The sequence below is a fragment of the Panicum hallii genome, chromosome 7, assembly GCF_002211085.1.
Source record: "Panicum hallii strain FIL2 chromosome 7, PHallii_v3.1, whole genome shotgun sequence".
In the NCBI taxonomy this organism is placed as follows: Eukaryota; Viridiplantae; Streptophyta; class Magnoliopsida; order Poales; family Poaceae; genus Panicum; species Panicum hallii.
Genome location: NC_038048.1, coordinates 24699938 through 24771695, shown reverse-complemented (window position 1 = coordinate 24771695; position 71758 = coordinate 24699938). Strand labels below are relative to the sequence as shown.

The window sequence follows — 71758 nt, the reverse complement described above, 5'->3', positions numbered from 1 at the left end:
GTCATCAAGCCTAGGAATAGGATGATGGTACCGAATTGTAATATTATTGATAGCTCTACAATCAACACACATACGCCAAGTACCATCTTTCTTCGGAACTAAAAGCACAGGAACAGCACAAGGACTAAGGCTCTCACGTACATACCCACGGTCCAAAAGTTCTTGGACTTGTCGCTGAATTTCCTTAGTCTCCTCGGGGTTGGTTCGGTAGGCTGCTCGGTTGGGCAAAGTTGCCCCCGGAATCAAGTCGATTTGATGTTCTATTCCTCTCACAGGTGGCAGCCCAGGTGGTACCTCAGCTGGAAAAACATCCTCGTACTCCTGCAAAAGGTAAGTGACAGCAGGAGGTATCGAGCTAGAGATATCATCAAGTGAAAACAAAGCTTGTTTGCAAAGCAAGGCATAGCAAACATCATCTACAGAAATTTCAGCAAAGTCACATTTTGTTGCAAGCATAACTCCACCCTTCAATTTAATGCCCTCGTTCGTAGAATTAGGTGCAGGTTTATCCCTTTTATGTGGAAAAGTAGATTTGGCTATTTGATTTTCAGATTTTGTGTCATTCAAACTAGCAGCTCGCTCTTTCTCAGCTTGTACAATTTCAACAGGGGTCAAAGGTAGCAAAGTATATTTCTTTCCTTTATGCACAAAGGTGTATTTGTTACTTCTACCATGGTGTGTGGCATCGTTATCATGTTCCCAAGGCCTACCCAACAAAAGTGAACAAGCTTGCATAGGTACCACATCACAATCAACCGAATCTGAATATGACCCAATGGAAAAAGAAACTCTGCAAGTTTGTGTTACCTTAGCCTTTCCCGAATCATTTAGCCACTGAATATGGTAATGGATGTCGGTGTGGCCGTGTGGTCAAGCCAAGCTTCTTGATCAACTCAGAACTTACCAAATTATTGCAACTACCTCCATCAATAATGACTCGCACACGTCGGTTGTTGATGACGAAGAAAATCTGAAATAGATTGTGGTGTTGCAGCTGGTCGGGCTATTGCACTTGTGTGTTGAGCACCCGCTGAACAATGGCGCTCCTATAGGTCGTTGTATCCTCTCCGCCAAAGATCTCTTCTTCACCATCATCATTTTCTTTCTCTTCTTCATCTTCAATGTCAGAGGTGCTGATGTAGCCATCCTCTGTAGCAATGTATGCTCGCTGACTTGGGCAGTCCTTCTGCACATGGCCAAGCCCATGGCAACGGTGGCATTGGATGCCAGAGGTGCGCCCCGTTGATGCCATGGATGATGAACTCTTTGCGGGTACCTGCACAGAATTTTTACCTAAATCGGAGGACCATGTGGGCACTGCAGCAACTCCCGAAGCTGCTGGTCGCTTGCTAGCTGGTGGTGGTGGCATCCGGAAAGTTGCAGACTTGTTCAGCCCCGTTGATGTCGTTGTTCGTGGCGTGTAGGAGGTGGTGGACTTGCCCCTGCCTTGCTGCTCACGTCCCTGCAATTCCTTCTCTGCAAGCATAGCAAACTGAAATAACTGGTTGATAGTGTTAAATTCCTTATAATCAACAATGTCCTGAATCTCATGCCTTAGACCCGAATAAAAACGATAAATAGAATCCTCAGGCCCCTCCACAACACCACAACGCATCACGCCCTTTTGGAGCTCCCCATAGTAATCTTGGACAGATTTCTCTCCTTGCTCTAAGCGCATCAATTTCTTACGCAAGTCTCTATGGTAGGAAGGGGGAACAAAACGATCACGCATAGCTACCTTAAGTTGTTCCCATGTGGTCGGTAAAGCATTTTCTGCAGCTAACCCACTCCACCAAATGATTGCAAAATCCTTAAACTCACTAGAGGCTTGTCGAACTCTATGTCTTTCAGGAACAAGGTGGGCACTAAATTTCTGCTCTACTGTCATCTCCCAATCAAGATACCCCTCAGCATCATAATGGCCCGAAAAAGGTGGAATTGTGAACTTTACCTTAGCATAAGGATCATCAGGAGCATGTTGGGCGTGACCTTGATGTCGATGACCTCCCATACCTCTCCTGTTCTCACGTAGACGATGTCATAGCATCGCTGTTCGGGTGGTTGCAGCATCTATGTTTCCATCCTCATCAAAAACAGCATCTTCATTCGAGTTGTTTCCTCCCATATCTTCCTCATTTGGTAGACGGTTTTCTAACTCTATAACCTTATCGGTTAAAGTAGATATCCGCCTATCCAACCTCTCTATGCTGCTACCAAGCTTGAGATCAATTAGTGCATCGGTGACAGCCTTCTTGATTGCATCATTCATCCCTCTCTGGGATTCCTCCATGGCAGCTTGAAGTTGAGCTCTACTAACACACTCATTGAAATCTTTGGGAGAGTTTGCCTGTTCATCCCCTACCATTACAAACACCAACATGGCAGCAAGCAGTGAAGGTTATCCCTAATAAAAGACTACAAGCTGTAGTGGTGCCTCTCAATCATGCAAAATGGTAGCTCCTCCACAAGCACTTGCAAAAGTTCTTACCAATCACAAAACAAGAGTTGGTGCAATCGGCGGCTGGTTCATGATGCTTGTGAGGAGGTGACACCAAGATTGCAAGGGTCCTCTTTCTGTACCGATCTGAAGGAATATGTGGAGCTTGGGAAGGCACAGAGATAAATATATATGTGGCACAAAAGTTAGTAACCGATAGCAATACTGAATTATAGTCCCAAGTTGTTGTTCTTGTTGCTGGTCTAAAGTGTTCCAAGTACCAGAGTTGTGATAACAAGGCAGAGAACAAATATGTTGGTCAAAAAGGGCCACAAACAAAGCACAAGACATCACACACCAACACAGCTCACTATACCCTTCTCCATGTGCTCCTGCAGATGTTGTTCCTCTTTTGCCCTCTTTTTTTTCAATTTTTTTGGGCTGTTATTTTTTTTCTCTTTGTTTCTTTTTTTGGATATTTTTTCCTTGATTCAGGAGCATACAAGAAGTAACATAGAAAACTGGAGCTCCAGCAAGTGAAAGACCAAATTTATTCGTGCTTTAAGATACACTCCGAATTGGAGGATAGAAAGGAAATAACGTGCACAAAAAATTGTGATGGCAGCTAGGGTTTGATGCAAAAGGAGGGGAAAACACATAAACTGGACTCTAACACGACCCCAACCAGCAACAAGACTTTGACAAGGACACAAATTCAACACTACGAACTCTGAAACTAACAAATGCAGAGGCTATGGCGCGGAAGGTTCTAGGAAGGGGAAAAATGTAACACCCTAAGGTAAAAATTTCGAGATTTATAACGAATTTATTTGGGCTCCAGTAATCTCTCTAAGGATTTATTCTGCCTAGCTTGCATTTATTTATAATTTAACTCACAAAGAATTAAAATTTATTTTAGGTTCAACATGTTTGTGCATTCATGCTGGTGCATAAGTTTTTTTTGGTTGAGTGCATAGGAGTTGAATTCAAATTTGAGTTTAGTTCAAATAGAATCGAGTTGGTTTGGCAAGGAAAAGGGAGGAAACAGGAAGGTGGGTCAGTCATTCCTTCTATTCTTAGTCATTCTTTCTATCCTCAGTCATTCTTTCTTTTCTCAGTCATTCTTTCTTTTCTCAGTCATTCTTTCTTTTCTCAGTAATTCCTTCTATTCTCAGTCATTCCCTCAGCCTGACCCCACCTGTCGGCCCTTCTCCCTCCCCTTTCTTCTCCGGCGCAACGACCCCGATAACCCCGGCGAGCCCCTTCTCCTGGGCCCGCACGCCGAGGCCTCGATCCCCAACTTAAATTGGCCCCGCAGCCCCCACCTACCCTGTGCCCTAACCCTAGCCGCCACCGGAGATCCCAGCACCGCCGCCCTTTCTTCTTCCGCTCCAGTTACCTCGGCCTCACCGTGGTCCGGGCGCTCCGCCGTGCTTCAGACCGCCACATCCCCCGCAAAAGTTTCCCCTCGCCATCCCGAAGCTCCCCGAGCTCAGTGCCGAAGCCCTACGCCTCGGTATCGACGGGAATTCGCGAAGAAGCCGCCGCCGGTGAGCCGCTCCGCCGTTCCAATTCGTCGCCGCCGGTGCCGTTCCGGTCCTGCTGATTCCCTTTGCACCTCCGCAGGACCCTCCCGGAGCGTTTCCGCCATCCAGAGGACCCGGCCACCCCTGCAGCACCTGCCTCCGCGAGCGCCGCCCGCCCTGCCGCCGGACGTCATCGTCTTCCTCAATCCGTCGCGTCTCCGGCCTCCACAGCCCTCGGTGAGCCTTGCCTCTTATCCCTGGTCTTTTTGCACCAGAAGTTGTAGGCATTGGCTAATCATAGTGCCCAGAACACCGCTCGCCGGTGTTGCCCATTGTTCCGGTGACCGTTCCGCCGTCCCCGCGAGCCAGCCAGATCGGACCAGTCCGATCCAGATCGGACCGTCCGGACCCCGCTGTTCAGATCGGACCGTCCGAACCAAAATGCGTCCGAACCATTCGATTTAGATCCAACCGCCCAGATTAGAAGCCGCATACCCCTTCAGCCATGGCAGTTTTGTTAAAGAGCCCCTGGGCTTCCTTAGAATCAACCCGCAGTCCTCTTTAGTTAAAAAGTATTTACAGATAGGCCCTTTTTCTTCCCTTTTGACCCCTGAGCTCCCTGGATTTTGAACCCCCAGTCCTTATCTTGGGTTTTTCTCGTGCTAACCCCTAGATCTACCCTTTAATTGCATTTAGGTCCCTGATTTTTGTCCAGAAGCCCCTGGTTGCCCTGTTTTCTTACAAATAGGTCCCTGGATCTTGTTTCGAGCGTAGTTTTCGCATCTTAGCTCCGTTTTAGGCGTTGTTTATATCCACGCGATCGTTCTAACGCGTAGAATAGTTTTAGGCTAGTTTTATGTGCTGTTCCATTGTATTGGTGTACTGTTTTCTTATATTTTGCTATTGATTGCATGTGTGTGCATGTGTGGCCCATGTATTGCTGTTGCGATCGTGAATAGAGGTCGAGCCACCGGAGCAGTACCAGGAGCAGCCATCTTCCGAGCAGTTCGAGCAGCAGCCGGGAGAGTACGAGGAAGGCAAGTATAACATGAACCTCCTATCACTTTTAAATACAATTTCATACTGCATTTTAATCCTGTATGCCTATAAGGATTTTCTTAGCCACTTCATTACCCTTTATATATATCCTATGGGTTGCATTTTGGTTAGATGTGCTAGGTTGCTGCGCTATAACATATCTTGGTCCTTTTTAATTAATTCGATTAATGGTCTTATGCAACTTAATTCTGGAGCCAACCCTCTGTGCTGTGTGCTTGAGTGGTTTGTGCGTCCTTAAAAGATGTTTTTGTAGAAACATGGTTTAGGGGGCCAGCACGGTGCTTAGTGCTTGGTTGGCCACTCTCCATAAGGACCGGTTCATAGAGCGACAACCTGGGACAACCGCGCAACCACAAGACTGGAATGGGACGGTCTTGACTTACTAATTAGGTCGTGTTGGTTCGGGAGTAACTTACCTGCGTGGGCAAGAGGGGTGGTAAGCTTCATTGGTCCCTGCTCCTCCGGCTTGGTCTGTGCTGTGTGTCTTGTACCCCCGGAGGTGGGCCCCATTGTCGCTGATCCAGAATCCTTAGCGGTTACACCTTACCAACGTGATCCTTTGTAACGGTCTCGTAGTGTGCTTGCTAGCCATCTCACCTAAGGAAGTGTGATGAACAACTAGCGTAGCTCACGACTTGTGGGTAAAGTTGTGCAACCTCTCGAGAGTGTAAAACTGATATATCAGCTGTGCTCACAGTCATGAGCGGCCCAGATCCTCCGTCTGATTAGTGGGGTTATCAACCTTTGACGAGGGCGATTCCCCGGGTGGTTTTGGTTTGGATGGTTCTCAGTAGTTCTTAATTAATATTGATTAATTCTTATGCAATTTGGGTTATGGTAACTCATCCACTTGTAGTAATTAGCTTTAATAAAATTTGCCAAGATTAAAAGCTAATGCAGTTGAGTCAGCTAACCCTAGAGCCTCATACTCGTGTTATACTTGTTGAGTACTAGTTTTGTACTCACACTTGCCTCTCTACTCTTCTGTTCTATTTCGGCTATCTTCGACTGCTGCTCAGTGCCCGGCAACGTGGAGGATTACGTCAGCGGCTTCGATGACTTCTAGACGTTTGTCTCCCAGTCGACGTCCCTGTGGCGCCCAGCTCTTCATGTATTCCTTTTACGCTTCCGCAACTCTTGAACCGATTCTTGATTCGGTTGTAATAAAATAATTCATTTATGATTCGTTTACGATTTATATTAATGTTATTCCTGACATGTGTTGTGATATCTTGATAATCTGTTGTATATATGCGTGACTTGATCCTGGCGCATATATGATTGCTCGATTTATGTTCTTATAAATCGGGTGTGATAGATTGGTATCAGAGCCGTGTCAACTGTAGGACGAAGCCTAGGTAGAATTGGTCGAGTTTAGGACTTCTTTCCTCTTGCCTTGCCCCCGTAGATCTTCAACCATCATGTTTCTGCTTCTATTCCTTGAGGCTTAAGCCCTAGATTTGCTATTTCCCCCGGCTTTTCTGAGAAATAGCTTGAGCTTTCCGTAGATGTTGGCCTGAGTCGCCTAATCCTGTAATTTATAAGTTTAGGTTGTCCCTATAAAAATACGCTAGAACGAGTGTGTTAGTCGAGTAGTGTGGAAGACTCGACTAAGTTGTGAATATTGAATGTTTGTTATTGTGCAAATGTTTGATTTGGATTTTTGGTTGATTGCATAGGCTAGTAGTTAAACTTGTTCATGCAAATCGACCTAACCCAACTTGAACTAAATAATAAAATTGAGTTAGAACGTTGGGGGTAAAACCTATATTCCTTTCTTTCTGACATATCCTTCCGAAGTTTCATTTCCGCAGCTGCACGATATCTTATTCTCATAAATTTCATTCATTGCAATCAAATGGTGAACACCAGGCGCACCGGTTCCGGTTCTGACCAGCAGGAGCAGAACAACCAGGGTACTGGTCAGCCGCTGCCGATGCCGCCACCACTGACCCCGGAGCAGTTCTTCCAGCTCCAGATGCAGATGATGGCTACCCTGAACAATACTGTTCAGGCTCTGCAGCAGATCCATGCTCAGCCACCGCCTCCTCCGCCGCCTCAGCCCCGTGACAGGCGTGCGGATTTCCTGAGAGGTCATCCTCCGACCTTCTCTCACGCCACGGACCCACTCCGGGCGGACGACTGGCTTCGTTCGGTGGAGCGCCAGTTGGTTGTTGCGCAGTGCGACGACCGAGAGCGGGTTCTGTACGCAGCAGGGCAGCTGCGAGGCTCCGCTCTTGACTGGTGGGAGTCCTACCCAGCTCGGGATCGTGATGCTCTCACGTGGGACCAGTTCCGTGAGCGTTTCAGGAACCATCACATTCCTGAGGGCATCATGAAGATGAAGCAGAAGGAGTTTCGTGCCCTTAAGCAGGTAAAATTTAACGGAAATTCCCTACCATTTCTTTTGAGCTTGATCTGTCCTTGATTTCTTTCGTAAACCTGATCAATTGAGCGATTTCTATCCTTGTTATCTGTGTTCGTTATTTCAGGGATCGGTGACGGTGACGGAGTACCGTGACCGTTTCCTTCAGCTTGCCCGCTACGCCCCTGCTGACGTCGCTCGTGATAGCGATAAGCAGGAGTACTTCAAGGAGGGGCTGGATGATCACATCCAGTATGCGCTGCTGAACCACCGCTTCGACAACTTCAACCAGCTGGTTGACGCGGCCCTCAACACCGAGCGTAAGCGCCGGGAGATTGAGGATAAGAAGAGGAAGATGGCTCCATCCTCTTCGGGCAGCAACACTCGTCCCCGCTATCAGCATCCACCGCCGCAGCAGCAGAGGCCGCCCCAGCAGTACCAGCAGCGGCAGCAGTACCCGCCTCGTCCTCAGCAGCAGCAGCAGGCGGGACCGGGTCAGAGGCTTCCGGCGCCTCCAGCTCCACCAGCTCAGAGGCAGGGAGCGCCCACTCCTCCTCCTGGGCAGCAGGCCGCTGCACTTCCTCGAGTGTGCTTCCACTGCGGCGAGCCAGGGCACTACGCCAACGTCTGCCCTCGAAAGGCGCAGGCAGGACAGCAGGGGCGTGCAGCACCGCCCAAGGCCCCAGCTCAGGGCAGGGTGAACCACGTGACGGCCGAGTCAGCGGCCGAGGCTCCCAACGTGGTTATTGGTACGTTCATGGTTAATGCCCATCCTGCTACAGTGCTTTTTGATACGGGTGCTACACATTCTTTCATCACCCAGTCTTTTGTTGAGCATCATGGCATCCCTACTAGCACGTTAAAGAGGTGCATGTTAGTATCTTCACCGGGAGGGCAGTTGAGGTCTCATGTCTTCTGTCCCAGAGTCAGTGTGGCTATAAGGGGGGTAGATTTCAGTGCGAATCTGATGGTGCTTGACTCCAAGGGCATTGATGTGATCCTTGGAATGGAGACTCTTGCTAAGTGGGGAGTCCGGATAGATTGTGCTCAGAGGACGGTTCTTCTGTCAGCACCGGATGGTCAGGAGGTTACTGTTGGAGCTATGGAGCCTTCTGGATTTCTTCATCAGATGGAGGCTAGACCCACGGATGGTATTCGCGTGGTGTCTGAATTCCCGGATGTCTTTCCGGATGATTTGCCAGGTATGCCGCCTGATCGCGACATTGAGTTTTCTATTGATCTCTTGCCTGGCACAGCTCCTATTGCTAAGAGGCCCTATCGTATGGCTCCTGTCGAGCATGAGGAGGTTAAGAAGACTGTCGACGAGTTGCTAGCTAAGGGTTATATCCGTCGCAGTTTCTCTCCTTGGGCTTTTCCTGTATTGCTTGTAGAGAAGAAGGATGGTGCGAAGAGGATGTGCGTCGATTATCGGGATCTGAATGCAGTCACTATCAAGAACAAGCATCCCTTGCCCCGTATTGAGGATCTCTTTGATCAGCTTCAGGGTGCTTGTGTATTCTCGAAGACTGATATGCGTTCGGGTTATCACCAGCTGAAGATTCGTTCTGAGGATATTCCGAAGACGGCATTCACCTGCAAGTATGGGCTATATGAGTATACGGTCATGTCTTTTGGTTTGACCAATGCTCCGGCTTTCTTCATGCATCTGATGAACAAGGTTTTCATGGATTATCTGGACACCTTTGTGGTGATATTTATTGATGATATCCTGATATATTCCAAGTCAGAAGCGGAGCATGTGAAGCATCTGAGGCTTGTGTTGCAGAGGCTCAGAGAGCACAAGCTGTATGCCAAGCTCAGCAAGTGCGAGTTCTGGATTGATGAGGTTCCGTTCCTCGGTCATGTTATCTCCAAGGGAGGTATTGCTGTGGACCCCGGAAAGGTGAAGGATGTGCTTGACTGGGTTGTACCGCAGACGGTGAAGGAAGTCCGCTCTTTTCTGGGCTTAGCAGGTTATTATCGGAGGTTCATTGAGAATTTCTCCAAGATTGCGAAGCCTTTGACTTCCTTGCTAGAGAAGGGGGTGGATTTCTCTTGGACTGATGAGCGTCAGAAGGCCTTTGAGGAGCTGAAGAAAAGGTTGACTACGGCGCCAGTCCTTACTCTGCCAGACCAGAGCAAGAGGTTCACAGTGTATTGTGATGCTTCGAGGGATGGTCTTGGTTGCGTCCTGATGCAGGAAGGCAGAGTGATAGCTTACGCCTCGCGGCAGTTACGCCGGCACGAGCTGAATTATCCCACTCATGATCTGGAGTTAGCCGCAGTTGTGCATGCTCTGAAGATATGGAGGCATTACTTGTTTGGGCAGAGGTGTGATATTTACACCGATCACAAGAGCCTCAAGTATATTTTCACCCAGAGTGAGCTGAATATGCGGCAGAGGAGATGGCTAGAGTTGGTCAAGGATTATGACCTGGAGATTCACTATCATCCGGGCAAGGCTAATGTTGTAGCAGATGCTCTGAGTATGAAGAGCTATGTTAACATGGCCGTGGCTTTTCAGATGCCTCAGGAGTTATGCGGGGAGTTTGAGCAGTTGAGTCTGGGTTTCTTGCATCACACCTCGGGTACATCGTTCGAGGCGGAACCCACTCTAGAGGCTGAGATCAGGCAGCATCAGAAGGAAGATCAGAAGCTGCAGGAGATTCGTGAGCTGCTCAAGATTGGCAAGGCCCCTCATTTTAGAGTGGATGATCAGGGTACCTTGTGGTACAAGGGTCATATATGTGTGCCGGATGTAGCAGATCTCAGGAAGTTAATTCTGAGTGAGGCTCATGATACAGCATATTCTATCCATCCAGGCAGCACGAAGATGTATTACGACCTGAAGGAACGATTCTGGTGGTATGGAATGAAGCGTTCCGTTGCGGAGTACGTGGCTATCTGTGACACTTGTCAGCGTGTCAAGGCATAACATCAGAGGCCAGCAGGGTTATTGCAGCCGTTGAAGATTCCAGAGTGGAAATGGGAGGAAATCACCATGGACTTCATCGTTGGCTTGCCTCGTACTCAGAAAGGGTACAACTCCATATGGGTAGTAGTGGATCGGTTGACGAAGGCTGCTCATTTTATTCCGGTGAACACTACTTACTCCGGTGCTAGACTCGCAGAGTTGTACATCTCCAGGATTGTCTGTCTGCATAGTGTTCCGAAGAAGATTATATCTGACCGAGGATCTCAGTTCACTTCACGGTTCTGGGAGCAGTTGCATAATTCGTTGGATACGAAGCTGCGCTTCAGTACTGCTTATCATCCTCAGACAGATGGGCAGACAGAGAGAACCAACCAAGTGTTGGAGGATATGCTTCGAGCCTGCGCTATACAGTATGGTACCAGCTGGGATAAATGCCTGCCGTATGCGGAGTTTTCTTATAACAATAGTTATCAGGCTAGTCTGAAGAAGTCCCCGTTTGAGGCTCTGTATGGTCGGAAATGCAGGACTCCGCTGTATTGGGATCAGATTGGTGAGAGGCAGGTGTTTGGTCCGGATATTGTTGAGGAGGCCGAACAGCTGGTACAGCAGGTGCGAGAGAATCTGAGGGTCGCTCAGACTCGTCAAAAGAGTTATGCAGATGTTCGTCGCCGAGATTTGACCTTCGCAGTGGGTGATCATGTATATCTGAAGGTCTCGCCGATGAGAGTAATCCGCAGGTTTAATGTGAGAGGGAAGCTAGCCCCTCGATATATTGGTCCGTTCAAGGTGTTGGAACGGAAAGGTGAGGTGGCATATCGTTTGGAGTTGCCTCTCAATCTCTCAGGAGTGCACGACGTGTTTCACGTGTCTCAGCTGAAGAAGTGCTTGAGAGTGCCAGAAGAGCAAGCACCGATAGGAGGGTTGGATGTGCAGGAGGATCTAACCTATATCGAGTATCCGGTAAAGATTCTGGAGATGTCTGAGAGAGTTACTAGAAATAAGAAGATCAAGATGTGCCGTGTTCAGAGGAGTCATCACACAAAGGATGAGGCTACCTGGGAGCGAGAAGATGAGCTGAGGAAGACATATCTCAATCTCTTTGCTAGCTAGCCTATCCGAATCTCGGGACGAGATTCCTGTAAGGGGGGTAGGTTTGTAACACCCTAAGGTAAAAATTTCGAGATTTATAACGAATTTATTTGGGCTCCAGTAATCTCTCTAAGGATTTATTCTGCCTAGCTTGCATTTATTTATAATTTAACTCACAAAGAATTAAAATTTATTTTAGGTTCAACATGTTTGTGCATTCATGCTGGTGCATAAGTTTTTTTTGGTTGAGTGCATAGGAGTTGAATTCAAATTTGAGTTTAGTTCAAATAGAATCGAGTTGGTTTGGCAAGGAAAAGGGAGGAAATAGGAAGGTGGGTCAGTCATTCCTTCTATTCTCAGTCATTCTTTCTATCCTCAGTCATTCTTTCTTTTCTCAGTCATTCTTTCTTTTCTCAGTCATTCTTTCTTTTCTCAGTAATTCCTTCTATTCTTAGTAATTCCCTCAGCCTGACCCCACCTGTCGGCCCTTCTCCCTCCCCTTTCTTCTCCGGCGCAACGACCCCGATAACCCCGGCGAGCCCCTTCTCCTGGGCCCGCACGCCGAGGCCTCGATCCCCAACTTAAATTGGCCCCGCAGCCCCCACCTACCCTGTGCCCTAACCCTAGCCGCCACCGGAGATCCCAGCACCGCCGCCCTTTCTTCTTCCGCTCCAGTTACCTCGGCCTCACCGTGGTCCGGGCGCTCCACCGTGCTTCAGACCGCCACATCCCCCGCAAAAGTTTCCCCTCGCCATCCCGAAGCTCCCCGAGCTCAGTGCCGAAGCCCTACGCCTCGGTATCGACGGGAATTCGCGAAGAAGCCGCCGCCGGTGAGCCGCTCCGCCGTTCCAATTCGTCGCCGCCGGTGCCGTTCCGGTCCTGCTGATTCCCTTTGCACCTCCGCAGGACCCTCCCGGAGCGTTTCCGCCATCCAGAGGACCCGGCCACCCCTGCAGCACCTGCCTCCGCGAGCGCCGCCCGCCCTGCCGCCGGACGTCGTCGTCTTCCTCAATCCGTCGCGTCTCCGGCCTCCACAGCCCTCGGTGAGCCTTGCCTCTTATCCCTGGTCTTTTTGCACCAGAAGTTGTAGGCATTGGCTAATCATAGTGCCCAGAACACCGCTCGCCGGCGTTGCCCATTGTTCCGGCGACCGTTCCGCCGTCCCCGCGAGCCAGCCAGATCGGACCAGTCCGATCCAGATCGGACCGTCCGGACCCCGCTGTTCAGATCGGACCGTCTGAACCAAAATGCGTCCGAACCATTCGATTTAGATCCAACCACCCAGATTAGAAGCCGCATACCCCTTCAGCCATGGCAGTTTTGTTAAAGAGCCCCTGGGCTTCCTTAGAATCAACCCGCAGTCTTCTTTAGTTAAAAAGTATTTACAGATAGGCCCTTTTTCTTCCCTTTTGACCCCTGAGCTCCCTGGATTTTGAACCCGCAGTCCTTATCTTGGGTTTTTCTCGTGCTAACCCCTAGATCTACCCTTTAATTGCGTTTAGGTCCCTGATTTTTGTCCAGAAGCCCCTGGTTGCCCTGTTTTCTTACAAATAGGTCCCTGGATCTTGTTTCGAGCGTAGTTTTCGCATCTTAGCTCCGTTTTAGGCGTTCTTTATATCCACGCGATCGTTCTAACGTGTAGAATAGTTTTAGGCTAGTTTTATGTGCTGTTCCATTGTATTGGTGTACTGTTTTCTTATATTTTGCTATTGATTGCATGTGTGTGCATGTGTGGCCCATGTATTGCTGTTGCGATCGTGAATAGACGTCGAGCCACCGGAGCAGTACCAGGAGCAGCCATCTTCCGAGCAGTTCGAGCAGCAGCCGGGAGAGTACGAGGAAGGCAAGTATAACATGAACCTCCTATCACTTTTAAATACAATTTCATACTGCATTTTAATCCTGTATGCCTATAAGGATTTTCCTAGCCACTTCATTACCCTTTATATATATCCTATGGGTTGCATTTTGGTTAGATGTGCTAGGTTGCTGCGCTATAACATATCTTGGTCCTTTTTAATTAATTCGATTAATGGTCTTATGCAACTTAATTCTGGAGCCGACCCTCTGTGCTGTGTGCTTGAGTGGTTTGTGCGTCCTTAAAAGATGTTTTTGTAGAAACATGGTTTAGGGGGCCAGCACGGTGCTTAGTGCTTGGTTGGCCACTCTCCATAAGGACCGGTTCATAGAGCGACAACCTGGGACAACCGCGCAACCACAAGACTGGAATGGGACGGTCTTGACTTACTAATTAGGTCGTGTTGGTTCGGGAGTAACTTACCTGCGTGGGCAAGAGGGGTGGTAAGCTTCATTGGTCCCTGCTCCTCCGGCTTGGTCTGTGCTGTGTGTCTTGTACCCCCGGAGGTGGGCCCCATCGTCGCTGATCCAGAATCCTTAGCGGTTATACCTTACCAACGTGATCCTTTGTAACGGTCTCGTAGTGTGCTTGCTAGCCATCTCACCTAAGGAAGTGTGATGAACAACTAGCGTAGCTCACGACTTGTGGGTAAAGTTGTGCAACCTCTCGAGAGTGTAAAACTGATATATCAGCTGTGCTCACAATCATGAGCGGCCCAGATCCTCCGTCTGATTAGTGGGGTTATCAACCTTTGACGAGGGCGATTCCCCGGGTGGTTTTGGTTTGGATGGTTCTCAGTAGTTCTTAATTAATATTGATTAATTCTTATGCAATTTGGGTTATGGTAACTCATTCACTTGTAGTAATTAGCTTTAATAAAATTTGCCAAGATTAAAAGCTAATGCAGTTGAGTCAGCTAACCCTAGAGCCTCATACTCGTGTTATACTTGTTGAGTACTAGTTTTGTACTCACACTTGCCTCTCTACTCTTCTGTTCTATTTCGGCTATCTTCGACTGCTGCTCAGTGCCCGGCAACGTGGAGGATTACGTCAGCGACTTCGACGACTTCTAGGCGTTTGTCTCCCAGTCGACGTCCCTGTGGCGCCCAGCTCTTCATGTATTCCTTTTACGCTTCCGCAACTCTTGAACCGATTCTTGATTCGGTTGTAATAAAATAATTCATTTATGATTCGTTTACGATTTATATTAATGTTATTCCTGACATGTGTTGTGATATCTTGATAATCTATTGTATATATGCGTGACTTGATCCTGGCGCATATATGATTGCTCGATTTATGTTCTTATAAATCGGGTGTGACAAAAAACAGTATGGCTGTGGACTGTAGGTTGAAAAAAAGAACACTCGAACTAGGGGGATTCGATGCGAACCTGACGGTATACCTTTGCTCTGATTACCACATGATAAGACTTGGATTCCCGATCTTCCGAAAGGTTCAGATAACTATCGATTTGGGCAGATTCGAGACACACCAATCTGGCTTCAAATCCAAAGAAATGAACCCTGCAATCTTAGCACCACGAATCCTCTGGTTATCAACCTAGCTGCTGCTCGATTGACCTCACCAAGAAGGCTTACTCTTGCCTGCGAATTGAAGAACACAAGCAAGTGCACGGAGAAGCAACGAAATCACAGAAAGCAATCGATTCAACTCACGAGTGGGGTTCCACAACCGAAGAACGGCGTCCTGTTCTTGACAGAAATGAACTAAGCAAAACCCAACCCTAGAGGAGGGGGGTGGCGGCTGGATAAGAGGAGTTTGGGGCGGCCAAGACCCCCTGTTCGCAACCCTAGTGGGCCAAGACAAGATACACGGCCCAAAGGACCAAAGACAGTGGTGCAACACTGAGACAGATTCTGGACACCAACTTGTGGAATATTTTCCCATCGACTCCTGATGAATTTGGGCCTGGGACCAGCTCCATTTGAAAGGTTATCTTCTTAGCTTTCTATCCATGTAAAGATCACCCAAATCCGAGTCCATATGTGACCTGGGCGTCCATTTTAGCGCAGACTGCTCCTGGAGCCCAAAAACAGACCCGAGGTCAGTTGGTTTGGGCCTCCCTCTTGACTTGTATGTCCTTGCTGGTCCTCCACGCCTCCAAGCCATTCTCCAAGTATTCCTTGGCCTTCTCCATGGTTCCTAATCACAATATAATCATTCGGTAGCAATCTATTCTCATAATCATATGAAGAGGAGTTTAGGAACGAGCTCACCTCTAGATTCAATTGTCGTGCTCGAGCTCTAGTGATTGGACCTTGAACATTCTGTGGAGGATTGTTGTTTATATCCAAAGGAGTGATGTCCTCATCAAAAACAGCACCCAAAACTATGCTAGAACTATTCTACATGTTACAACAATCGCGTGAGCGCAAGAATCAACTAAAATGGAGCTAAAACGCGAAATCTAGGGCTAAAACAAGGTCCAGGGACCTTTCTGTAAGAAAACAGGAAGTTCTAAGGGGTTCTGCGCAAAAACTAGGGGCCTAAACATAATTAAAGGGTAGACACAGGGGCTAGCCTGCAAAAACTCCAAGAAAGGACTGGAAAACCTAAATCTAGAAAGCTCAGGGGGTAAAAGGAAAGAAAAGGACCTATCTGCAAATATTTTTGAACTACGGGTAGACTGCGGGTTAATTTCTCCAAAAGACAGGGGCTCTTTAGCAAGAATACCAGGCCGAAGCGGTATCCTTTATTCTGGATCATCAGATCTAATCCCAACGGCCCGGAATAGATCCATCTCGCGAAGGGGTACGCGCGGTACTCGCCCGTTGGATCTCGATCCTACGCTCCGGACTCCCTCTTCCCTCAGATCTAATACGGCGCGCCGGATCTAGAATGGACGGCTCAGATTTAAAACAAGGGTGAACCGGTACGCGTCGATCTGAACCACCAGATCGGGATCCAAGGGCTATGGTTTGCTGAGATCAGGATCTAATCAGGAACGCTGGTTACAGATCGGACAGTTCAGGAGGATTGGGGATCCGGGCGGCGGCGATTGCTCGCCGGAGGCCTAACTCCACGACGGCGCGGCTCGGGGTTCGCCGGAGCTGTGCGTTCCAGGCGCTCCTGTGACCTATACTACTCGAGCTCAGGCCTGGGAGCACCTCCGTGGCATGTGGGATCCATCTAGGGCTGAGGCTAGGCCTGGCGAGGCTCGGGCTACGCGCGCGGCGGCGAGGGGCGGATCGGCACGATGACGCTGGCCGGCGTGCGGCGCTCTGGCACGGAGGTGAGCTATGGTCTACCCTAACCCGCACAAAAGGAACAGGGATGCACGCTGGGCTCACCGAGGACTTGGGTCGGCCGGAGCTAGAGTGCAGGCGGTTGTCGACGATGACCGGGCGGCGGAAGCGGTCGGGCTCGCAGGGAAGATCGGCGCGGATGGACTCCGGGGTGCTGGGCGCCGTGGATCGCCTCAAGGGGTGCCTGTGGTGGTGTGCAGGGGGTCAGAACGGCCAGAACTCCACCGGCGGCAAGGAATTTACCAAGGCAAAGCAGCTCACCGGCGGCGACTCCTTGACGAAATCTCGGTGAAGCAGAAGCTCGAGGCTCGATTGTTTGGCTCGGGGAGCTCCCTGGGGTTGAGGCGAGACTGTTGCAGGGCTCAGCGGGGTCAGGAGTGCAGCGGAGCGACGGCTCGACAGCGACGCAGAGGAGCCGGCGCGGTGGAGCCGATGGGCAACGACGCTAGGGCTTCGGTGGCGGCTGCAGCGGCGAGGGTAGGGGCAGAAGAGGTTGGAGATCCTATTTGTAGGGCGGCGGGGCACCCTTGGCGTGCGGGCCAAGCGCAGGAGCTCGCCGGGGTCCTCGGGCGGCCAGTGCATGGGGAAGAAGAAAGAGGAGAGAGGAGGGGAGAGACGCTGACGTGCGAGCCCTAGTTGGCAGAAGGCGAACGAGAGAGAGGAGGCGCGCGGCGCTTGGCTCGGGCCAAGCTGGGCCGAGCGCTGAGGGGAAGATGGGCTGTGGGGAAAGGAAGGAGAGGGGAGAGGACGCGCACTGCTGGGCCGGGGTGGGGAGAGAAAAGGGGAGTGAGGAATGGGCTGCTGGGTTGGGCTGCCTCCTCTTATTCCCTCTTCCTCTTCTTTTCTAAACTAACTCAATCAATTTGAATTCAAACAGAATTTGAATTCAACCTTAACTATTCAACCAAACAAAAGAAATGCACCAGCATGAATGCACGAACATGTTGACCTTATAATAAATTTTATTTTCCCACGTTATAAAATTACTTTAAATACCAGATAAATTAGAGAAAGCCCTGGAAATTTTATTTAAGCCCAAATAAATTCATTAAAATTAGGGAAAATTACATTAGGGTGTTACAGCCAAGTCGGCAATTCCTACCTCTGCTGCTTTCGAGTGATATTGAATATGAAATTGCTCCTCCAGCTGCTTCCAGGTGCGGATCGAATCAGGGCCTAATGATGTGTACCATCCAAAGGCCGGCCCTGTGAGAGACTGCGAGAAAAACCTTACTCGCAAGGGATCCAACACCGAGATCATCCCTAGTTGCGCTAAGTATCGGCTCACGTGCTCGATGGAGCTAGATCCTTCTGCTCCACTGAACTTGGTTAACTCAGGAAGCCGATACTTGGGCGGTAAGGGAATTAAATCATAGTCACTAGGATACGGCTTAGTATAGCCGATCGCCCTCCTCTTTGGTAGAATGCCAAATTGATCTCTTAGGATGGCACTGATCTGATCTACCGTCTGCGCTCCTGGGGCCGAGTGCGCACTGTCATGACTCGGCCCGGTGGCATAGGCAGCTAGCCACGCTTGTTTGTCAGCATCTGCCCCGGAAACTCCTCCAGCCGCCCTCTGCACCGAGTGTACCAGATTATTGCTATCTGGTATATAAACACACATATACCTATGCGGGATCTCCTTGGTCTGCTCGATGAAGAATTGGTGATCCACAGAATCACCTCCCACCTTGTAGACAATATAGGCCGGGGAGCCGTGTGACTCTGGAGCCGCGAGCGAATAAGGCAGTGGAGGCCTAGCCTGGAATGGCAATTCTCCCTTATAACTCCCCAAGGTAGGTCCCGTTGGAGAGTATTGATGCTTCATGATTTCCTGGACCACGCGCAGTGCAACACGCTCGAAAGCATTTACCAAGCTCTCGGAGTGTCGGTGCAGTGAGTGGGCCACCACGTAGTTTACTTCCTGGCCAACAGCTCTGGTACGATCTTCTAAAGGGGTGGACAGATCCATGCCATCAAGAGCGCCTTCAGGTGAAAATCTCTTACACCTAATGTCGTGATGGCGGGTCTTCTTGAAAGAGCTGATGAGATCGGCTTCGAAGAGAGCCTTGATCTCGTCGTATTTCTACTTGTGTTCAGCAGGCAGCTCCTCGTACGTGGTCGGATCATCCCTCGTCATCCCGTCAGTGGAAGTCGATGAAGTTGATGAAGATGGTCCAACCGGGCGTGCCAGAATGTGTTGTCGGACAAAACCCACCGGCGAGCAGCAACAGGCAACACATCCCGAGACTGCTGGTGGGCCCCGGTCCCTCGGTCAACGGCCCGAGATCCGGCACACGACCTGGCGTCTGGGTTGCTAGGCGTGCCACCTGACCCTGTACCTGATCAGGAAGGTGTTATATGTTAGTTTCCTGCATGCACAGATACGTATAAACATTAGTCCGAGCCGTGATCGGCTCATCGGGTGATTCCCTGTATCGGCTGTAAAGAGCCAATTGTATTCAGTTCCAGATCGGATCTATGAACAAAGCAAACATATCCGATGGTAATATAAAACTTGCTCTTTAACCATTAAGCTAATCCAATCTACGACGGTTAAAGCTTTCACTGCATAACTGGAACATCCTACACGTAATTGAGCCTAACAGATACGGAAGGTAACGAAACAACAACTTAAACAAAGGTCTAAAAACAACAGAAAGCCGATTCCCGGATTAATCCCTTTTTAAGCTGTTATAAAGCGCCAAACATACTGCCGGAACATTTAACCCGTTTAAAGGGCCTAATCATGCAGATATCAAACTAAATCTTCGACGAACAAAGACTAACCATAACAGATTGGATCTACTAAACAAAAATAGAGAAAGACGCTGTCCTTATACCCGAGATCGGGCACGATGACAGCTAAAAGTTTACAGGTAACAAACGATGCATGAATAAAGCATGGAAGAGCCGATGCTACTCTATGAACGCCAAGATAACTAGTGTTACTCGCCATCAACAACGCTTCAGAACGTTAAACACAAAAGGTAGATAAGCAGGGACGATGCCGTCCCGATCACGCGGGGCGTGATCGGGGCTGCACGGCACTTACCCGAGAAATCCTAGAACAGGGGTGGCGATGCGCCGAGAATTGTTGGCGAATGATTGATTGATTCCTTTATTTGTAATCCAGAGTATATATTTATAGTCCGGAGACTTGCCTTCCCTAACCAATCCTAACTAAACACGACACGAATTTTGGCTAGCTCTATCTAAACTATTTAAACACACATGCTTATCTAGATACATGGCTAACCCTGTCCTCAAACACCCGCACAGGGACCGTTTACCTTTCGAGCCCATCTTGCTTCACGGCCAACCTTTCTGTCCCACCTAAATTATGGCGATATACCAGTGTCTAGCCTTTAGTACCGCGTGGTGTTACCATCCGGTACTAAGGATCCTCCATGGGTTACTTCAGAAGAAAAATATCTCCCATTCAATCACAACTACTGCTGTGTAGATGGTAAGGGAGGTATACGCGAGGTAAGAGGTCGCGGATTCAAATCAGAGCCTCCGCACACGCGCTTATTGATTTGTGGACGTGCATGTGTGCGTCCTCTTCCCAGATTTAATATATTTTTTGAAAAAAAATGCTTTGATAGCGGGTGGAACTTTCACCTAGTATTAAATAGGACCTTAGGCACCTTATTTATCCGGTGATGAAGATTATAACTTTTAGCTTCGGTGTTGTAGTACCGGTTCCAGAACCGGTGCCTAAGGCCTTATCATCCGTTATTATAAGTAGTGTACGGCAGAGAAACGGCGTCCTTGCATGTCGCTGCCATATCCCTTCGTCAGCCTGGACAGCGAAGCCATCAAGTGGCCGAGATCGAGCTCCTTGATCAGGAACGAATGCCTAGGATTAGATCAAAAAATATCCCTTCATATCTTCCAATCTAAAGCAAGTGGAGAGTGGTTGTGTACCTAGTTGAAGGAACCTGGCCGCCGTCTATACCCCTCTCCCTCCTCATTTTATAGACGACGTATGGCATGCACTATATACGAACGAGAACAGACGCTCCAGCCCATATCGTGAGCCAATCCAAGTGACATGACCAGACGTATGTTTCCCGCGGCAAACTTTCAAACATCGTGCGAGTTCTGTGTTATAGTTGTGCAAGCAAATCAAAATAAAAATCCCTCTAAAAGTCCCGCATCCCCAAAAGCAATGATCCAACGGTTGCAACCTGGGGGTGCAAGTGCCGCCATGTGCACAAAATCCGCTCTTGGCACTAGAATATCTAGGAAAGGTCAGGCCTTTCTTGTGGAGAATTATCCTTCTCTCCCAACAGGACACGGTCTGTGGACACTAGGTGCAGTCTATTGTCCACACATACTCTGCCTAGAGGCACCGCATGAGTTTCTACAGCAGAGTAATGATAACTAGTTACCAAAACTCTCCCTCCCTAATAGCTATTTTTGGCTGTTTGATGATCACTCGTAATAGCAGGCATTTTTTGCGGGCCTGATGCTGCTGCTTGTGTTAGGGACACATGATGTTTCCTGCGCTACTCTTTCTTCACCGTTAAAACCCAGGCCACAGCCCACAGGCCAGGCAACAGTCGGCATTCGCTCTCCGGGTCCGGGCTGCTTCTGCCTACTGGATAGTAGAGGATGGAGTTTTTTTAAAAAAAGGGATAAAAAATAAAATTCGAAAAAGGGGAGCCGGATGGGAAAAATTCGGAAAATGGGTACCTCCCGCCCGTTGATCGGGCGGGAGGCGTGGGGCCGGGGACCTCCCGCCCACCCAGCGGGCGGGAGGTCCCACAAAAATTTCGAGGCCCCTCCCGAGGGCCTCTTCACGAATAAGAAAAGTTTCTTATTCGCGAAGAGGTCCCCGAGGCAGGCCTCCCGCCCGGCCAGTGGGCGGGAGGCATCCCGCCCGGCCAGTGGGCGGGAGGTGCCCCTGCTTATGATTTTTGTTATATTTTCTTGAAATTTATGTTTCACAAACTATTTGAAATTCAAACTTTTTTCAAATACAAGATTTATTCGCCATACTCTTATGTATGCATATAAAATTTTAATTCAATTTTACGAAGAAGATTACGGTATCTAAAACTCGTACGAAGATGGTTAAACGATAACGTTTTGCAACGTAGAATCCAAATATTAGGATAGTACGATACAAATACACATCCAGGTCTGATACAAACTCAACGCGGCAAATATTACACATGAGCAAATGACGTTCAAATAAAATTACAACTAAATGATGCCTGATGACGTAGTAGCACTCGATCGGCGACGTCTCCCACTCCTTGATGCAACCGGAGGTCTTCCATCTGTAGCATCACCTGTAGGGCCAGCTTCAGCAGAACTGGAGCCAGCATCATTGTTTGAACAACGTTTATACGTGTGTCCAATCTGATTACATGCACTGCAGTGCTGTATCCTCAGACGGAGCTCTAACTCATCCATATCATTACGAATACGCCGTGTCTGACGGCGCCCTCTCTTAACCCGTGCTGATCTTGGGTCTGGAATATATATATAACAGGATTCGCTGTCTCAGTGAACGATCTAACCAAATGGAACCCATAGATGTCATACTGCCAGGTGCTGGCAATTGTCTCTTTTCTGAAGTAATGGGAAACATATATATCGATAGGATGTCGAATATCCGCACAAGCAGCCATTACATGAGAACACGGTACGTGCAGCAACTTTGGCCTCATGCATGAGCAATAACAAGTTCCATCAAACTTGAGAATGCACTCCTTTACATGAGTTTGACGTCTCATGCCACGTCGCGCTCTGTATTTAGGAGATACCTCAAACTTGAGCTCTTGTGTACCACATTGCCGTACATGGTGTAGCCGGGCGCTAGCTGCCTTCTTAGTCATATATTCTGTCATCATTTTCCCAAAATATCTGTCAGGATCTTGCATGAATGCCTGATTTTTAGTGAACCGATCCCTAAAGTAATCGGTACACCCGCGGACGATGAATTTCACAATTGCAACCAGTGGAAGCCCACGAACACCACGCAGCAACCAATTGTAAACCTCGGCGAAGTTGGTGGTCATTATGCCGTACCTTGCATCATCGGTATCGTAAAGTAACGCCCACTTCTCCTTCGGTTCATTCTCAATCCATTCAGAAAAGGTTTTCACCGCTGACCCAGACCTTCTGCGACTATATGCAGTATCTGTTGGCAAAGGACACAAAGCCTCTGCTTCATTCTGTGCAGTTCTGTTTTTTGATGCGTCCTCGCTTCTTTTCTTCCCGGTCAGTTCATCAAGTTTTTGCCACTGCTTGTTAAATTTTTGCTGATTTGTTTCCTTGCATAGCCTCTTGAACATATCCATAAGGTGCTTGTTCTTGAATTGCCTGAAAAAGTTTACACCGATATGTCTCATACACCACCTATTGCGAATATCACGCCACTTGGGCGGCTCTCCAGTCTCCACACACCCCTCCTGCAAATCTAGTATTGCCCTCAGTATGCCGGGGTGACGATCATGAATCAGGCAGACATCTTCCCTATCCCGAACGACTGCAAGCTTAACCCGTTCCAGGAACCAGTACCAACTATCTGTGTTCTCGCTCTCAACAAAAGCAAAAGCAACAGGAACCAATTGATTATTTTCATCCACTCCAATAGCTGTCAGCATTTGCAATCTATACTTTCCTATGAGAAAGGTCCCATCGATGCACAGTAGAGGCCGGCAGTGTTGGAATGCGTTAATACATTGACCTAAGCTGATAAAGACCCGCTGCAATATGTAGGGCGGATCTTCTCCTCTGTCTAGACTTTTCAGGTCATAATAGATTTCAGGATGACATAGGATGGCCAGCAATCGAGGAATATTATCATATGCAGCCTCGAACGTACTAAATCTCATCTCCAACACGTTCTGTTTCGCACTCCACGCCTTGCTGTACGAGATGGTATACTTGTACTTTTTCTGTCATATTTCTCTACTATCATCCCGTACATCTCATTTGCGATGTATTGCGATGTAAGATTGCGATGGGTCTTCTGCACCCCCGGCAAATGACATGTGTGCTAAGTGACAATTGAGCATTCCCAATAATCTTTCCATTTACCCTTATAAGCATGCACCCGCCACGGACACCCCTCCTTCACACATACCACATCATACTTACAAGATTTGCACTCGACTGTTTTAAACTCTCGCATAAGAGAGAGAGACCAGCACTTAACAGCTTCATTGACCTCTTCAATTGAGTGGTACCTCGCACCCTAGACAATTTCATTCTCCCTGCAATCCGAAGGCACGCTAGATCCGTCATCTACGACAAGATGACTGAAGTCGCTGATTACCCATTCTTCAGGCACATCATCGTCATCATCAGACGAATCGGCATTCATTGCTTCATCCAATTCACGTTCTTCGTCTTGCAGCTGTTCAACAATAAAGGGTATGTTTTCGCCCTCATCAGCCACGCATTGAGGTGCTGCGGTGCCACCTGCCTCAATGTTTACCTCCTCAAATTCTTCATCAATATTTTCATCCCCCGGAGCAGCTTCAATGTTTATCAAAGGGTTCTGGTGCACACTGACAAGAAGTACCAATGGCCACTGCCAATGACTTGCATTTTGCAGATAAGTTAACCAGTCCTCGTTGCTTGCAAGTGGCATCAGCTCCCAGATCAAAGCGTGAGTGGTATGATTTATGACGCACTGAACACTCACAGTGTGTGTCTCCTAATTAATCCTTAATCCCCTCATTAATCAGTTGTATAGGGATTCAAATATTCTCTCGTGCGGTCTGGTAATTCCTCTGACCGCACAGTTGAATTCACTTAAATCTACCACAGCCCATAAATCATATTTCCTTCTCCGTAATATATACTGAAAATACCCTTCTCGGAAGACATATCTGTCAATCATTAATAAACTAGTTATACTATATATTAATACACAACGACAACCCTAAGTTTCAGCGATTCTCAGATTATATTTTACAGATTCTAAACTATTCAGAATATAAATTATACTAAAAACAAATGAAAATACTAAAAACTATTCAAAATATAACTACTCTAAGAAATATTTCCTAGATTATAGTTATTTTCAAGTAATTATACGGCTAGAATGAGAATATACCTCCAAATCGACGTGTGAACAGAGCTTCGCCGCTTCCTCTTCTCTCTTCCTCTCCTCTCTTTCTTTTTTTTCTGATTTTTGCTAGATAAAATAAAATTTTTGAGCAGGTTGGGGCTTATATAGCCGGGGGACCTCCCGCCCGACCAAAAGACGGGATGCCCCTCAGGACCACATCCCGCCCGTTGGATGGGCGGGATGCCCCCGCAGGGACCACTTCGCGAATAAGATAACTTTCTTATTTGCGAAGAGGCCCTCGGGGAACCTCCCGCCCGCTGGATGGGCGGGAGGTCCCCGGTCCCACGCGTCCCGCCCGATCAACGGGCGGGAGGTAACTATTTTTCAAAATATTCCCAACCGGCACCCCTTTTCCTAATTTTATTATTTTATCCTTTTTTAAAAAAAAAACCTCGTAGAGGATGTGCTCCTTTTACTACGCGCCCCTAGACGCCGGCCCGCAGCGGGCTCCTGGTGACGGACGGCCGCACACGACTGCGAGTGGCGATCTGGGCCGGGGGCTGCGCAGCGTCGGGTCGCACCAGCTACCACTTTTCGGTTGACTGTCCTATTTGGGTTCTTCATCAGGGAAGGGAAAAAAAAAAGCTCCTATTTGGCCTTGGGCTGGTTTTTCTGGGGAGTTTAGCATATCTTTCGTTGTTCTTGAGGATCCACGTGGTGCAGCCCATGAGAGAACAAGCATAATATGTTCACACAACTTATTTACTGTTGCAGAGCTACTACTGGTTTGTTTGAGCCTTGTACGATGGCAAGCTAACCTATACTAAATGGGAGAGAGCGAGAGGGTCAAGGGAAAACTTCCATCTTTTTACAAAGAATCAAGAAATCGCATTGTTCATCAAGAGACAACGAAAGCTACTGAAATTGATTCAACACCAAACTCAACCTCATTAAATTTTTATATGACCTTGAAAAACTGTTTTATGGAGCCAAAAACAGATGCGACTGAAAAATTACAGGCCAGGCTATCCTTCAAAACAAACTAGAACGAACATACAATCCTAACAGCTGCACATTAATTAAAGATTCGTGATTATCTGAGGCAGGAGCCGGAATTCAGTCGTGCAGGCACGTGTTTTCCCATAAATCCCAGCTCCAAGGTTAATTCCCACAGGGGGCTACGTTGATCCAACCTACCAATTCAACATCATCTCCGAATCGTATTGGCACGTGTTTTTCAACTTTTTCTGCAGGCTCACACACCTCCGGGTTCAAGTCTACTCTCTCCTACTGACATGGTAGTACGTACACACACAATAGCTGCACACTTCAAAAGGTTGAAAACATTGACTTCATTTTTTTTCTCTCTGTAATAGCAACGCTTGTTGACTCCAGGGATGAACCAAAACCGCACGACACTTAACCTGTCAACATCATATAAGAAAAATATGATTTTAGTATCTCTTCTTTTTCTAAAAAAGAATCCATAATTGATTCTACTACTTATATAGTGGCATGGAATCTATGTGTTCTGTTAACAACCAAAAAAAATTATTTGTATGACAGTCGATCAATGATCTGAATATTAGTCGTGTGGTCCCCACTTGATGGTGTGAACCACCAATTCCAATCGACAGGTTGGTCACCTACCTAGTCGCCTGTGCATGAACATATTCTCATAGTCGGATGAGCGTTGATTATATTGGTGTTTGTATGTCTAATAAGTTTTGATTATTTTTATGATAGATTACTAGTGGTTGTGATCGTTAAGCAACCTAGAGTGAACTAGAAAGCATGTGCCTAAAGAATAGTTCCACGGACAGGTCTTTATAAAGTGAAAGAGGAAACACATCAAGTGCAAGCTAGGCACATTCCCGTTTTTCAGTCTTAAAAGTTGCAATTTCGAGCTAGGACTTTTTGGTCTTGGCCAAAAATCAAGATAGAAGATCGTCTAGATGGTTGGTGGTGCATTCTGAAAACAAATCTACTTATTTGATTTAAATAAACTCGCTTGAGATAAGTGTGGAAAAAGAAAGGGAGACATCCAAACTTGAAATGAAGTTGCCCCAAATTTGTGTTGTGTGTGTGGGACAGGTAGCCTCTACGGTAATGAGTGATAGTTCCTTCAAAAATACATGACGATTTCAAAAGAGTTTCAAGTCAAAAGTTCGATATTTTGACTAAAAGTATCATTCCAAATATATGTACCATAAATTTTAGAATCATACAAGTAGTTTCAAAACATAACGTATATATTATGCCAAATGCCATAAATATTCTTCAATACAAAATACTCGCGAATTTATAGTACCTATAATTTGAAGACTGTGTTATAGTTCAACTATTCAAGACTACAGAGCAGTAATATGTAGAAGCACAATTTACTAGCAGTTGAGTTATGCTTTCACTGTACGAGCAAAATCCAACAACTCAAATCAATGCCAGTAATAGGATCCGTAATTTGACAGATACGGTAGTGACACGTCTTTACTTTAGAAGATCCGTCGTGTCCGTTGCACATACGACATGACTCTTTCAATCTTCCTGAACTAATCAACACGCTCCTCTGTGTTTCGTTGGCTTGTGTTTGACCTGCAATTGCCTCCTTGACAGCCTCGCCACAAAAGTACACGTACGGGCTAGACTTTAGTGTACGCGCGATCCAGTGACTATCTGTTCCTAGCTCCATCCATTCATTATTGTACTTGAACTCGAAAAACTTCAAAACTGCAACTAAATTTTGCTCGCGTGCATATTAGCTATACTTCCTGTCTTTTGTTCTCCAAAAAAATTTCAAGTGGTCAATTCATCCATTATCCATTTTTGAAAAAGATTAAGAGATCAAATTAGTAGTGATTTTTCTATGCATCTCTAAGGTTTGTTTTACATCTATAACTCCTTCCATTTCCAAATAGAAGTTTTCTTTTACTATTTGTAATCCTTGAGGTTCAATTTTAACAAATTATCTTTTCTAATACCATTGCTAATTTGCTACGACACGAGAACATTTCAGGTGACAATTATGATGATAGACTTTTCTTGCTAGTGTCGAAATCTTTTAAAATCTTCTTTCATGTGTCACAAAAGTGACACCTAGCAATAAATAACAGAGAAACCAAATCACATACAAATTGAGGAAAAAATTATATCCACGTAGGTAGAAGTCCAATTCAAAAAAAAGCAAAAAGCAAAAAGAAAAAGAATATAGTTGTACGAAAATGGAGAAAAAGTCAACACCACACCTAAAATTGTGGCTCCATGCAACTTACCCGTGACTCCACACAAGTCCTCGTCAACAAATCAAAAAGGCAGTTGGGTTGGGTTACTAGAAGGACCCCAGATTTTCCTTTTCGAGAGACCGCAAATGAAAAGTCAAAACCCATGATCTCGTCGTAATCCACGCAACGACTTTTCCGCTCTCCAGTACATGCTCGTCTTTGACTTTTCTCCCTCACACGTCCAACACGGCACACGAGATCGAAATAATAAACACTCATAAAACATCGATTTAAAATGACAAGAAATCTCTTCTCGTCGTACCGCCTTTCACATCACCAAGCACTCATATTTTTTTTTTTGGTTCTCTACACGCGAGGAAAAGAAAAAGGTTCACGAATAGTCAGTTTCCTCAGATGTCTTCCCTCCCATCGATGCTCTGCGACAACACGAATAGCGGCCACTGATCTGTGGGTCCAGTTGTGTATCAATCATGTTGAGACCCACAGGTCAGTGAAAGCTGTGCGGAAAGCGACGGTACGCGCACAGCGCGAGGCGGGTCACTCGTCGTGTAGTTGGCTACAACTAGTCCCGTGACCCACAGCGCCCCACTCGCCTTGTGGCCGCTCTTCCCTGGTCAACTCTTCGTCCCATCCCAGCCGTCCGCGGCATCCAACAGCTGGCAACCCATAACCCGGCTGGTGCCGGTCTCCACGACCCTTGTAGCAGGTCAGCACCGGGTCGCAGCCGTCGGATAGAATCTCCCTTTGACTCTAGCCGGTCGACTCGATGCCCGCCACCGGCGACAGCCAGTAACCACCTGGCATCGTTTAATAGCCCCGAGGGCCTTGCCTCCTTCCCACTTCTCCTCCTTCCGCCTGTTCTCTCCGCTCCAGTGCGGCGAGTGCGGAACACTCGGGCGCGGCGAGCGTTGTTGGAGGGAGAGGGCTGCGGAGATGATGACCCTCGACTTGATGGGGCGGTACGGGCGGTTGGACGAGAAGGTGGCCATCCAGGAGGCGGCCGCGGCGGGGCTGCGCGGGATGGAGCACCTCATCTCGCAGCTCTCCCGCGCGGGCACCGGCGAGAGGTCGTCGTCGCCGCCCGGGGCAGCGCCGGCGCAGAACCAGCAGCATCCGGAGCAGAGCCATCTGCAGCAGCGGCTGCAGGAGGTGGACTGCCGCGAGATCACGGACATGACGGTGTCCAAGTTCAAGAAGGTGATCTCCATCCTGAACCGCACGGGCCACGCGCGGTTCCGGCGCGGCCCCGTGGTGGCGCAGTCGCCGGGCCCGGCGGCCGCCTGCTCCGAGCCCGCGGCGCTGCCGGCGTGGTCGGCCCCGGCGCCGAGGCCCGTGACGCTGGACTTCACCAAGTCGGTGTCCGGGTACAGCAGGGACTCCGGGTTCAGCGTGTCCGGCGCCAGCTCGTCGTTCCTGTCGTCGGTGACGACCGGGGACGGAAGCGTGTCGAACGGACGCGGCGGCGGCGGTTCGTCGTCCCTGATGCTCCCGCCGGCGGTCGGCGCGGCCAGCTGCGGGAAGCCGCCGCTGTCATCGTCTGGCGCCGGGCAGAAGCGCAGGTGCCACGAGCACGCGCACTCGGAGAACGTCGCCGGCGGCAAGTACGGGGCCGCCGGTGGCCGCTGCCACTGCTCCAAGCGCAGGTAAGTTGGAATCCGTCCTTGCTGCTTGTTCTTAGTTGGTGAATCAGTCAATTATGAGCGACGAATCGAACCGGAACGAAACGAAACTAAATGAATCTGTTGAATCCGCAGGAAGCACCGGGTGAAGCGGACGATCCGCGTGCCAGCGATCAGCCCGAAGGTGGCGGACATCCCCGCCGACGAGTACTCGTGGCGCAAGTACGGGCAGAAGCCCATCAAGGGATCGCCATACCCGCGGTGAGTGCGATGGCTCCGTCGATCCAATCCAACCCAGAGCCGAATGAATGAATCAGTCCGCTGATGAATCGTTGTTGGATATGCAGGGGGTACTACAAGTGCAGCACGGTGCGCGGATGCCCCGCCCGTAAGCACGTGGAGCGCGACCCCGGCGACCCGTCGATGCTGATCGTGACCTACGAGGGCGAGCACCGCCACAGCCCCGCCGAGCAGGACCCTCCGGCGGCGCCGCCGCCGCTCGCCCCGCTGCCGGAGCTGCCCAACCATTAATTCCTCTCTTTTTATTTTGGGCATACCTTCTCTGTCAATTACTAGTACTCCGAATCACCACTAGGCTCCGGTTTAGCAGCTTCGATTTTCTATACCTCCTCTGTTCGTTTAGCAGCTTGTAATAGAATTAGTAGTAGGAAAAAATGTTGGAGTAGTATATTAGCAAAGGCAAAGCGAAGACAAAAGTTACAAATGGTGGTGGTGGTGGTGGCCTGGTGGGCGGGATTTTGACCGCGCTTTGGGGGTGGGGGAGGATCCCACAATTCCAGAGCCGGATTGAATTGTTGAGCTCCCATCCGTCCGGGAGGAGTCAAAAGCTCGTGGGGCCCAGCACCAGCAGTTGAGCAACGGGCCGCTGGTGCTTGCTTTTGCTTTTGGTCTTGGGGTGTGTTCGTTTCGAGGGAAAAAGTTCAGAGGGTCCTATTAAAGAGAATCTTATCATGTAGAAGTATTAAATAAAGTTTAATTATAAAAATAATTGTAGAATTTTAGTGCTAATTTGCGAGACGAATCTAATGAGGTATATTAGTTTATAATTAGTGGATGATTATTGTAGTATCACTGTGGTAAATTATAGATTAATTAGGCTTATTAAATTTGTCTCGCGAATTAGTACCCAACTGTGCAAAAAGTTTTATAAACAGATTTTATTTAATACTTCTAAATAGTAAAATAGCAAGATTCTTTTTAATATGATGGGTTTAAAATTTAGAGAGTATAAATACTTCTAAATAGTAAAATAGCAAGATTCTTTTTAATATGATGGGTTTAAAATTTAGAGAGTATAAAACGAAGAGAGCCTTGGAATGTTGTCCCCGGCTGGGGACGGACACAAGAGGGAGGGAGACGTGGACGGGTGCGGGGACGAGGTCAAGGAACGCGGCAGGCGGTGGGGCCCGCGGCCACCCCGGGGCGCGCGCCGCTGCCGCCGTTGACTCGTGTCAGCCTGGCCGGGTTGCCTGTCCGGCCGCTGCTGGAGTGCGGGCGCGGCGGGCCTGCGTGTCCACACCACAGCTGTGCCGGTTTGTGGTTTGGTTCTGTCACGCGTGGCGGGGTCAAGTTGCCAATCGCGTCTCGGCTGGCGTGGCTAAGGGCGCGGGGCCCGCCCGCCGGATGGGTTTGTGGGCGATGGCGGGGCGCGCCGCTGCTGCGGCTGCGTCGGCGTCGGATGCGTTGAATTCTTACCACTGGGTCGCCGTGTCTGTTGGGTTGGGTTGATCCATCAGGCACTAGGGAGGAGGGGAGGGACCAGTGTGTTTTCCCACTCGTCTAGAAGGATACGCCACTGGGTTGCAGGACCAAATCTTGCATGCAAATAGGCTCACTTGGTCAGATACACTCCGTGAGTACGAACCGTAGTACCTACCATACCACTGATGAACCACAGTTCCAGTCCAAACTTAGTACAAATATAGGGGATCTCGGAGTCTCTCTCTCGTCGCAACTGATTAGTCTTCGCGTGAGTGCACGAAGAATAAGTCTTGCTGATTAAGCTAAACAAAACAGATCATTTTTTTTATCGTGCAAGAAGCGGAATGTATTGATGATGCGTTTTTTACTAGCCGGGTCCCTTCCTTCCCCACGTCTCTCGTGCCATCCATCCTTCGCATCGCGTGTGACGCTGCTGGGCCCTTCTGCGCTCGCGCCCACCTCTCCCTGCTCTTTGTCGAGAGCCCATGCCGCTAGTAGACCGCTCCAGTGGCAGCTGGCGCCTTGCACCTCGTCTTGTGCTGCTTCTCTCAGTGCCGATCCAGGCTGGAAATGCATGGATACGCGGGCAGCGGCGGCAACTAGCACTGAGTGGCGTGGCTGAGGCTTGCGAGCTGTCGACGCAAATCTGGTCGACATACCGAATATGCTGGAACTCGCGGATCGCAAATGATCATTACCAGCGGTACTCTTGCGCAGGCTGGTTGGACCGGTTCTTCAAGGGGCAGCGCGAAGATCTAGAATCACAAGTTCGGGAGGGATTCCGTCGGGCTAATGGAGCTAGAGTTGTTCTGAGGTCAGCAGGCCACTCAGAACGTTCTTGAACGCCATAGAGGTGCATGAAGAACATAATTAGGGTTTGGAAAAAATAAGTTTGGAGAATAAAAAGTAAATGCAATAATGGTTGAATCGATTGCGATTACCTTCAATCGGCCTTACCCTTCACATATATAGGCTAGGGATGTCGTACCCTTTCACGAGTCGGTTTACAAAGATCATGATTTATAAAATCTAAACCTACTCGGATTACAGCAGGCTCAACCGGTCTGACTGGTCGGGCAGATCGGTCAGCCTCGGTCCTTGCCAATTTTGGCTATCAACTTATGCCTCCTCCTTTTTGGTGAGCTTTGCACGCCAAAAAGCAATAACCAACGCTAGAACTACTCTAAGGTCCATGCTTAATATAGAATACACTAGCCAAAAATAATTCTAAGAGCGATAATCATATATTAGCCATCTTCCTCTTCAAATCTTGCCATACGTTAGGATAATATTTCTTCAAGTATCTCCCATTAAGAGCTCTGGGTAAACGTTCTCCTTGCAGTGTCTCCATTATATATGAATTTCCAAAGATAACCTTAACGATCTTGTATGGACCTTCCCAACTTAGCGACCACTTGCCGAACTTGTTGCTCTTCATCCCAAGAGGCAAAATTGTCTTCCAAACCAGCTTATCAACCTGAAAAGATTTATTTCTTACCATTTTTTTAAGCTCTAGCCACCCGAAGATTGTCTTTCTCAATCTCCTTCAAAGTCTTCAAACGCTTGTTGGTCACCTCATCAATATTGTCCATCATCGAATCATGGTAATCAACAACAGAGAGATTATTTTGTTTGGCCAATCTATAAGCGTCCAGATTCACCTCAACAGGTAACATAGCCTCTTGACCATACACAAGCCCAAAAGGAGTAACTTTACTAGCACCATGTCTAGATATACGATGAGTCCATAAAGCCTCAGATAAAACCTCATGCCACCTCCTAGGATTCTCTTCTATCTTTTTCATGATAGGTTTGATCAAAATCTTATTACTAGATTCGGCCTGACCCTTGGCCTGAGCATAATATGGAGATGAATTGAGCAATTTAATCTTATAAGATTCGGTGAATTCACGCACCTCCTTAGATATAAATGAAGTCCCTTGATCAGTGGTCAAAATCTGGGGAATACCGAACCTATGGATAATATGCTCTGTAATGAAGTCAATCACCTCTCTATGTGTCATATTCTTTATGGGAACTGCTTCGATCCACTTAATAAAATAAAATGTAGCCACCAACATGAAGCGATGTCCTTTTGATGAAGGAGGATTAATATATCCAATGAAATCCAATCCCCAACCTCGGAACGACCATGGTTTAATAATAGGATGCATCAACGCAACAGGTACCAATTGCAAATTATCAAATTGCTGACACTCCTCGCATCCCTTATAATATTTGAAACAATAAACTATCATGCTTGGCCAATAGAAACCAGCCTTTCTAAGTAACCGTTGGCACTTCTTAGCCTATACAAACTAATCCGCACTTGCACGGATATGGCTTTCACCAAGAAGTTTACCTAGAATATCGAATCCAAGGAACGATAAGTGCGACTAGACTTAGAACTATTCAACCGGACCCACCAGGGGAGAAGAGGTAAGAGGGTAGAGGGTTTAACTTCAGTTAGCCAACTCGTTACCCAGATAACTTGCTATCTGCTAGCTTGATCTGCTTCGGCGGCTGGAAGAGGAAGGACTTCAGAAAGGGGTGAGAGAGGAGTCTAACGGCAACCTACTACTACTGCTATGAAAAATATCCGAACATGGTGGACTACGAGGGACGGACAGGGTTATCACCACCTGCCGTCTACCATATTATTCTATGGGGTGGAACACAATCCGAGGTAACTAACCAATTCTAAGCACCACGCCTAAACTATCGAGTCACTGACTTCCACCTCACATTAAGACTAGAAGAAACCCCAAATGGATAGAACTTGCTAACCACGCAGACAATGGATCCCTATCACACCCTAAAATATTCAATTTTAGGATGTGAATGTCTTTTACAATGTGTTTATCCATCCTTAGAGTTTTTGAGAATTTCCCAAATTTTTTTTCTGACAATTATTCTCATTTATCCTAGAGCTAGATCTTTTTTTGGACGGCTCTAAAATCTTTTTTATGCCCCAAATAATTTATTTGGATTCCTCGTGTCCCAAAATATCTCCAGAGTTTTTCTTAGAATTTTTGAGATTCTTCTGGATATATTTTTCATAGTTTAAAATGTTTATCTGGACTTTTCTAGATTAATTTTAAGCTTGAAAATATGTTCTGGAAAATAAATTTATTTTTTTTCATCTCGAGCTGGATTCAACTCATTTTGGGTCTAGTCCGCCTTAGATCCTAGAAACGTGCCATGCAAAACCTTGAGTTCAACCACCGTCCTGATCTCGTCGTTCGTTGCTTTTCCATCGATAAAAAGTAAATTAAAAGTTTCTCTTTGATGTACAGAAGAAAACCTCCTTGTTTTCGCATTTTGCCTTTCCTATATGAAACTTAGTAGTTCGTCGAAGTTAGCTGACCGCCACTCGCAATCAATCATCTTTCTTCACCAAGCTGGAATTATGTAGAAACCTTTCCGTTTGCCCTTTCTTTCCTTCTCTGTACAGTTCCTAATATCTCATTATAGTCGGACCAATTCGTTTCTTCAGTATCCGTCATATTTCCTCTATCCTATCCGAGACCATAAGATGCCCCATCGTGGTAGCTGTAACATCCCGTTTTTCACATCAAGATAAAACATCGATCAATACCATAAATAATTTAATTAGTAGTAAATTAACTAGCAGAATTAACTAAAAGAGAATAGAAATGAAAAATAATAAAACAACTAGCAGCCCTTGGGTTGCGACTCTCTTATGGCCAGCAGGCCTGCTCTTTCTCTCTTGCTCTTGCACGTGGCCCAACCCAAGGTCAATTCCACACATAAAGCCCAGCTGCTAGCTTCTTCTTCAACCTCTGGTTAAACAGCGCGCCTGTATGCATCGGCACCAATGTCACTTCGCCTGCCCTGTTGCAGCGCCGAGCATCATGCCGCGCCTCGCCGATCCCACCCTCGGTCAGGCACCTCGAAGGCCACACCCTGCTGACCCTGCCCCGTCATACCAACCTCACTGGCACCCATCAAGCACAAACCGATGCTCCTGTACAAGTGAGAAGACCATTTGGGCAGTGCTGCACGCGCCTTGTACACGGACCCAGCACCACGACGCCATTCTTACCCAAGCAAGCTGCTGCCGAGCATCGCGCCGAGCTCCACAGCAACCCAAGCCAGACCATGCTGGCCGCGCAACTGCTCAACGACCATAATAAACCGCAAACCGACATCCCAGTCTCGTCGACCGCGCCCTCGTGGTCAAGCCTCACCGCTGAACTGCTGCACACCGCGCTCACTCCGCTGAAGCAAGCTTGAACGCCCTGGTCACTTAGACGGCACGACAACACCCACGTTCCAACACGGCAGCAACGGATAAACCGAGTCGAACGGCTTGCCCTTCAATAAACACTACCATGCATGCTGCGTTGATTGCCGCTGCCACCCGCGTGGACGGCTTGACAAATTAAATGTTGCTGAACCTCACTGCCGCCTGACTCGATGCCACTCATGTACAGCACACCCATAGCTTGAACATCTAAGTGGCTCTACACACAACAGGCTGCAATCCGCTGGTCACCCTAGCCATAGCACACCTGCTGCCACCAGCCAACACCTTCACCGCTGAACCGAGCACGAGTGTGAGCTGACCAAAGACCGGTGTCATGACGCGTTTGAACGCGCGCACGCACAGCAACCTGCACGCCCTCTATTTAAACAGCCACCCATCCCTGGTGCTCTTCGGCCTCCCAGCTCAGTCTTGCACAGCTAGCTCAAAGGTGAACTCCACAACTCTCCCTTTTTCCCGCGCCTCTCTCTGTCCCTTCACCACGAGAGCACGAGCTAGGAGCCACATGTACACACACGCACACACTTGCACTGCACATGTGCGAACTCCGGCTTTTGGCCATGCAACCTCGTAATCACACGAGTGATGTGACGCCTCACCCTGTCGGACCGCGTGAGACCCGGCTTTAGCAAGGCACGCGTGCGCGCGCTGCGCCGCGCACCACGCCGTCGGGCCCGCAGCGCACCACCCCCACACCTTTATATCGACACGCCGCCACCCCTATCCCTCCCATCTCCCAGCCGTGCCGCACCGCTCGACGGTGAGCTTCCTCCCTCTCCTCTTCTTTCAGCCTGACGGTGTGGTAAGCACCACACATAGCACACGCTCGCCGGCTCTAGCCGCACTCCCTCTCTTCTAACTCATTCACATCTAAATAATACTTGTGTGATGTATTGATGTATGTTGCCTAGCTTGTTTGGCTGTGTGCGCGTACCAACGTTGGAGCAGACCACGTGCTGGAGGAGCCACTCGAGAAGCCGCTGAACCAGGAGGCCGACGCTGTCGACGACGCGTACGTGAGTGAGGGTAAGTTCCATCGGACCCGGTTTGATCTTGTTGCGCCTATGTGAGGTTAAAGTAGAGCCGTAGATTGCATGAGATGATGATGTCAATAGATGAGTGAATGAGAGCTACCGGTGGTTAATCCTTGTTGTCATATTGACGTGTGCTTAGTTGGAGGTATGATGAGGATGCCTTGTTGTTGATATGGTTGGGAGGTTGAGGCCAGTGGCAGCATGTGAGGATGGATGGGCGTGCACTACCATGGTGGTAGACATGCGAGGGTTGATACTGGTTGTGGCTGCCCTGGTGAGCCCTAGGAACTGATCCGAGTTATGACATCTCACCTAGCTTATATCTAGTACGACCATACTTCCCGGGATGGGACGTGCTTAGTCCAATCCCACTGGCTAACCTGCTAGTCATTCCGAGGTGGTTGGATAACGATGGGTGGAGGCCGAGAGTGGTCAGGACCCAAGGGTTGTGGTCGACTAGTTGAGGTGACGCCATGGCTGGGTGTCGGCTATGATGACGCTGTCATCGGACAGTATCGTGGGTATGGGTGTAGCGTACAAACTCTGCAGAGTAATTAATCCATTTGAATGGCCGTGTCCTCGGCATAGGACAGGTTACGGTGCGGTCATAGCTCGTAGTGAGCCACCTAGATGGAGATGTCATGGGTGGGATATTAGATGGTACATGGGTATTTGTCATCTTTCTGTTGCATTTGTTGTGCACCGTTATAGCTTGTTAATCATTGCATTTGCTTATCTATTGCATATCCCCCTCCCTCCGGGCGAGGTGGAACTTACTGAGCACGTTTGTGCTCACCCGTTGTTGATTATCTACAGAGGATCCAGACTTCATCCTAGAGGATTGCGAGTAGTCCGAACGCGTCCGCACCCAAGTGGCTTAGTGGAACCATGTGTAGTTGCATGTTGACCGATTGTCAGTTTCTTGCAGCCGCACCATTTATCATCTTGTTTCTAGTTTCAGTTATTGTTGTATTGCATCATACTTGGACTTAAAGCTATGTATGACTGTGGTTCCACTTGATTAATGTAATTGTGTTGTGCCGACGACTTGTGTTGGTGCAGAATTACATTGTTAGTGTCGATTCTCGGATCGAGACACTTCAGTACCCATCCTCTAACCTTTCTTCTCGATCAAACTTGCTCGAAACGGAACCATAGCTTGATTTCAGCGTTCTTTTTCGATGGTGCTCCGCTGTCGTAACTACCAATGACTCGGCCTTATCTCTCCCTTCTCTTTTTCGCGCTCTCGAATAACCCGTTCACGTTCAACCAGCACTGTCAGCTTGTTTTCATGTTCGGCTCTTACCTGAACATGTTTCGGCCCATAACCGAACTCGCTCGCTACTTAAGTCTCGACGCGAGGTCGTTTCCTCCTTCCTTTACCTCTTCCTTCCTCTCTTTGCTCGCTAACTTGTGGGGCCTGCTGGTTAGCCCTGTCTCGTCTCTCCCATGGGCAATCTAGACCCAAGAATGAGTCCCAGCCCGACGAGCTGCCATTCTGGGCGTGCGTAGCACACCAAGCCAGGGTTCCGAGCACCGAGCCCCTACGTTCCCTGCTGCTGCGCCGCCTCATCCCTTCTCGCTAAACCCTCAGCCCCGCACCCTCCACCAGCCAAACTCGATCGAGTCTGGGTGCTGCACCGTGCCGCGCGCCTCCTTGGCATGCATGCCACGCTGGGCCAGGCGCTATCCCTATAAAAATCTAGGAGACGAGCCCGTTCCTCTCTGTTACTCCTGCACACCCGCCTCCATCGCCTCCTCCCTGTTTCCCCCGCAGCCCCCTACGACCTCCCTTGCATTGCTGGCCCTAGCCTCCCCTCGCGCCCCTGCTGCTGTAGCCAACACCACCGCGCCCCTCTCCTCGCATCGCTAGGCCAGCGCCGCCATGCCCTGCAGTGAGCATCTACACCCCTTGCCGCGAGCGTCCCTGCACGCGAGAATGGGAGCGTCGCTGCCCCTGCGCGCCCCGCATGCCCCGCCCGCAGGCCCCGTGCCGCCTGCATCTCCCCCTGCTATCCCGACGCCCCCACCTTGACGCATTCCCTATGCAGCTGCCTCCTCGCATGCGCCCTCCGCTCGCCCCTTCGTGTCTCCGCCTGCACAGTGCCTCCAGCAGACCACCGCCGTTCTGGGCGTGCCCGCCTTGGCCCCCTGCGCGCCTTGGCCCTCCCTCCTGCACCACCCAGGCCTCCTCGCTATGAACAGAAGTGCTGCCACCCCGAAGCAGTGCGCCGCCGCCTCTTCCTGGCGAGATTCCCGCTGCCACGGTGCCTCTCCGCCATGGGTAAGTGGCAAAATCGAATCCCCTCATCGTCCTCTTTCTTTTTCCCCGCTCCCCGCGATCTCCCGTGCTTGGAATCGCTGGGAATCCGACCAACAGTGGGCACTGGCCACCATGAGAGCCTGTTGCCCAAGCTTTTGCAATTTAGCCCCTGAAAGATTCTGTAATTCCTGCAGTTTTCTCTATGTCTTGCAAACTTCGCAGAAAATCCCCGGGATCTATTGCATCTTTGAAACCCAGCCCCACCCGTGGTCTTTTTCAAATCTAACCTTAAACTTTTCCTAATTTGCGAGCACTGTTTCTGTGTCTTACAGATCTTCCCTGCTAGCCCCTAAACTCTATAGTTAATCACGTATAGGTCCTTGCAACCTTGTTTCGTGCGTAGTTTCCTCGTTTAAGATCTGTTTTGATCCGTTCTTTTTGTGCTAGTCTTTTAAAACCCTAAGCTATTATTTTGTAGCATTTTTGTATCGTAGTTCCTATTTTTGAAATTAAAAAATAGATTTAATTTGATTAATGTCCTCTCATCTAGTTTTTTCAATTAAAATCCAATTAGATCTATACTCCGATATTCATAATTAATGTTAACTTGATTAATATCAACTTAAATGTATTTCTAATTTAATTAGTTTAGTTCAACATGAACCATAAAGTTTGACATTTAGATGCTCTCACGAGTTTCTTTTCTAATTAATTGTTTAATTAGGATAATTTATACATAGACAATTATATATAAAATTTGACTAAGTTGTACCTCGTCTTTATCAATGCAAATATAATATGAGTTAATTATAATTAGGGATATTCTATTTTGAATATCTTTTACATTAGTTTTCTAAATTAAAATAAATGAAAGCCTATAGTTCTTTTATTTCTTTTATAACACAAATCTTCCGATAGTTGTTTCTTTTCAACCCTAGCTCAATTTTCCGCGTTTCTTGCGCCGTCTTGACCGTAGCAACGAGCTTTATCCTTTAGTATGCTCTTTTTTAAGCTTTTCTTTCATTTGGTGTGTTGTTCTTAGTTCTTATTGTTTGTTTGTTGTTGTGCTTCAGTCGGATGCTTGTGTGATGTTAGAAGGAGAGCGATCCAAGAGCTTTGAAGATTTAGAGTTTCAAGAATAAGAGTTGAAGACTCTGAGCAGCTATTCTCTAAAAGAAAGGCAAGTGTTTCCTTGATCATTCTTTTTTCCTAATAATCACAATAATTATAACTTTTTCTATATACATGCATGTGTCCTAATTTTGATGGATCCTAATTAAGGATATGCCTAATCTTTATGATCATTCCTTGTCAACCTGGGTTTTACCTTTATTTTGGGTAGCTATTGCTTAGTTGCTATAACTGGTTCTGGTTTGGGAATAATATAAACTATGATGACAACAATGATGATATTACACCTGTTTTATCCATGTTCATACTCTTTATGTTGTTAATCACAAGATCATATGTTTTAATCAAAATATGAAGAACCACCCAGGAAAACAGTGCAACCACAATACTATATGGCTTTGGTCTTGGCTAATTAATTAGAAACTCTAGCTTGTGATGATCTTACCAAAAAGGCAAGAGGGGAGTGCGTTGATGGGGTATACCCCGGTCCTCTTGAGGCTTAGATATGATCCTGGTTAAGGCATCTTTCTCATTAGGAAGGGTTATAACCACTGCGGCTTGAAATCTTAGCGGATTGTCATAAGTTAGGGAATTTTTGTAAAGGCCTCGTAGTGAATCTCTTGCCACTCACCTCGGAAGTGTTTAAGAGGCTAGCTACCTCGGGCAAATTGGGAGACACGAATTATGGGTAAAGTGTACAACCTCTGCAGAGTGAAAACTGATATATCAGCCGTGCTCACGGTTAAGAGCGGCTTGGACCCTCACATGATAATTGAACTTGAAGATGAATTAAATCATGGACCATATTTATGGTTACGGTTATGTTTGTGTTATACCTGTTCTGTTTCTTTTAATGTGGGTTTTGGTATAAATTTATACCTTAGTAATCAGGTGCTAATAACACTTGACCAACTAAAATTGCTTATCGCAGTAAACCAGTCAGCCTTTCCTTACTTTTGGCCTTCATGTCATATAAGTCCTAACACTTACTGAGTACCAACTATAAGTGTACTCACGCTTGTTATAATTGCTGCTCAGAGGAGAAAGTGGTGTGAAGTCTTTTGATGATAATGTTGAGTTCTAGGCCTACGCAACCCCCGTCGATTGCCTGTGAAGTTGGGAGTCTTCATTTCCAAGATAAGCTGTATAACTCTGATAATTTTTATTATCTTTTAGTTCTCTTTTCGTTATACCGTTGCTGATTGTTCACTGATGAAGTCACTATATATATGGAACTTGATCCTGGCATACATATAGTTATGCATTCGATTTTATCCTTAAAACCGGGTGTGACAATCCCGCAGATCAATGAAAGTAAATATACAAATTACTGAAAGTTAGAGAAGAACTTGCGAGACACTAAAGATAAACGAGGAACTTACTTGAATGAGCTTTGTTCCTTCGAGGTGGCCCCAGAGTCAGAGTAGGACCGAGGGAACCCGGCTCCTCTCCTAGCTTGGCTCTGACCCAAGCTCTCACCTCACTCTCCCTATTCTACACTAAGGTAGAGTGACACTACTAGAAAATAGGCTAAAGATCGAGGCCTAAAGTACCAGCTGCTGTTGCAGCCGGTACTGATGCGAGGCATCAGTACCGGCTTCAACGACCGTTGTCCTAGTGAGTGACTTAGGCATCGGGTCGTGGCACGAACCGGCATAGGCACCGGATTATGCCACGACCCGATACCAAAGGCTTCACGGGGCCTCAAGCACCGGGTCGTGGCATGACCCAGTGCCTATGCAACGGGTATAAGCACCGATTCGTGCCATGACCCGGTGCCTAATAACCCCAGCGGCATTAGTGCCAGGTCGTGGCATGACCTGGCGCTAACGATTGACCATAAGCACCGAATCATACCACGACCCGGTACTAATGCCTCCGCCTATAAATACTAGACCCCCTCCCCTCCCCGAGCTGCTATGAACTCAGCACTGTTCGTGATAGCGGGTGAGGGGAGGGGAGAGAAATTTTTGCAACTTTTTTCTAGAAAGGTTAGAAATTTTTCCTTGAGCTAGCAATTAATTTTCTTCAGTACAGTTAGCCTTTGATTTACTTTATAATTGTTATACACTTGCTAATTTTTGTAGTTTTATTTTGCAAGTGATTTAGATGTAGTTAGCCATCTAATTAGTTTATTTATTGATATAATAATTGTTAGACATGTGATAATTATTTTTTTAGATGTAGATACCATGTGATTTAGATGTAGTTAGCAATTGGTTTAGTTTATTATTGTTATAACAATTATTATACATATTATAATTAATTAATTTAGACACTCTGAAAGACATCTAGGCCCCTAAGTGGGTTTTGGTGATAAATGACAAAGCACATGTATATTTAATCGTGTTATTAAGCATGTGTGCAGGTGCTAAGGGTGACTGAGCAAAGCATATAGTGAAGTGTGAACCCTCAAAAAGGATATGAAAAGCGGCGTTCTCAAGTGTACTGAAAGACTAGATTTTATTTTTCGAAATTGAGTATAGGAACGCCGTACTATCAAGAGGAACTTTGATCCTCAAGCGTAGAAATGGTAGTTGTGCTCAAGAGAACCCACAAAAACCATAAGAAACAATCCCACCACTTAAAAAGGGACTTCCTGTGAAATTCTTTGTCTAACCCGGAGTGTCCGGGTCTCAGTCCGGAATGTCCGGACAGAGTGTCCGGAGTATCCGGACGTATACCCGGAGTCTCCGGGTTACTGTTACCGGTCCGCAAAACGCACTGGTCCGGAGTCTCCGGACACCTATGTCCGGAGAATCCGGACATATACCCGGAGTTTCCGGGTATCGCTCTCCCAACGGCTAGTTTCTGGGTGAGGGGGTATAAATACCCCCATACCCTCTCTCATTTCCTTCCTCTTGCTCATTTTCGACCAGAACAGCCTAAAAGCCAAAGAGAGCCCTCTCACTCCCCATTTGCTCCATTCTTGAGTGATTTACTTAGGGGATTGAAGTGAGATTGTTGCAAGAGATAAGATTGTGCAAGTAAGCTTTGATTTCATCTCTTGAGCATATCATCCAAGTCTAGCCTGTGGATTCTAGTTTATTACTCTTGGAGCTTCAAGCTCCTAGACGGCTAGACGTCGCTTGTGATTGCGTGATTAATTTGTGTGCATCACAGCTGGTCTGTAATCATCTTTCCTCTCCGAGGAATTCATAGTAAGTGACCCTCGGGTTTGAGCATTGGTCTCACCCTTGGGAGAGGAGCATAGGAGTTCTTGAGCACCGTCTCTTGAATTCTTCCTCAACGGAGACGTAGCTCCTTTGGGAGTGAACTTCGGAAAACAAATTCTATCTCACTCTCGCAATTCTAGCTTGCATTTGTGGTTGTTTGCTTGTGAGACTAACTTTTTAGGGTTTGAGGGCGATCTACTATTACACAAGTCTTAGGAGTAAGACAACTGGTGAGAAACACTCCAAAGGTACCACTAGTTCCTCTAAATTTACTGGATCCAATTTACAGCATCATTATCTTTATTTTGTGTAGTTTGTTTCATACCCGGATAGTCCCGACATTATATCCGGAAACTCCGGACACAATATCCGGAGTATCCGGACATATATCTGGAGTATCCGGACATCTGTGTTATTAACCGTGTTCAAAGTGTTTTAAGTTGCAGATTAGCTTATTCACCCCCCCTCTAGGCATCTTGAGGTCCTTTCACACTCTAATGAGGTGGTTTTAGTGTATTTAATTTTAGGTTGTAATTATGTTTTTAGAAATGAATTATTTTGACACTAATGATTTATGTATGGTGTGGTTCTCAAAAACTTTCCGTGTTTCTTCCAACATAACCTTAGGAATATTAAAATCTTTAATATGTTTACACTATAACCCATTGAGAATTAAAAATTCTGTTAACAATGGTTGCAGCACATTCAGAAATTCTCATTAAGAGAGAGGACACCAAATCAGTGAACTAGACATAGACACAATGTTTGTTATGATCCAACTTTATAAATGATGTTATAACTTCATAAAGATTTTATTCATGACTCCATTAATTTGGTGTCCTCTGTTCTGTCTAAGAAGGGTCCAGGAGAGGCTCTCTGATTTCTGGATCTCCTACAGCCAGTGTTGATGGAATCTTTAATTCTCTAGGGTTTTAGTGTCAGCCTGAAAGATTTTAATGTTCCGAAGGCTATGTTGGAAGAAATACATAAATCTTTTTAGAAACAACCTGTCATCTCTAAAAGTCTATTTGTGGAGATGCGGTTTGAATTTTTTTTTTGAAGAGTGTCAAAATCATGGTGTGTAATGGATATTTGGACCTTGCGATTATTCGTGTTATTGTAATTATAGAATTTAATCATTTTTTAATTTATTTGATCTTAATACTTAAATGGCGTACATTTGAACATAAGTAATTTGTAGATTTACTCTTTATTTTTTCAGATTAGTCGGCAATGGATGTACAACGCCGACCGGCGTTCAATGGAGTTTATTAATGGTGTGCACGAATTCATCGATGTGGCCAAGAAACATAAGCATGACGGTTTCTTTCGTTGTCCATACCGAATCTGTAAGAATGAGAAGGATTACTCGTCAACAAGAACCATCCACAGTCACTTGTTTGAAAACGGTTTCACGCCCAACTACAATGTTTTGACTGAGCATGGAGAAAGAGGGATTATGTTGGAGAATGATGAAGAAGATGATTTTGTTCCTCACTTTAAGGACGATTACTACGGTGCCTTCTTTGAAGATACTACAATGGGTGAGCCTGAAGAAGATGCTGAAGCATAGGTTCCAGAAGATGATCTTGGTTAGATGCTGCGCGGAGCAGAGTAAGTATGTGAAACTGTAAAGGAATCCAAAGATCTGAAGCGTATGTTGGAGAACTACAGAATTTTGTTTTATCCATATTGCAAACAAGGGCACAAAAAGTTGGGTACCACATTGGAATTGTTGCAATGGAAGGTATCAAATGGTTTATCTGACAAAGGATTCGAGAAGTTGCTGAAAGTTATAAAAAACCTACTCCCTAAGGGTAACACATTGCCAATGGGTAAAGCTGACTGAAAAAAGCATCGATATTGACGAATACGGAATGACAACCGTAGACCTCAAAGAGCTTGGCTATCGAGACGAACCGTTCGTCCTAGCCAAAGATGTTACTCAAGTTCTTTATATGAAGGACATATCCAGCAAAACCAAGAAGGACAAGTCTAGCAGATCAACGAAGGGCAAGTCAGAAGATGATGAGCCAAAGCGCCACATAGTTCTAGCAGGCAAAAGAAAAATTGTGGGAGTCGACGATGTCACGGATGAAGAAGAATACAATAAGGCTGAGGATATGACTCCGTTCATAGCAGATGTTGACACAGTGTCCTTTTAGCCTAGGAGGATGCTCCCTACGTACGCCATGATCATAATGAAGAGATGATTGTAAAGAAAACTATCGTTAATATTCTATTAGATGATTAATTGTCTCTGGAATAATTTTTAGTCATCATGTAATATTTTTAGTCTCTTGAATAAGTTTTAGTCATCATGTAATATTTTGACTAACATACACTCACACACATATGCACATACTCTCTCTCACACACACGACACATACACACTCACTCTCTCTCGCGCACACACACTCACATACTCACTCACTAACACACACTCTCTCTTTTTAGGGTGAATTTTCTATAATTAGATATAAAAGATAAAATATTTACAAATTTTTTTGGAGAACTTTTGCGGCCATATATGATTTTTTGGGAACTAAAAGACTTTCTGGAGAAAAGCAAAAACTAAACAAAACCAAAAAAGAAAGAAAAATGAAAGGCGGGAACTGTACCCCTTAGGTACTGGGTGGTCATGTTGACCCGGTACCTAAAGGGGGAATTTGTTCCCACCCTTTGGCACCCCCTTGGTATCGGCTGGAAAGTTCACCCGGTACCTAAGGAGTCTTTAGGTACCGGGTCTCATTTTCACCCGGTACCTAAGGGCCGGGGTATAAATATCACTAGCCCTTCCTCCCTTCCTCCTCGCCTTCCTTCTTCGCCTAGCTCCCATCGACGACGGCACCAGCCGCCAGCCACATCGCGCTCCTCACCCTCCGCCATCGGCCTCCCTCATCCTCGCCGCGTGCCTCCTCATCGACCTCCTCGCCGCTCGCCAGCCTCCTCGGCTGTCGCCGCCTCCTCGACGCACGCAACACTGGCGCGTCTCCTCGTGACGCCTCCTCGCTGCTGAGCTGCGCTGCCCCGAGCCTCACACCACCCTCTTATCGGCCTCTTGGCAACATGCCTCCTCCGTTGACCTCCTCGCTGCTCGCCGGCCTCCTAGGCTGCTGCCGGCCGCCTCATCGATGCGTGCACCACCGCCGCGCGTCTCCTCGCTCGCCGCGCTCCGCCCCTCTCCGGCCGCATCCTCGCTACGCCCGCCGCATCCTCGCCGCCCCCCGCGCCCCCAATCGGCGCCGCGCGCGATTAAAACTGGGTTAGCGCGCGGCGCCGGCCGGGGACCGATATCACCAGCCAGCCGTCTTCTTTTTTATTTTTATTTTTTTATCTTAATTTTTTGTTTTGTTAAATAATTTTAGTTTAGTACTTTAATTACTTAGTTATTTTAGTTAATTTGAGTTTAATTTGAATTTAGTTTTGGAATTTAATTTATTTAGTTAAATTAGTTTAGTTTGAATTTAGTTTTGGAATTTAGTTAGTATAATTACTTAGTTTTTTAGTTAATTTAGATAGTGAACTTCATGTACATTTATTATTATAATGATGTAAGAGTAAGCACAAACCGTTCATAAATACATTTACAATTATTCTAACGCGATGAGCTAATATATCAAGCTTTATGTTTTGAAAATGATAGATGATGCAAATAAAGAATGAAGTTCTACATGTGGATACAATTGATGCCGTGAGCAGCTGATAGGATTCATTATGAGGGAGATCTTGGATATAAAGGCGAGTTCTACCAAGACGACCCTATTAATAAAGTAGCATCTGCATCAATGTCGTGAGGGTTTAGAACTTGTAATCGTGACATTTGTATATTTGTAAATATTATTATGTCTAGTTAACTTAATTACATGATTGTCAATGATATTTAGTTATTTTCATACATTATTTTCACACGAACGTGACTAATGGACGTATAGTAGTGTATAGCTCGGGTACGTGTAGCAATTCTACAAACATAAATAGTAATAAACAATTCAAACAAAATAGGATTTTTGAAAAAGAGGGAGAAAATCCTTAGGTACCGGTTGGAAAGAGCAACCGGTACCTAAGGGGCCACCAGCTTGCATCAGCATGGCGGCCCCTGAGATATCGGTTGGTCTTTCCAACCGGTACCTAAGGGTACCTTAGGCATAAGGTAAATACCCACTGTATTAAGCCAAGACTTTCAATATCGGTTCCCTAGTACCTGTTGAAGAACCGGGATCTATGCCAGTTTTCAATTGGTATTAAGGGCTTGTTTTCCACTAGTGTGACTAAACCAAGAATTCAACTTCTCTCCAAGAATGATGTGTTGAGAGTGGAGGTATGGGCTGCTATTTATAGCTCTTCAAGGTTCGAACTTGGACATGTGCTTAGCTTCCATGTAGGTGTGGTTGTGTAACTTCCACGCGAAGGGGGCCACGTGGCGCTGCAGGGCCAGGCCGGCCAGCCTAGGGATGTTGCCGCATGTCACTACCCTTCTCGTGGACGCTCCTGATCTTCTCCTGAGGTCGGTGGTGGTTGCATCTTTTTGAGGCTCGACAGTTAGAGGCCGGCCGGAGTGGTCAAGGCCGGCCGGCCTAGCTCTAGCTCCTCCTAGCCCTCCATTGCACCGCCTTGTTGATCAATGCATGCATGTTACTCAAGGAGGCGGTTCAGAGCTTGAAGACCAGGGTAGACGCTGCATGTGGGCCCATCAATCCATGGCTCAAGCCTTTCGACCATAGGATGTTCTGCTTGATGATGTGTCGGTCAGGATTGCTTGGACTTGTGTTTGTAAATGTGCAGGTGAAGTTTGAGCCTGAAAGGCCACAATGCCAGGCCCACGTTTCATTGATCTCTTTATTGAAACCGCTAGAGGCTTCGCTAGTCGTCGCCACCGGCGCTATTATCCGTCGAGAAGGCTGCACTAGAGGTGTGAGGTTTGATTCTATCCCACATTATTGCAATGTTTCATTTGTGGCTGTTTCACCGTGGCATGCCACCTTGGTTCACTAGGACGCCAATCAGCCCGCTCACGTTGGTGATAAAATACCGATCTCTTTGTTGAGATTGCTAGAGGTATTTTAGATGTTTGTGTTTATATAGATCCATGTTGTTATATTGACCAACATAGAGGTGATTCTTTTTTTTTGTCATGAATATTTTGATTCATTGAAGAAATGGATGGCCGTCGACCAAATAATACTATTGACTTCTCTCCACGCCTTCAGATGTCAACAGCTGATTCAGGTCCGGAGCTTTACAATGTAGGTAATCTATACTATAAAAGTTGAAACAATTGAAATCCTTTCTCACAAAGATTAGATCCACCGTACTCCTCACGGAGGCCCAACTTGCCTGGTCGAGAGGTTTGACGAAAGGGCGTGGTGACCCATTTTTTATTAGAAGGAAAATATTTCTACCCAAAAGCTAAAACTTTTTTCACCGAAGCCTTCTACATACCCACCCGGTGTACCCGCTGCACGGAGCATCCTCGTGCGCACAACTAAGGGAATAAATTGATCCCCGCATATTTATTTTCTTATGCACAAAAATAGGAAATAGAGTAGTACAAATGGATGGCATAAATTAAGTAGTATAAATTATTTTCATTCTAAATAAATCAAGATATCCCTTAATCAATCAAGGGGCTAATTGCAACATCAAGACGCATACAATTAAGGGTGAAAATTGATCCTGCATAGTCCAGAGGTTTGACGAAAGGGGTGGTGATCCTTTTTTGATAGAAGGAAAATATTTCTACCCAAAAACTAAAACTTTTTCACCAAAGCCTTCTACGTACCCATCCAGTGTACCCGCCGCATGGAGCACCCTCACGCGCACAACTACGGGAGAAAAATTGATACCCGCATATTTCTTTTCTTATGCACAAAATAGAAATAGAGTAGTATAAATGGATGGCCATAAATTAAGTAGTATAAATTCTTTCCATACTAAATAATATCCCTCAATCAATCAAGATATCCTTATGCACTTATTGTTGACTGGACCAAATAAAATAAAATATTTATTATTATGGAACTAGGATCTCTTTCCCATCTCACTAACACGCAAATCTCTCCCCTATGTAAAATTGCATGGTGCAATGGAATTTTGTTATTTATTTATGATATTTTTAGTAGCTGTTCGATGTAATCCAATTATTTTAAGTAACTTGACTTTAAACACGTGCCTATGGCATGTACATCTCCACTAGTATACAGCAAAAGCATGATCATTTAGGTGTTGCAGTGCTTCTATTGGTGATAATGGCAGTTCTGATTGTCTGCTCTAACCATTCTTTATAGGAGCTGCTATATACAACAAAAGGCACTTCCTATTTGTTCATATGTAGACATAGCTGGTAGTTTCTGTCCAAAAGCAATCCACTCCATATGTAGTTTTTAGATTCTACATCATGATATATCCTGAAAACCATTTGAAGAAAAATCAAATGAAATATAGTCAATCTAATGTTTTGAATTTAGAATAGGGATAAATTCTTTTGTATCTTTCATAAGAATTCTGACACCACAATTGCTTAATAAAATGACCATATCTTTCGTATACTAGTGATAATATCTAGGCTAGCTGGTGGACAGGTTAGGTGAACGTGCATACCTTACTGCTTGCTCTTCCCTTGTGAGCGTGTTCTTTTAGTTCGTTTCAAAAAGGTGTTGTCATCATCGCTATCATCATTGGAATCCTATAGGTAAATAAACAAATACTGAGTGATATATGGTTCGATATTTGCTATAGTTCATTGCACAGAAAGAAGTTACGACAAAATTCCTTTTGTTTGTATTGTCATTCTCAGCCCATGTCCTGAAAATCAATGTAAGATTCAAAGTTATACGAATTATAATGCTTTTCATTTCATATTTGTGATCATGGAAATATGTAGATTTGTTTGGGCATACCCAGTTTTGTTGATTTCCACATATTGTAATGAGGACATGACTCGTATGAATACAAACATAATAAGAACATATTTGGGGAGAGACATGGATGATGAGTATGTGATATGCTTATGTACAACCATTCGTGCTAAAGATAAGATGAGCTTATTCCTATATTATTTGTTTACTTATTTTGAGAATAGATTGCTACCTAAAAATATTATTATAATTAGGAATCATGGAGATGATGATGGAGTACTCAAAGGTAGGCATGGAGGGGGAGAGGACCAGCAAGGGACGTCCAACCCAAATTAGAGTTCTAAACAATATCAAATTCGAGTCCACCTCGGATTCCAGAACCTTACTTCAAAAAAACTGACGCCCTGATCACATACGGAGTTGGATTTGGACGTTCTATATATGGTTGGAACCAAAACTTCATACAGCTTCCAATGGCACCGGTTCCACCTCAAAATTCCTTCTGAGTCGACGGGAATCGTCGATACAAGTGGACATCCAGAATCTGTCAGGGTGCTGTGTCACCGTCTGTTAGGCTGTTGGCCCGTGTACCGTGTTGAAGCCCGTTAGGGTTGCGTCCAGAGGACTTGCATGCCCCTAACTCTTTTTTATTCATTAGCCATCACCACTTTAGGGTTTGGGTTTTGCTTAGATTAAATCTATCCTTGAACAGTGATGTCGTTCATCGGTTTGTGAGACTCCACCTCATAATCAAGTCTGTTTAATTGCATCTCCTATTTTTGCTTTTGTTTTTGATTGCGCTTGCAGGGATAAGCCTTCGTGACGAGGTTATTCGTGTGACACGGATGATAACCAACGGAGCAGTGGTATAGTGATTGCGGGGTTCTGTTCGTTCGGAGCCTTGGATCATCAACGTCGAGTTCTCCACCAATCAAGTTTACCGTACCTCTCGGAAGATCGGGATTCAACCTCCTACCATATTGGATATCTTCTGGTAGCTGGGACTCAAAAGATGAGTGCTGCAAATTAAACAGAAATATATGTGTTGTGCTTATATAGGGTCATATTAATAGAAGAAGATAAATGGATTTTTGTAACTCTAGTTTAGAGCATACTTGTATCTCCGATTTCTTTGTTGCTATAGGGACCAAAGGTGGTAAATTAGCAAGCTCGAAAGTTGAGGTTGAATTAGTACCGAGGTTTTCCTCCTTGTTGAATGCTGGTATATTAGCTTGTCTGCCAAACCTTTGTTTGATCATAAGGACTTCGAACGATGGATCTCTCTTTTGGATGCTCTTGTTGGACAAAACTCTGATAATGAAAGTGAAGTTTTGCCTGACCAATGAAGTTATCTCCGGTGGTGTTTCATTTTTACCAGAATCATTCAAGAGTTTGTCTACAGATTTTCCAATTAGCTGCAATGCTCTTTGCTGAAAAAGCATGAATTCCATACTGTAGGTGTTATCAGTTCCAATAAGAGGTATCTTGTACCTGAAAAAAAGTTATCAATATGTTTTATGTGATTTTTCTTTTTAATTAGCATTAAGTTTACAGCTAAATTAATCTTACTTGTACTCATATATTGTGCAAGGACATCCTGGCTTTGTGCACTCATAACTCTTTCCATTGAATCTTTGCCTTGAATTACAGATCTTGCAAGGGTGATAATACCAAGATTGCCTCTCTGCCAGACCAGTAATTGTAACTGTGCATTCATATCTTTGTCCCTAGTAACAAATATGAGATTTGTTGTTATCAACACTCTTAAAAATAAGTTTAATAAAAGTTAAAAAAATGTGAAAATACAAATGTGTGTTTATCTAAATTTGATATTACCAGTTTCACGAAAGGATCAATATCTTTAAGTTGTAGGTATGTGGTCTGCTCAATGTGTTTTTCGATATGATCTGCACTCTGAAGGTCGATTTTCTTTACAGCTTGATCAGGTATAGTTGGTAAGCTGCAGTTTAAAAATAATTAGTACATCCTAAAAGTTTGTTCTAAAATTTTGGAGGAATGCTATTGCATATTTCTGTACCTCTTTTGGAATACTTTGATTTCTGTATATCATTTTCATTGATGTACCATCGACATGCTGCTGTGCCACTTAGAAAATAAGAGCTTTCTTTTATGCATTTCATAGACCAATGTTGTAGACTAATTCTCCCTGAAATTCTAGAGCTCTTGGACCCCACAGTGATAGCTCGATCATATTTCCACTTTGTTTTATGAATCAAAAAGATAACAGGGTGAGTGGAAAGATATGCAAGTAAAATTAAATTATACAACTTGCAATTTAAATAGTATGTCAATGTACTTATAGAACTTAGGAAATCTCCTAGATGAATGATTCTCTTCCATTTTAAAGTTCCAGAGCTTGTTAGTACTCTTGCTGCATTTGACACAGCTAGAACTCTGCCAATGACATCTGTGTTGAACATAAGCATTTGTAAATGTTAGATTTGAAAAACCATCAGATAATCTGTAAGTTGTTGTGGAAAATATATACGGGTAAGGCAATAGCCGTTACCTAGAAATTTTTATGTGTTCCCTGTGTGTTGATATAGATTAGAAAAAGGCGTTAATGAGAATGTATATTTTGGAAAGTTTGATGGCTCATCTTGAAGTTGGGCGATATGTGTTCTTATGTTGAGCCTGATCATGTAAGGGCTTTCAACAGGCCTGTATCCTGATTTTGCATTGTGGATTGTTATCTTTGTCATATAAACAATTTTCCCTTCTTGTAGATTTGGTTGCAGCAGTGGTATTGCATCTGGTGGTATTTCAGCATACATTGAATAACCCTGCAGATAAAAATAGAGCAATGTAATTTTGATGTAATTGAGTTTATGTGTTTGGAGTAAAAAAGACAGTTGCAATATACAAGAGCCTAAGTCCGAACATGTAAAATCTGTTTTATTAGCAGGTCTCATCGGAGAATTAATTAGCAATGTTCTACAAGACCAGGGAATTTATTAGAAAAATAACATAGTTGGGCTACTGCAATGTTCATATTTTGAAAAAGAGGTAAAAAGGTTGAAAGAGTTTTTTACCTTTCGATCAATAAGCACAAGATCAAGGTGCCTAATCTCATTTTCCTCATCTCTTCCTCTAAACTCCCACATCCTTGAGACTCAACACATATGATGTAGTTCAATGGTCCTGGTTTTACATTTGCTAGAAAGATGACGGTCATCTGCATTTTTGTAAAGAGAAGCGTGAGTATAGAATATAGGCATTTGTTATTGTTAAATTGACTACTGCTATATGATCGCTACTAAAACCAAAACTTTTGATCTTTCTCCATGAGATATTAATGCCAAAATATTCAGTATGGACAACTCTCCCTCTCTGTCTCTCATTCAACTTGTCAACTGGAATTAAGGCAGAGATTAATTTGTACTCCTAGATCAACCTTTAGTGCATTCCATTTGACTTTTTTTTTTGCCCTTTGAGGTAGGGTAATTTTGGAAAAGAGAAGAGTGCGTACAAAGTATAGAGATTTGCTCATGTTAAATCAACTCTAATATTTCTCTGTAAACTATATTTTTTGTTGTTGTCCCACGTGTTCCATCTTCATTTTCCACTAATATTTTTAGTCCCCTTTTATTTGTTACACGTGATATAGCTACATACAACTGCCCATGTGTAAATACTGATTTCTTTAAGTATACTCCAACATTTGATAGAGTTTGTCGATTTAAAGTAAAGGGCCAGCAGCATCCTCTTGTTAAATTTATTCTTGGTATATGTGTTGTTTCTCCAACATGTGTCCCTGTTATTATAACCGCTTCTATTATGTTATCTCCTAATTTTGTTACTATTAGCCTTGTTCCATTACATAGCCCTATACTCTGGTTGAGATTTCTTAGAAGCATTATTGGGACACCTACTTTTAATATAAGTTTATGAGATGGAAAGTTGTTAGCATTTAGAGTGTTTAGATATCCTACAGGATATAGTATTTCTGCATCATTATCAGCACTGTAATAATCTCTTTCTGGATTGGGCACTAAGTTGATCATGTAGTTATTTATCTCATCTACTACCTCATTGGTGGTTCTTAATATAGCTCTCTGTTTTAGATACTCAGGTTCTTGAAAAATTTTATTAAAATCCGGATATGTGAATTTTACTAGTGCTTCAATTTTGTTACCTGTAGTCTGTATGAGTAGATCTTCAGGTATTTTAACTATTATTGTGTCTGAGTCATCTCCTATGTTACTTGTGTTTTTAATAGTTCCGTTGCCAATACCTAAAATCCAATTATTGAAGCTTGTTAATTCATTGTACTCTTTACTGTCTTTGTCTATTTTCTGTAATCTCATATTTTCAGTGAGGTTTATTATTGTAATATTTTCCAAAGGTATGAACTTATAATGGAAGCATTAATTATCTGTGATTTTGATCCACTCTTGATAACTGGCAATATTTGTTTTGGGTCTCCTCAAGAACCACCACTTTCCCCCCAAACGGTTTATCGGATAATTTATTATCTATTTCTGAAAGTATATCTCTTAATGATCTATCAAGAGCTTCAAAGCATTGCTTGTTTGTCATTAATGCTTCATCCCATATTATGAGACATGTTTCCATAAGTAGTTCGACGAGCTTGGTTCCACGCTTTATATTGCACGTGGATAACTCATCAATATATATTGGAATTTTAAACCTTGAATGAGCTGTACGACCATTTGGAAGTAATAGGGAAGCTACTCCTTATGATGCAACTGTTAAGACTATTTTCTTTTGTGCTCTTAGATATGATATAATTGTATTCCATAAGAAAGTTTTTCCAGTTCCTCCATGATCGGATATAAAGTAAAATTAAGGTTCTCTATATAGTACACTATTTATTATTCTGTGGAAACCTTTTTTTTGGTCCTTGTTTAATTTGTAGTACAATCTATTTGCCTCTTCTTGTAGGTATTCAAGATTATAATTTGTTTCTTCTTGAATTAGGTGGTTGCCTACTTCTGGATAGTGTTTTTTTTATTTTCTTGGCATGTTATATTTGTTTATGTTAGATCCATTTTTAGATATTATCTCTTCCAATTCTTCAAGCAATAAATCTTGTATCTGTATATAACTTGGCTGATGTTCAGTTGGGTAGTATTTCAAAGTTAATTTGTGTTCAATATCATCAGTCAATTTTTTCCAATTCTTTTCATAGAAATTGCGTTCATCCTTCAGGTTTCAAAATAGCAGCATTGTTATAAAAATATTATGTAATTGCGATGATGATGCCCAATTTGTAGCCTCTTCAAATGTGTTGTACCATTCATTATCATCGTTTAGTAATCCTCTTGCTGCACAAGCTTCTTTAAAGGTATCCAAGATAATACAGTTGTAGGTTCTTAAATCTTTATAATTTGTAGCTCCTTTTACTATCATTAGTAGCATACGCAAGTAAAAACGTTCTCCATCTGCTGGGTTAACATAGTACAGTCGCCCTATTTTGAATCCATGGTGCTGCTTTATCCATTTTTTGTTTTTATTATCCCATTTCCATCTTTTAGGAAAATCAAAATATGTAAGGTCTTTTGCTTCTTTGTATGGTGTTTATTAGCTTCAAACCTTTCGGTTAGCATAGTTTTTTTTTATTTTTGGGGCCCTTTATAATACTTTTTAGTTTTGCATCTTCTTTTAACCAAATTGTGTTCATCAATGGTAGGTGAACAGGTAATCTTTCAACAGGTGGCCAGTGGTAGTGTATTTCATAACCAAGTAATCGCCATAGTGCAGCTTGCTCAGATATGTATCTACAATCTCATTAATGTCTTTTGTTTCTTCCTTTATCGGTACATCTTCACCTTTTTTGATATGTTCAAAAATAATATTTGCTCTATCAGGTCTTTTGTTTACATATTTGCATAGATACTTTTGTTGACGTATTCTACATTTATATGGGCTTGATATTTCTTGAGCAAGTGCAAATTATGTGGGACAACCCATTTATTGTCTAAGTTATGGTTATCTCTACGTATATAAATACCAGTATCCTTGGTGATATTGGGTAAATCCTGTATCTGTGAAATTAGTTTCCTCTTGGAATTCTTTTGGATAAAATTTTGAGCATCTTCCTTTCTTCATGCATGGGCAATTATAGTTTTTATATCCACATGGCCCATGGATCATATGCTTAGCTATTAGTACATAACCTAAAGGATCTTTGGTAGGATCTGGTATTTCGGCAGATATCCACTTATCTACAATTTCGGGTGTTATTTCATTTCTATTTTTATCTAACCATACTAAGATATGAACATGTGGTAATCCTTTTTTTTAGAATTCTATTGAATATAATATTGCTAATATAGGACCAAAGATGGAACCTGAGTGTATATCATTTAGTAGCTGTTCAAGTTTCATATGGAAAACCCATATTATAATATTAGGTCTGTCGCTAGGTTGTTGTCCTTCTACAATTAATAATGTAATTTCAGGCTATTTTGGATTACATGTGAAGATTATAAATAGATCTGGAGGTCCATATACACAACATATTGCAATACCATCATGGTAATTTTGTAATACATAATGTCTGCATCCAGTATGACTGGAGGGTAAGAATACCCTTTTACCAATTTGTTGTGCATTATTTAATCCTTTTTCTATTGCATCAAATATTCCCTGAATGTAATCAAGTCTTAGTTTAGCTTGGTTTTTGGCAATAAACATTAGTCTATCTTCATCTTCCATTGCATGGACATCCACAATTACTTGTTTTGAGAGTCCACCATAGCATAAATAAGGGTTTGGTTGGTTAGGTCGGTAATGTACATGGTATTTAAAGAATTCATGCATAGTTACTGTAATTCTCTTTATTTTTTATTACAACTTGTTAGGTCTTCATAGTAATTTATAACAAGCTGGAATCCTCCCTCTCCGTGTGGAAATAATAATGAATATTGCAATGGCATATACGCTGGATGAAATATTGATATACGTTGTAGACCTTTTTTTCTATTACTAACAATAATATCTCTTTTGTAGTTTTCTAGACTTCAATCGCCTACTATTAACATTGCTAGTTCTTTGTGTGGCATTTCATATTGTACCAGGTCACCTTTATATGCTCCTACAATGCGGATACAATATCTATTCCTTTATGTTGCTCAAGTAGATCACGTGCATGGCGAAAGACTTTTACTAGTGGATTACAATTATCGGGCATTTTTTTAAGCCCTTTCACTATATCACGATTGATGCCATTTTGGTCAGGTTCTTCTTTGGTCAATGCTCGTAGTCTATTTTTGATCTCATTCTTAGTATCAAAAATATATAGTTCAGCAAACTTTGGTATTTTATCTGGTTGAGAAGTAATGATCCTATACAGTGTTGTATTTGACCATTTATTCGGAAGATATATGGTCCATCTCCTTGATTTATTTTCTTATCAATGTTACCCCCCATTGATGTAAAAGCAAACAAACTATTGTATTGTCTTATCTTTTGTAGGAAATATTTTGATAAACTATCTCCATTATAATTGAGCAACCTAAATAAGAACGCTAGTGGTTCTTTATATGGTGGTATCCTAATTTTTCCATATTTGCAAAAGTTAGAGTATAATATCTGTTTGTTATTATTTTTACTATCTTTCTTGTTTCGCTCTTCAAACCAAAATATTGCATTGCATTATCTGCAACTGTATTATGGCAATCCAAAGTATGATCTTTCATCGTACGATTCCTTTAAATATTTGATATATTCTGGTATAAAATATACCATACCATGTGGTAAAGATAAATATGAATGTATATGATCAATATTTAGACATCTTCGCTTTGCTACTGCATCATTCATTTCTATTTCACTATTTTCTTTATTCTTTTATTTTTTATCTTAAATTTTTTGTTGCCTTATGCATCTTCTTTTCTTGCTGCTTAGTTCACTATTTTCAATTTCTTCTATAGGTTTATGTATTTTTTATTTAACATTTTCAATATTTACTATGTTATTAAACCCGGATTGCTGGGTGCGTTAGAAAACTTAACAATATTAGTAATTGCAGCATAATACATTAATAAAACCTATTTTACAAAATTTAATCCACACTACATGAATTTTTGGGGGGGGGGGGATTACATAGCCACATTAAAGTACATCGAGAAGAACATATGAAAAAAAATTATAGCCATTTTTCGAAAATAGCAAATGCTTGTACATAATTTCAAGTTCATGAAAAATAACATTGAAAAAAGAAATTACATTCATTTTCCACAAAAGTCAGGATATGAAAAGTCAAAATCAATTATAGTAGTAGTCAAAATCAATTATATTTATTTGATAACCTAATATACTTCATCCTCACTGCATTACAATAAGGATATAAAAACGCTACTCGATCTTTTATGGACAATATAAATATATACATTTTGTTTAGAGCATACCTTTTGCTACGTGGTTATCTCTGGTCTTCATTTTTGTTTGCTCCTTTGTATTTTGCAGGCCTGTAGTGGGAGCACAATGTTTCATTACAAAGTGTACATTAAATATAATTTATTTTTGTAAGATTATAGTATATATTGTCTTCGAGATTATTTAACAAAATTTCTAGGAATGAGTCACAGCGATAACAATCTTTGAGTTTCTAACTATGTAAAGAATAAATTGTGCATAAAGTGTTAGAATATTGGATCTAATATCTACACTGTATACTTTATAAGTTCAGGTTGTAACTCATGATCACATTTTGTTTCAGTTATGATTAGAGAAACAATAGAGAAAAAAGAGATACTCCCATGGAAGCTACATGACAATTTAAATTAAAATAGATCAATTATGCTACATGTTTTTTAAGCTTTCACATGTTTGTAGCAGTGAAGTAGGTAGGAAGAGCATTGAACCAGGAATCTAAGAAAAGTGGTTTCAACATTTTTAGAGCAGCAGAAGAATTATTAAGTCATTAGTTCACCTTCACACAAACAAAGCATAAGTAAATTCCCAGTGAAGGCAACAAAACAAGTTTCTCAATTTTTTAGAGGTCTACATGATTTTCTATGTATTTCCCAAAGTTTCAGATATGCAATCAATAAAAAACTGAGCTAACACCCTACGTCTACTTGCCACTCGGCGACTCACTGTCCCTGACGAGCGGGCCCGGAGCCAAGGGGCCCAGCTGGGGTCAAGATGCGGCTAAGCCGGCTTTGACCGCGGAGGAGGACGCGCCGATGGCGCGACGTCGAGGAACGGCCAGGCCGGCCGGCACACGGAAGCAGCGGAACGGGTTGGGGGCTGCACGGTAACAAGCAACAGGCTCTGCGAGGGGCCTGTGAGCTTACCTGTAGGCTCGGTCATCAGGGAGTCGGGGCGAAGAGGGGGTACGATGAACGATGGCGCCGGCGATGAGAGAGCTCCGCCTATGGCCTTGCACGATGGGGAAAGGAGGGGGTTAGGGCCAAAACGGATCGCAGAGGGGGCAGCGATGCCGTGGGTGCGAGGAATTGCGGCGGCACTCACCGAGGACGGCGGATTTGGCGATGGACCATTGGAAGAAGGGTGGCGGTGGCAATGGAGATGGCCGGCACGCAGAACAGATCATGTTTTGCTAAGAGGATTCTTTTTTTTCTTAACGCTTGTTGATGAGACTGATGACTGCTTGGGTGCTGCAGGAAGACAGAAGGGTGGGCGACGCTAGGCACAAGCTACGCTGGTTATGGCTTTTATTTATTCCCTTCGCACGGAGAAGGAAGAGACATTCCGTCGGAAGGAGAAACGTCAGCACATAAAATGAAGAGACTGGAAGGCTGTGGAGCCTTGTACTAGCTGTAGCTAGATATACGATTCATTAGCTGGAGATCCGACGGACCAAAATAAGAGGCAACGTGGCTCAATGTTTGCTCGAAAATTTCACCGGAATAAGATCTTTAGAGAAGATATGTGGACTGTGGTTGTAGTGTTGTACCCTTTATATGCCATCACCGTACACCAGCAAGCATCGACTAAAACTTAATCTCAGTACTTAAACTTAATTACAAACTGAAGAAAATAAGTTGTATCCAAAAGAACCATGATCAAATTCTAAACTGGTAACCAGTGGAGCAATCTCAAGTGCGCGACTGTTGGAATATTTAGGCCCAATAGTGCACAGGCCCAACACGTAAATCCAAATAATTCCAATAAAATCTCAAAGACCCATTAGTGCAAAGGTGCATGGCAACAATTTAGTCCCACCTTGCTAGTGGAGGTGGAGGAAATCCAACTTAAATAGTTGGATGCTCTCCATGCTCTTGCAAGTGTGGGTGAGAGGAAGAAGTAAGAACACGCGCGCTCGCTCGCCTTGCCGGACTCGGGCAAAGGGCGCGCGCACGCGACGTGCGCGTGAATGGTCCGCCAAAAATCCGGTCCAATCCTTGCGGGAACGCGGCTTCCTTTGCAGATTTATTTTGCCACTTCGAATCTATTTCGGATATCACGCGCGGAATTTTGGGACTCGTAACCGACTTGGTTTTTGGGACTCCAAAAACTCTAGCGGTTCCTTCCTATGAATACGCACGGGTGCCGGATACAAAAGATACAGAACGCACAACGCGTCTCACGCCTCAGCCTGCCTGCTGCGCCTCATATGCTACTTCATCCCGTTCGTCGGCGTGCACCGGCGATCGGGAGAGTAGGTCTCCGGAACCTCGTCCTCAGCGATCCTGCACCGGGAGAGGGCGAATAAGGTTTTTGGGAAGCGCTCTGCGCGACTACTCGAATGCTTCCACATCACCGTCCTCTACGTCCTCATCGCTACGGCTCGTCTTCCTCCTCGTCAGTGGGGCGCGACTCGGCGTCGTCAAGCGTGCGGAGGTGCTGATCGTCACCGTCATCTTCTTTACCCGGTTATTCCGGTCAGCCTAGAGATGTACGGTTTTCTGTCCCTAACCACGTCTTTCATACCTAGTATGATCTGGTATGATCTGGTTATGGTTGATCTTGCTGCTGCAATATTTTATCTTGAATTGCTTGATCAGCATGTTTACATATGTTCGTTTTCTGTACGCACTTTTCGTCATGGTCATGTTTTATCTTCGGATTAATTTAAAACTGAAACTCTTATTTATTCCATCAATCCAAAAATCTTATTATAGGAATTTCAGTTTCATGGCTGGATTTGTTGATGCTCTGAGGCCCGAGAAGTTCTCTGGTGAGCACTTTAAGAGATGGCAAACGAGAGTGTTTCTGTGGCTCTCTGCCATGAACATGCTGTGGGTGTCCAAGGGCAAACCTGAGGGTTACCCCTAAGCAGGAGAAGGCTTTTACCGAGGCCAACACACTTTTTGTGGGCGCTATCATCGGTACACTTGTAGATCATCTACAGGATGTGTACCTTCATCATACAAACGCTAAAAAGTTGTGGGACACTCTGGAGGCCGACTATGGCGGCACAGATGCTGGCGCTGAGCTGTACATTATGGAGCAGTACCATGACTACAAGATGACCGATGGGAAATCTGTAGTCGAGTAGGCTCATGAGATACAGTGCATGGCCAAGGAGCTTGAGCACCTCAAGATCAACCTACCCAACAAGTTTGTGGCTGGTGGCATCATTGCCAAGTTGCCTCTTTCATGGAGGGATTTCGCCACTACTCTCAAACACAAGAGGATGGAGATATCAGTATCTGATCTGATAGCATCCCTTGATGTTGAGGAAAAAGCTCGGGCTAAGGATGGGCGATCTAAGGCTGCTGAGGGTCAGACTAGTGCTAACATGAAGCAGAAGTCTCACGGCAAAGGCAAGGGCAAGGGAAAATAGACCAAGCCGCAGCCTACCACTACTTTCAAGAAGAAGAAGTTCAAGGAAGGTCAAGACTGTTTTGTGTGTGGATCTACCGATCATTGGGCAAAGAAGTGCCCACACGGCAAAGGAAGGAAGCCTTCACCTGAGCAGAAGACTGCGAACACGATCACCATGGCTAGAGTGGAAACCAGTGGGTATAATTCTTTACCTTCGATTTTTTCAGTATTTCAATCTACTAGTTGGTGGCTTCGATTTTTTCATGTGTGTTCTGATGCTACCTTGTTTTCTTCTTACCAGACCGCTCGGGATTCTACAGTGATGATGGGCAATGGGTCGCATGCTACTGTTCGTGGTGTTGGCACGGTCGATCTGAAACTTACTTCAGGAAAGATCGTGCAGCTAAAGAACGTGCAGCATGTCCCTACTATCGGCAAGAATCTAGTTAGTGGCTCCCTTTTGTGTAGGGATGGTTTTAAAGTAGTGATTGAGTCCAATAAATTTGTCGTATCTAAGTGTGGACAATTTATCGGTAAAGGCTATTAGTGCGGAGGCTTGTTCCATTTTTCAGTTTCAGATTATTGTAATAAATCCATGAACTTAATTTCTGATGGTATAAATGAGAGCAATGCATCTGTTTGGCACTCGCGTTTATGTCATCTGAATTTTGGCTCTATGTTTCGACTTTCCACCATGAGTTTAATTTCGAATTTTCCCATAGTCAAAGGTTCTAAGTGCCATAGTTGTGTACAATCTAAGCAACCTCGAAAACCTCACAAGGTGGCAGAGAAGAGACATTTGGCACCTCTAGAACTCGTCCATTCAGATATCTGTGAGATGAATGGTATGTTAACAGAAGGTGGAAAAAGATATTTCATGACCTTGATTGACGATGCAACTAGATTTTGCTATGTATACTTGTTGAAAACGAAAGATAAGACTCTTAACTGCTTTAAAATCTATAAGGCTGAAGTAGAAACACAACTTGAGAAAAAAATCAAACGACTTAGGTCCGATCAATGAGGTGAGTATTTCTCTCTCTATTTTGACTTATTCTATGCGGAACATGGCATTATTCATGAGAGGACGCCTCCCTAGTCACCCGAATCAAACAGGGTTGCTGAAAGGAAGAATCGCACGTTGTCTGACTTGGTTAACGCCATGTTAGACACTGCTGGATTATCTAAGATATGGTGGGGGGAGGCAGTATTGACTGCATGTCATGTCCTAAATAGAGTTCCTATGAAGAATAAGGAAAAGACTCCTTACGAGGAGTGGATTGGGAGAAGACCTTAACTCTCTTACTTGCGTACATGGGGTTGTTTGGCCAAGGTGAATGTGCCAATCAACAAGAAGCGCAAGTTGGAATCTAAAACTGTGGATTGTATCCTTTTAGGTTATGCAAATCATAGCATTGCTTATAGATTTCTAGTAGTTAAATCTGAGGTGCCTGATATGCATGTAAATTCACTGCTGGAGTCTCGTGATGCTACATTCTTTGAGAATATTTTTTCTATGAAAGACTCGCATGTTATATCTTTATTACCTCTGAATGAAACAGTGAATACAACTCCTAAATCTGTTGAATTTTCTGAGCATGATAAACACACACTTGAATCAAATCATGAGGAGATTCACAGTGATGCTCCTAGGAGGAGCAAGAGGCAAAAGACTGCAAAGTCTTTTGGTGATGATTTCACTATTTATCTCATAGATGATGCTCCCAAAACAATCACTGAGGCATTCTTATCTCCCGATGCGGATGATTGGAAAGAAGTTGTCCGTAGCGAGATGGACTCCATTCTCTCCAATGGAACTTGGGAGCTGGTCGAAAGACCGTATGGTTGCAAACCTGTGGGTTGCAAGTGGGTGTTCAAGAAGAAGCTTAAGCCTGATGGTACTATTGATAAGTATAAGGCTCATCTTGTGGCTAAGGGTTACACCCAGAAAGAAGGCGAAGATTTCTTTGATACTTACTCATCTGTTGCGAGATTGACCACTATTCGTGTTCTACTCTCCCTAGCTGCCTCGCATGGTCTTCTCATCCATCAGATGGGTGTTAAGACAGCTTTCCTGAATGGAGAGTTAGAAGAGAAAATCTACATGACACAGCCCGATAGTTTTGTAGTAGAGGGTCATGAGGACAAGGTGTGCAAGTTGTATAAATTTTTATATGGCCTGAAGCAAGTACCTAAGTAATGGCATGAGAAATTCAACTCGACACTCATATCAGCAGGCTTTAGTGTCAATGAGACTGATCGATGTGTGTATTACCGCTATGGTGGGGGTCAAGGAGTTATATTGTGTTTGTATGTCGATGATATACTGATCTTTGGCACTAGTCTTGATTTAATCAACGAGGTCAAGATATTCTTGCGTCAAAGCTTTGATATGAAAGATCTTGGTGAGGCTGATGTTATTCTCAACATCAAGCTGATCAAGGGAGAGAATGGGATTACTCTTTCGCAATCCCATTATCTAGAGAAAATGTTGAATCGGTTTGGCTATAAGGATAGCAAATCTAGTCCAACTCTTTATGATCCGAGCTTGATCCTTCGAAAGAACAGAAGAATTGGCAGAGACCAATTGAGATATTCACAAATGATTGACTCACTCATGTATCTTGCGAGTGCAACGAGGCCTGACATCTCTTTTGCTGTTAGCAAGTTGGGCCGGTTTACTAGTAATCCGGGAGATGATCATTGGCGTGCGCTTGAGCGTGTAATGCACTACTTGGTGGGTACTATGGAATGCGGGATTCACTATTCCGGTTTTCCTGCAGTACTGGAAGGATACAGTGATGCTAATTGGATATCGGATCGAGATGAGCTGGATGCCACTAGTGGATACGTTTTCACTCTTTGCGGTGCTGCTGTTTCATGGAGATCATGCAAACAGATGATACTGACGAGGTCTACTATGGAGGCAGAACTCACAGCACTAGATACAGCTACAGTGAAAGCCGATTGGCTTCGTGAGCTCTTGATGGACTTGCCTATTGTCGAGAAACCATTGCCGGCAATAATGATGAACTGTGACAATCAAACGATGATTGCCAAAATAGACAGTTCAAAGGACAATATAAAATCTTCAAGACATATCAAGAGACGGTTAAAATCAGTCAGAAAATTGAGAAACTCTGGAGTTATCACTGTGGGTTATGTCCACATTGAGAAAAAATCTGGCTGATCCGTTCACCAAGGTACTGTCACGCAAGGTGATAGACAATGCATCCAAGGAGATGGGTTTGAGACCCGTATAAGTTATTCCCTAATGGTAACCCAACCTATATGATCGGAGATCCTGTGAATTAGGATCTAGGAAGAACAAGCTAGAGGTTAGCATAAGAGTAATATTTTATAGTCACTTGAGAAGGATGCAATACTCTCGATTACTGCATGGTAGGTTGGCATTAGCCTTAATATATTCTGTTGGCTTTAATTAGCAAAGATGTTATCCTGCAGAATATTCTTGAAAGAATACACCTATGTGAGCCCGACTGTTGGACGGTCGCAGTCTGTGAGATTCGGCTGATCTCTATTAAGCTCATGAAGAGACCAGAAAGTACGACCTATATGCTCCAACCGCGAAGTAGCCTACTGGAGGTTAAGTATCAGTTTGACTATAAGTGAAACTCATTTGCACAAAACTTCCAATTCAAGGCTTAGTCCATTGTTCAAGTTGTAAATGAGTGTAACTTGTTGTTCTAGATGAAAGTTCAACTTAACAGTCCATTGAAACACTGGTATATCAAACAACAATGGGTTGAGGCAAAATCATAATGAGACTTTGAGATCTAGTGGGGGATTATTGGAATATATGGGCCCAATAGTGCAAAGGCCCACCATGTCAATCCAAATAATTCCAATAAAATCTCAAAGGTCCATTAGTTCAAAGGTGCATGGCAATAATTTAGTCCCACCTTACTAGTGGAGGTGGAGGAAATCTAACTTAAATAGTTGGATGCTCTCCATGCTCTTGCAAATGTGGATGAGAGAAAGAAGGAAGAACACGCGCGCGCTCGCTCGCCTCGCCTCGCCTCGCCGGGCCGGGGCTGGGGCTCGGGCTCGGGCTCGGGCAAACGGCGTGCGCACGCGACGTGCGCGTGAATGGTCCGCCAAAAATCCGGTCCAATCCTCGCGGGAACGCGGCTTCCTTTTGCAGATTTGTTTTGCCACTTCGAATCTGTTCCGGATATCACACGCGGAATTTTAGGACTAGTAACCGACTTGATTTTTGGGACGCCAAAAACCCTAGCGGTTCCTTTCTAGAAATACGTATGGGTGCCGGATACAGAAGATACAGAATGCACAACGCGCCTCACGCCTCAGCCTGCCTGCTGCGCCACCGCGTAATACTTCATCCCGTTCGTCGGCGTGCACCGGCGATCGGGAGAGCAGGTCTCCGGAACCTCGTCCTTAGCGATCCTGCACCGGGAGAGGGCGAATAAGGTTTTTAGGAAGCGCTCTGCACGACTGCTCGAACGCTTCCACATCGTCGTCCTCTACGTCCTCGTCGCCACGGCTCGTCTTACTCCTCGTTAGTGGGGCACGACTCGGCGTCGTCAAGCGTGCGGAGGTGCTGATCGTCGCCGTCATCTTCTTTATCCGTTTATTCTGGTCAGCCTAGAGACGTACGGTTTTCTGTCCCTAACTACATCTTTCATACCTATTATGATCTGGTTAGGGTTGGTCTTGCTGCTGCAATATTTTATCATGAATCGCTTGATCAGCATGTTTACATATGTTCGTTTTCTGTATGCACATTTCGTTATGATCATATTTTATCTTCGGATTAATTTAAAACTGAAACTCTTATTTATTCCATCAGCGACTGCACGTAACTTCTTCAGAAATATTATGCTCTGACCAAAATTACACTATACGCATACCGATATATAGCCAGACTATGCTTTTGGGCTCAAGTGCTCTGTGACCGCCGGCGGCGAACTGGAGCTGGACGTCCCTGTCGCCGTGGCGTGGCTCGTCGTCGAGGCGTACGGCATGGACCCGACAGAGTCGGTGGTGTCGCTGAACTGCATGGTGGAAGCACCGAACGGCTGCAGGTACACGGCGACCGGCATCTTGGGCGGCAGCAGCGGCATCCTGAACTTCCTTGACCGCAGCGCCTCGGCGGCCTGCCTGATCCCCGGCCGCATCTTTGGGTCCGGGTGCGCGCACCAGAGCCCGACGGCGACCACGCGCTCCACCTCCCACGGGTCAAAGGCTCCGCCGAGCCGCTCGTCGGCGGCGCCGAGCGCCGTGCCGCGGCCGTGCATGTCCCACGCCCACTCCACCAGCCGGAACACCTGCCCGTCCTTCCCCTCGCCGGCGCTGGGGGCCGCCATGGGCCGCCGCCCGCAGGCGATCTCAAGCATCACGATGCCGAAGCTGTACATGTCGGACTCGGCTGACGCCTTGCCGGTGATGACGCACTCCGGGTCCAGGTAGCCCGGCGTGCCGGCGACGGCGGTCATCGTCTGCAGGCTCATGCCATGGTCGATGAGCCGCGCAAGGCCGAAGTCGCCGAGCTTGGCGTTGAAGGAGTCGTCCAGCATGATGTTGCTCGGCTTGATGTCGCCGTGGACGACGCACTGGTCCCACTCCTGGTGGAGGTACAGCACGGCGGAAGACAACCCAAGAATTATCTGGTATCTGAAAAATTCAGAATTGAGGTCGAATTCAGTGCATCATAATGTTTTGATTTGATTAGACGAAACTCTAATTTTCCATAAAAAATATTTAAAGAGTGGAGGAGTGGAACTCAAACTGAATTCTGCCGAATAGATTAGGGAAAACATTGATCAACATCGTAGAACTCGAATTAAACCAACACTCTGAGCAATGTTTAGCTTTTCCGTAGTAAGAGGCCAACAAGTTATATACTCTTCCAAAGTTCGCACTACAAAATCTTGAGGACACTGCATACTCTGCTCTGCCAGAGTTTGAAGGTTTGGGAAACAGAGTATGTGAGCTCTTCGTTTAATTCAAGGTAAAGCAAACATCCATCAGAATAGTACTCGGATGTTATGTCGAAGCAGCTGTGATAGCCACCCCCACCCTCCCACTCTCTTTCCGTCATGCTGCTCTTCACAAGCCCAACTTTCTATTTCCATCCAAATAAACTCGACCCTTTTCCGAACCCTAGTTTGGCCTAAGAACAAGATGTGAAAATTAACTATTGTGGCAAAAACACGATAACAAATTAGTGCATGCTTTGTTGCATAGCAGGTTTTATTTTTTTCTTTATGGGTTTGTTTGACGTGTTGCAATTGCCTTTTAGGCCTGTTTGAGTTAACTAGTGGGCAAAATAACATGATATAACAGGGCAATATATCCATACTAAAATTGTTATAACAATGTGATTAGTCACTCCCTCAGTGTCACACTACACATTCTTGAAGGATACTGTAAACTCTGTTCTCGCACATTCAAGGTTTGAGAAACAGAGCAACTGAGCCAGTTAAGCTAGTTTAACTCAACAAATAATTTAAAAACAACCATATCCACAAATCACATATAAAATGATGGCTAAACCTTTACACATTCTTGGATTAGGTTCCCTAATTGTTGCACACCTCTTTTATACATGTATAAAAGGCAAATAAAAAGTTGAAAGAGTTATAAACTTTTGAGTAATTTCACAAATTATTGCATCATATTTATTAGAAATAGGGGTGACAATAAATAAATTAAGGAATGACAAACTGGAAAAATGAAAAGGTTTTGGTGGCTGCGCCGGCGCTATCTTAAGGTAAACTGTGACGCATTAGATCTGACGTTTCCACTTTGTGCTTTTGAGGGAGTGTTGATCTGCCAATTTTTCTTCGGCGAGTCTAAATCAGCATTTGATTATGGGCTAACCCAGGACAGAAAAATTTAGACCCTGACAAACTAAGCGTGCGACCGGCGGATCGCTACGTGCACGCATACTGCATCGTCCAAGTTCAAGTCAACTGGTTTGTCGGGAGTGAAGAATGTAGGGCCATGACGACAAACTAAGAATGTGACCGTCAGATAGATACATGCATGCGCATACCTCGTCGGCCATGTCAGCGTCATCTCCGTGCTGTAGAGGTGGCCATCGAGGCTGCCATTGCTGACCAGCTCGTAGACCAGCAGCAGCCGCCTCCGGCCGTGGCACCAGCCGATGAGCTGCACCAGGTTCCGGTGGCGCAGCCGGCTGATGACGGTCACCTCGGACCGGTACTCCTTCCTCCCCTCCATGGACGCGCCCCGAGAGAACACCTTGATGGCGACGTCGCGGCCGGGCTCCTTCAGGTGGCCACGGTACACCGCCCCGGACCCGCCCTGACCCAGCTTCCCCTCCACCGCGAAGTCCTTCGTGGCCGCCGCGAGTTGCGCGTAGGGGATGGGGCGGGGCCCCGTGCTGGACTCGAAGTCGCCGTCGTCGACGGCGTCGAGGGAGTCGTCGCCGTCCGTGGTCAGCTTCTCTTCGTCGTACGGTTGCTTGCCCCTTCGCCGAACTAGTAACACCGCGACGGCGGCGCCGAGTAGGAGCACCAGCAAGGCAGCTGCGGCCACCCCGGCGCCGAGCTCTATGGTGCTCTTATTGGAGGAGGAGGAAGCAGCTAAGGAGGTGCTGTTCTTGGTTGGCAGCGTCGAGAGGAAGGAGAACGAGAGCACGGTGTGATTGCTGGCGTACGCGTCCCCGGTCGCTGCCGAGAAGCCGACGGCAACATGCTCGGGTAGCAAGCTTGGCAAGTCCACGGTCGCTGCGGCGGTGTAAATGTCACTTCCGACAATCAGGGCAACGTCCAGCCGCCTCGTGCTGTTGTCGTACACGACCGTCGCGGACATCACGCCGGCGTCGACGAGGCTGCCGTCAGGCAAGACCTTATAGTCGCCGCGGGAGTCCATGCTGTTCACGTCGACGCCGATGTGTCGGCTGCTCGGGTCCCAGGGGTCCTGGTGGGTGTCGAACTCCACGGCGACGAACCTCGCGTCGCCGGACGCGTTAATCGTCGCGTAGTTGCCCTTCTGGTTCTCGTCGAAGAGGCCGAGGCAGCCGTCGTAGGACTCCTGCGGCAGGTCCGGCGTGTACGGCGCGAGGAAGAACGTCATGCCGTGCCCGACGCCGGCAACGCCCTTGCCGGCGGGCACGGACTGGATGCTGAAGGTGAAGTTCGCGGCGAAGCTGGCAGACTTGCCGGTGGCGCCGTCCCAGAGCTGCATCGGCTGCTTGTGCCACGCCCGGCCCCTGGCACGCGCTGCGAACTCGTCGCCGAGGAGCTCCAGCCTGCCGTCTTTGATCCTCGCGTCGGCCTCCGGCTTGAAGTCATCGGGGTTGAAGGCGCTGTAGCTGAAGGAGAGAGAACTGGCACGAGGGACGTGCAGTGACACGGCCAAGCAGAAGAAGAGCAGAAGCAGCTGATGAGCTCTGCTGCTTGAGCTTGGGCACAAGTTTTTCACGGCCATGGAAGCTACTGGGGTGTGTGTTCGTTGATTGCACTGTCACAACAAAATATACGACATAGTAGCTCAGTTTTTGTGTGAGGTAAAAAACGATCACCATGCCTCAATATAGTACTCAAATTCAGAATCCAACGACAAGGATGGATATATATGAGGTTGAACGTTTTCTTCAAGTGGGTCCTACGTGAAGGAGGTTCACAGAATAGTAGTCAGATATTTGGTGAGCACATGCTGTCGACTAAACCTATTTATTTCTTCACCAGGTCCATGCCTATGCGTTGCTATGGGTAAAACAAATTTCCTCAACAAGCATCAATTTCCATCATATAATTATAACAATTTGTAGCAAAACTTTACAAATCATTATCATTAAAAAAGGTTATCTACTCAGCAATTTTGATAGGAACCAATTTTTCTACTGGATCTAAGTAATCAATGACTCAACTTTATCATCTTCCTCTCATCCTACGCATTTGCCACCACTCGATCCAATTATCCGAGGGCGCAACCTCATTGTCTTCCTCTTGCCCAACTGCTATTCTACTTTTACCACCCAGTCGGTGGCAAAGATCTGCGCTGGTGTGCCGCTAGAAGCAGCCTCCTTGCCGCTGACATCTCCGTCGGCACCCCCATCCTGGTACTGGCCAAACAATGGTTCCCTGCTGAAGAATGGCTCAACTTGTAAAAAGTAAAAAAGAAATGTTGAATGAGAGTACGCATTTGAAACAAAACTCATAACCAGTTAAGGAATGCAACAATTCATGCAAAAGATATCAATATAAAACAACAGCTTAGGATAAGATGCATCATCAGACTACAATAGACCTTCAGTAAATCCTAATACAGATTATATACTTATTTTAGTTCTCACACCAGCACCAATAAATTTTTTTATCCAGAAAGAGAATTGGTCATGGATTGCATTTTCAGATTCCCTACCTATGCGATTAAATAATAATGATGATTTGAATAAAATCACGATCCCACACTAATTTATTTCAGATAGTATATTTCACGACCATACCTCCAGCTTCTTTTGTTCAGAAACTTATAGCTCTTTTGTTAAGCTTTTGTGCAGAAACTTGCAACAAACATCATCTCTTTAGATTGTACCTGCTAAGCTTCTATAAAACATTTTTATTCATATTATTGCAACTTCATGCAGAGAGTCCTAAAACCACAAAAATTTAACACATGAGAAGGAATAATGAGACATTAGTCATACATGTGTAGAACTTTTGTTCAGGATAACCTCTAGGCTCTCACATGCTTTAGATTAGACACAGAGAACCCATAATAAAATGAGTTTGGGTATTGCAATAGCTTCAGAATACGTCAAAGATCAAAGTCACATTTCATATCCATCTATTTGGGGAAAATTAGAGCAACGTTAAATATCTGCATTGAGTTATACATTTCAGCATAAAAATCTAATGCTTTTTCCATCATATGGCATATCCCACGTTTCTGCATTCAAAAATATGAATTAATCAACCAAAACGTATATAGAGAAGGGGATAGTGTAGTTGAAAGCTGCAGGCAATGCATATGATAGGTGTTAAAACAAATTTCAGAACATTAGTACATTAATTTCATTAACTTATTCAGAACAAGTATAGTCAGTTAGTTACATCATTAAATTCAGATTGTTTTTTACCAACTGGTTCAAAGTTGTGAAATTTAGAGCTCACAG

At 45.2% G+C, this 71758-nt stretch overlaps 3 protein-coding genes across 3 annotated transcripts; 1 reads left to right on the top strand and 2 right to left on the bottom strand.

The window, feature by feature from the left end:
- Nucleotides 1-28642: 28642 nt before the first annotated feature.
- Nucleotides 28643-30451, top strand: LOC112901404 (WRKY transcription factor WRKY51-like). The gene is made up of 3 exons (XM_025970313.1): nt 28643-29458; nt 29570-29695; nt 29782-30451. The coding sequence occupies exons 1-3, from the start codon at nt 28749-28751 to the stop codon at nt 29963-29965; spliced, it is 1020 nt and encodes a 339-aa protein (XP_025826098.1). The 5' UTR covers nt 28643-28748; the 3' UTR covers nt 29966-30451.
- Nucleotides 30452-49840: 19389 nt separating this feature from the next.
- Nucleotides 49841-53959, bottom strand: LOC112900546. Its single transcript, XM_025969400.1, has 8 exons — nt 53955-53959; nt 52959-53031; nt 52486-52709; nt 51742-51865; nt 51577-51632; nt 51021-51396; nt 50847-50924; nt 49841-49852 (listed from the first exon to the last, which is right to left on the bottom strand). The coding sequence occupies exons 1-8, from the start codon at nt 53957-53959 to the stop codon at nt 49841-49843; spliced, it is 948 nt and encodes a 315-aa protein (XP_025825185.1).
- A 12465-nt stretch (nt 53960-66424) lies between these two features.
- LOC112901192 (L-type lectin-domain containing receptor kinase IX.1-like) lies at nt 66425-70221 on the bottom strand. The gene is made up of 2 exons (XM_025970046.1): nt 68669-70221; nt 66425-67284 (listed from the first exon to the last, which is right to left on the bottom strand). Exons 1-2 carry the CDS (start codon nt 70066-70068, stop codon nt 66537-66539), a joined length of 2148 nt encoding a protein of 715 aa, XP_025825831.1. The 5' UTR covers nt 70069-70221; the 3' UTR covers nt 66425-66536.
- Between the last annotated feature and the right edge of the window lie 1537 nt (nt 70222-71758).

Excerpts from the sequence above, each read along its gene's own strand:
- LOC112901404 (XM_025970313.1), top strand. The coding sequence starts at position 28,749 with ATGATGACCCTCGACTTGATGGGGCGGTACGGGCGGTTGGACGAGAAG. Across the intron at positions 29,459-29,569 it reads TGCCACTGCTCCAAGCGCAG|GAAGCACCGGGTGAAGCGGA; the intron begins GTAAGTTGGAAT and ends TTGAATCCGCAG. Across the intron at positions 29,696-29,781 it reads AAGGGATCGCCATACCCGCG|GGGGTACTACAAGTGCAGCA; the intron begins GTGAGTGCGATG and ends TTGGATATGCAG.
- LOC112900546 (XM_025969400.1), bottom strand. Across the intron at positions 52,710-52,958 it reads TTGTGCTTATTGATCGAAAG|GGTTATTCAATGTATGCTGA; the intron begins GTAAAAAACTCT and ends TTTTATCTGCAG. Across the intron at positions 51,397-51,576 it reads CTGGCAGAGAGGCAATCTTG|GTACAAGATACCTCTTATTG; the intron begins GTATTATCACCC and ends ACTTTTTTTCAG.
- LOC112901192 (XM_025970046.1), bottom strand. The coding sequence starts at position 70,068 with ATGGCCGTGAAAAACTTGTGCCCAAGCTCAAGCAGCAGAGCTCATCAG. Across the intron at positions 67,285-68,668 it reads ACGCTGACATGGCCGACGAG|ATACCAGATAATTCTTGGGT; the intron begins GTATGCGCATGC and ends TGAATTTTTCAG.